The sequence below is a fragment of the Triticum aestivum genome, chromosome 4A (genome assembly GCF_018294505.1).
Source record: "Triticum aestivum cultivar Chinese Spring chromosome 4A, IWGSC CS RefSeq v2.1, whole genome shotgun sequence".
Taxonomy (NCBI): domain Eukaryota; kingdom Viridiplantae; phylum Streptophyta; class Magnoliopsida; order Poales; family Poaceae; genus Triticum; species Triticum aestivum.
This window is the reverse complement of record NC_057803.1, coordinates 503,193,586-503,265,301: the sequence shown is the minus strand read 5'-3', so window position 1 is coordinate 503,265,301 and position 71,716 is coordinate 503,193,586. Positions and strand designations below refer to the sequence as shown.

General features: G+C 42.9%; 4 protein-coding genes and 1 non-coding gene across 11 annotated transcripts; 3 read left to right on the top strand and 2 right to left on the bottom strand.

Moving 5' to 3' along the window:
* Positions 1-21,174: 21,174 nt before the first annotated feature.
* On the bottom strand, positions 21,175-21,246 carry TRNAP-AGG (transfer RNA proline (anticodon AGG)). Its single transcript has one exon. It is a non-coding gene; the product is annotated as a tRNA-Pro (tRNA).
* Positions 21,247-21,292: 46 nt separating this feature from the next.
* Positions 21,293-40,836, top strand: LOC123086608 (uncharacterized). 5 transcript variants are annotated; one of them, XM_044508377.1, is made up of 12 exons: positions 21,293-21,747; positions 21,841-21,924; positions 23,944-24,717; positions 26,602-26,703; positions 27,277-27,372; positions 27,962-28,060; positions 29,897-29,981; positions 33,254-33,338; positions 33,927-34,015; positions 34,585-34,675; positions 36,423-36,518; positions 38,767-40,836. In XM_044508377.1, the coding sequence occupies exon 12, from the start codon at positions 40,017-40,019 to the stop codon at positions 40,740-40,742; it is 726 nt and encodes a 241-aa protein (XP_044364312.1). In that variant the 5' UTR covers positions 21,293-21,747; positions 21,841-21,924; positions 23,944-24,717; positions 26,602-26,703; positions 27,277-27,372; positions 27,962-28,060; positions 29,897-29,981; positions 33,254-33,338; positions 33,927-34,015; positions 34,585-34,675; positions 36,423-36,518; positions 38,767-40,016; the 3' UTR covers positions 40,743-40,836. The 5 variants fall into 5 exon arrangements, 4 of the variants coding, with proteins under 4 accessions (XP_044364312.1, XP_044364313.1, XP_044364315.1 ...); XR_006440956.1 differs by having other exon boundaries at positions 21,303-21,747; positions 26,602-26,699; positions 38,767-39,245; XM_044508378.1 differs by lacking the exon at positions 33,927-34,015 and having other exon boundaries at positions 21,294-21,747; positions 33,254-33,334.
* Positions 36,530-38,771, top strand: LOC123086609 (uncharacterized). The gene has a single exon (XM_044508381.1). It carries the CDS (start codon positions 37,633-37,635, stop codon positions 38,344-38,346), a length of 714 nt encoding a protein of 237 aa, XP_044364316.1. The 5' UTR covers positions 36,530-37,632; the 3' UTR covers positions 38,347-38,771.
* Positions 40,837-41,300: 464 nt separating the features above from the next.
* Positions 41,301-56,162, bottom strand: LOC123086606 (uncharacterized). 2 transcript variants are annotated; one of them, XM_044508374.1, is made up of 6 exons: positions 55,880-56,162; positions 54,893-54,978; positions 42,929-45,409; positions 42,636-42,845; positions 42,435-42,559; positions 41,301-42,157 (listed from the first exon to the last, which is right to left on the bottom strand). In XM_044508374.1, exons 1-6 carry the CDS (start codon positions 55,883-55,885, stop codon positions 41,697-41,699), a joined length of 3,369 nt encoding a protein of 1,122 aa, XP_044364309.1. In that variant the 5' UTR covers positions 55,886-56,162; the 3' UTR covers positions 41,301-41,696. The 2 variants fall into 2 exon arrangements, with proteins under 2 accessions (XP_044364309.1, XP_044364310.1); XM_044508375.1 differs by having other exon boundaries at positions 55,883-56,156.
* An 8,685-nt stretch (positions 56,163-64,847) lies between these two features.
* On the top strand, positions 64,848-67,582 carry LOC123086605 (filaggrin-2). Of its 2 annotated transcripts, XM_044508372.1 has the most exons (4): positions 64,848-65,065; positions 65,155-65,251; positions 66,314-66,395; positions 66,494-67,582. In XM_044508372.1, the coding sequence occupies exons 1-4, from the start codon at positions 65,043-65,045 to the stop codon at positions 67,339-67,341; spliced, it is 1,050 nt and encodes a 349-aa protein (XP_044364307.1). In that variant the 5' UTR covers positions 64,848-65,042; the 3' UTR covers positions 67,342-67,582. The 2 variants fall into 2 exon arrangements, with proteins under 2 accessions (XP_044364307.1, XP_044364308.1); XM_044508373.1 differs by lacking the exons at positions 64,848-65,065; positions 65,155-65,251 and adding an exon at positions 65,335-65,577.
* The last annotated feature ends 4,134 nt before the right edge of the window (positions 67,583-71,716 follow it).

Below are 71,716 nucleotides of genomic sequence, written 5' to 3'. Positions count from 1 at the left end.
AAGAATAGCTTTGAGGTGGCTTCGTACCCTACAAACAATTCCTATCCTTTGTTCTCCACTAATAGGAACTCGGGAGTGATTCTTTATTACACTTTGAGGGATAATCATATGATCCAACTATGTTAGCACTGTTGAGAGATTGCACTAGTGAAAGTACAGACCCTAGGCCTTGTTGTTAAGCATTGAAATACAATTTTTGTGCATGTTTACTATTTTCTACCTTGCTGTTTTTATTTATTCAGATTATAAAAACATATTTTTACCATCCATATTACACTTTTATCACCATCTCTTCGCCGAACTAGTGCACCTATACAATTTGCCATTGTATTGGTGTGTTAGGGACACAAGAGATTTCTTGTATTTGGTTGCAGGGTCGTTTGAGAGAGACCATCTTCATCCCACACCTCTCACGGATTGATAAACCTAAGGTCATCTACTTGAGGGAAAATTGCTACTGTCCTATAAAACTCTGCGCTTGGAGGCCTAACACGTATCTACAAGAATAAAGTTGTGTTGTACACATCACACCTCTACAAATCCCTGCTTCCCTCTGTGAAGGGAATATCTATTTACTTTTAGGATATTTTATTTTTATGTTGAGTCATCACCTTCTCAAACAACTCGCCAGTCCTGAGAGCACTATTGTCATCCTCATGCGTTGTGTATAGTTAATGTTGAATGCATCATGACTGGATCTCTTCTACCATGAATTACAATGTTTAGTCGTTGCTTGAACTTTGGAGGTGCTCTAAATTTATGTTTTGCGGTCTCAGAAAGGGCTAGCGAGATACCATTATTGTCATATTATATCATGATTGTTTTGACAAAGTGTTGGCATTTGAGATATCTTATTATAGCTCACTAGTTGATTATGCCATTGATATGAGTTAATATAATTTCTAAGATTTATTGTTGGCAAGGTTAGTCATGATCTTTGCTGAAAACCTAGGTGCTATTTAAGCATATATATGTAAACAAGAACAAAAGAGTTCGTAAAAGTTTTTCTTTATCACTTTTAGTTTGTCAACTAAATTGCTTGAGTACAAGCAATCGATTAATCTTGGGGGAGTTGGTAAGTCTCCATCGTATCTACTTTTCCTAACGCTTTTTCTCTTGTTTTGGACTCTAATTTGCATGATTTGAATGAAACTAACCCGGACCAACGCTGTTTTCAGTAGAACTACCGGGGTGTTGTTTTTGTGCAGAAATAAAACTTCTCGGAATCATATGAAACTTTTTGGAGAATTATTTTGGAATATATAATAATGTATGGAACCAACACCCACTGGAGGGGGGACTTGATACGTCTCCAACGTATCTATAATTTTTGATTGTTCCATGCTATTATATTATCCATCTAGGATGTTTTATATGCATTTATATGCTATTTTATATGATTTTTGGGACTAACCTATTAACCTAGAGCCCAGTGCCAGTTTCTGTTTTTTCCTTGTTTTTGAGTATCGCAGAAAAGGAAAACCAAACGGAGTCCAATTGACCTGAAATTTCATGGAGATTGTTTTTGGACCAGAAGAAGCCCATGGAGTACCGGAGATGGACCAGAGGAGTCCCGAGGACACCACGAGGGTGGGGGCGCGCCCCCCTATCTCGTGGCTGCCTCGGGGACCCCCTGACTTGTTCCCGACTCCAACACCTCTTATATATACCCAAACTTCCAGAAAGAAACCTAGATCGGGAGTTCCACCACCGCAAGCCTCCTTAGCCACCGAAAACCAATCTAAACCCATCTCGGCACCCTGCCGGAGGGGGGATCCCTCTCTGATGGCCATCTTCATCATCCCGGCGCTCTTCATGACGAGGAGGGAGTAGTTCACCCTCGGGGCTGAGGGTATGTACCAGTAGCTATGTGTTTGATCTCTCTCTCTCTCGTGTTCTTGATTCGCACGATCTTGATGTATCGCGAGCTTTGCTATTATAGTTGGGTCTTATGATGTTTCTCCCCCTCTACTCTCTTGTAATGGATTGAGTTTTCCCTTTGAAGTTATCTTATCGGATTGAGTCTTTAAGTATTTGAGAACACTTGATGTATGTCTTGCGTGGGATACCCGTGGTGACAATGGGGTATTCTATTGATCCACTTGATGTATGTTTTGGTGATCAACCTGCGGGTTTTGTGACCTTGGGAATCTATGCATAGGGGTTGGCACACCTTTTTGTCTTGACTCTCCGGTAGAAACTTTGGGGCACTCTTTGAAGTTCTTTGTGTTGGTTGAATAGATGAATCTGAGATTGTGTGATGCATATCGTATAATCATACCAACGGATACTTGAGGTGACATTGGAGTATCTAGGTGACATTAGGGTTTTGGTTGATTTGTGTCTTAAGGTGTTATTCTAGTATGAACTCTAGGATAGATTGAACGTAAAGAATAGCTTCGTGTTCTTTTACTACTGACTCTTGAATATATCGATCGGAAAGGATAAGTTTGAGGTGATTTCGTACCCTACAATAATCTCTTTGTTTGTTCTCCACTATTAGTGACTTTGGAGTAACTCTTTGTTGCATGTTGAGGGATAGTTATATGATCCAATTATGTTATTATTGTTGAGAGAACTTGCACTAGTGAAAGTATGAACCCTAGGCCTTGTTTCCTAGCATTGCAATACCGTTTTCGATCACTTTTATCATTAGTTACCTTGCTGTTTTTATATTTTCAGATTACAAAAACCTATATCTACCATTCATATTGCACTTGTATCACCATCTCTTCGTCGAACTAGTGCACCCATACAATTTACCATTGTATTGGGTGTGTTGGGGACACAAGAGACTCTTTGTTATTTGGTTGCGAGGTTGTTTGAGAGAGACCATCTTCATCCTACGCCTCCCACGGATTGATAAACCTTAGGTCATCCACTTCAGGGAAATTTGCCTATTGTCCTACAAACCTCTGCACTTGGAGGCCCAACAACGTCTACAAGAAGAAGGTTGTGTAGTAGACATCAAGATCTTTTCTGGCGCCATTGCCGGGGAGGTTAGCGCTTGAAGGTATATCTTTAGATCTTGCAATCGAATCTTTTTCTTCCTTGTTTTATCACTAGTTTAGTCTATAAAATAAAACTACAAAAAATGGAATTAAGGTTGCCTCATATGCTTCATATTCTTAATGTCTTTCGTGAAAATAAGGGTTCCGATTATTGTGCCAAAGTGTTAGAAGAAGAATGTATTAAAATGTCTGGCACTAAATCTTTGGATGATGAGCATGATTGCAATGTTTTTAGTATGAATTATTTGAATATCCATGATGCTAATGATATGCAAAGCCACAAGCTTGGGGATGCTATGTTTGATGAAGATGATATTTTTTGTCCCCCAAGTTTTGATGAGAAAATTTATTTTGATGATAGCATGCCTCCTATTTATGATGATTATATTGATGAAAGTGGGTTTGGAAGAGTGTCAACTTCAGGAAGTAATGATCCCACTATTTTGGAGGTTGCTGAATCTTATTGTGATAATTATGAAAGTGGGTTTGGAGAGGTCATGACTTTGTTAATGTTAATCCCACTATTTTGGAAGAGCGTCAACTTTGTATACATGTGGATCGTGTTAAGAATATGTTTTGTGATAGCTATATTATTGAATTTGCTTATGATCCTACATTTAATTATTATTAGGGAGGACCATATGCTTGTAGGAATTGCAATAATATCAAATTTCCTCTCTATGTGTTGAAAATCTTGAAGTTTTGCTTGTTTTACCTTCCTATGCAAGTTGATTCTTGTTCCCACAAGTTGTTTGCTCACAAAATCCCTATGCATAGGAAGTGGGTCAGACATAAATGTGCTTTTCATATGCTTCATGGTGCTCCCTTTATGTTTCAATTCTTATCTTTTATGTGAGCATCATTGAAATCATCATGCCTATCTAGGGGCGTTAAACGATAGCGCTTGTTGGGAGGCAATCCAATTTTATTTTTGTTCTTTGCTTTTTGTTCCTGTTTAGTAATAAACAATTCATCTAGCTTCTGTTATGATTGTGTTTTTTATGTTTTAATTAGTGTTTGTGCCAAGTAAAGCCTTTAGGATCTTCTTGGGTGATTATTGTTTGATCTTGCTGATAAAAACAGAAAGTATGCGCTCACAAATATAATTTTCATGTTTTACCAGAGAGCGATAAAATACCAATTCCAAGTGCACTAGATCAATATACAAATTTCCTAGGACTTCCTAATTTCTCCGGATTTTTGGAGTTACAAAAGTATTCGAAATCTCCAGATTACTACAGATTGTTCTGTTTTTGACAGATTCTGTTTTCATTGTGTTGTTTTCTTATTTTGATGAATCTATGAGTAGTACCGGAGGGTATAACCATAGAGAAGTTGGAATACATTATATATTACACCAATATAAATTTATAATGAGTTCACAACAGTACCAAAAGTGTGGTGATTTATTTTCTTATACTAACGGAGCTTACGAGTTTTCTGTTGAGTTTTGTGTTGTGAAGTTTTCAAGTTTTGGGTAAAGATTCGATGCACTATGGAACAAGGAGTGGCAAGAGCATAAGCTTGGGGATGCCCAAGGCACCCCAAGGTAATATTCAAGGACAACAAAGAGCCTAAGCTTGGGGATGCCCCGGATGGCATCCCCTCTTTCGTCTTTGTTCATCGGTAATTTTACTTGAGGCTATATTTTTATTCACCACATGATATGTGTTTTGCTTGGAGCATCATTTTATTTTATTTTGTTTTGATTGCTATTTGAATAAAATACCAAGATCTGAAATTCTTAAATGTTAGAGAGTCTTCACATAGTTGCATAATTATTCAACTACTCATTGACCTTCACTTATATCTTGTGGAGCAGTTTGTCGTTTGCTCTAGTACTTCACTTATATCTTTTTAGAGCATGGCGGTAGTTTTATTTTGAAGAAATTGTTGAACTCTCATGCTTAACTTATATTATTTTGAGAGTCTTAAACATCACGGTAATTTGCTTTGGTTATGAAACTATTCCGAATATGATGGGCATCCAAGATGGGTATAATAAAAACTTTCATATAGAGTGCACTAAATACTATGAGAAGTTGGATACTTGATAATTGTTTTGAGATATAAAGATGGTAATATTAGAGTCGTGCTAGTTGGGTAATTGTGAAATTGAGAAATACTTGTGTTAAAGTTGGAAAGTCCCGTAGCATGCACGTATGGTAAATGTTGTGTGACAAATTTGAAGCATGGGGTGTTCTTTGAGTGCTTTCCTTATGAGTGGCGGTCGGGGACGAGCGATGGTCTTTTCCTACCAATCTATCCCTCTAGGGGCATGCATAGTAGTACTTTGCTTCGAGGGCTAATAGACTTCTGCAATAAGTATATGAGTTCTTTATGACTAATGTGAGTCCATGGATCATATGCACTCTTACCTTTCCGCAATTTGCTAGCCTCTACGGTATGTGCATTGCCCTTTCTCACCTTGAGAGTTGGTGCAAACGTCGCCGGTGCATCCAAACCCCGTGATACGATACGCTCTATCACACATAAGCCTCCTTATATCTTCCTTAAAACAGCCACCATACCTACCAATTATGGCATTTCCATAGCCATTCGGAGATATATTGCCATGCAACTTTCCACCGTTCCATTTATTATGACACGCTCCATCATTGTCATATTGCTTTGCATGATCATGTAGTTGACATCGTATTTGTGGCAAAGCCACTTTCATAATTGTTTCATACTATTGAAGGAAATATGCCCTAGAGGCAATAATAAAGTTATTATTTATTTCCTTATATCATGATAAATGTGTATTATTCTTGCTAGAATTGTATTAACCGGAAACATGATACATGTGTGAATACATAGACAAACAGAGTGTCACTAGTATGCCTCTACTTGACTAGCTCGTTGATCAAAGATGGTTATGTTTCCTAGCCATAGACAAAGAGTTGTCATTTGATTAATGGGATCACATCATTAGGAGAATGATGCGATTGGCTTGACCCATTCCGTTAGCTTAACACTTGATCATTTAGTATGTTGCTATTGCTTTCTTCATGACTTATACATGTTCCTATGACTATGAGATTATGCAACTCCCGTTTACCGGAGGAACACTTTGTGTGCTACCAAACGTCAAACTGGGTGATTATAAAGGTGCTCTACAGGTGTCTCCGAAGGTACTTGTTGGGTTGATATATTTCGAGGTTAGGATTTGTCACTCCAATTGTCGGAGAGGTATCTCTGGGCCCACTCGGTAATACACATCACTTAAGCCTTGCAAGCATTGCAACTAATGAGTTAGTTGCGGGATGATGTGTTACAGAACGAGTAAAGAGACTTGCCGGTAACGAGATTGAACTAGGTATTGAGATACCGACGATCGAATCTCGGGCAAGTAACATACCGATGACAAAGGGAACAATGTATGTTGTTATGCGGTTTGACCAATAAAGATCTTCGTAGAATATGTAGGAGCCAATATGAGCATCCAGGTTCCGCTATTGGTTATTGACTGGAGACGTGTCTTGGTCATGTCTACATAGTTCTCGAACCCGTAGGGTCCGCACGCTTAAAGTTTGATGACGGTTATATTATGAGTTTGTGGTTTTTGATGTACCGAAGGTAGTTCGAGTCCCAGATGTGATCACGGACATGACGAGGAGTCTCGAAATGGTCGAGACGTAAAGATCGATACATTGGACGACTATATTTGGATACCGGAATGGTTCCGGGTGAGATCGGGATAATACTGAAGCACCGGGAGGTTATTGGAACCCCCCGGGAGGTATATGGGCTTTAGTGGAAAGGAGGGGAAAGGAGCAAGGGAGCCCCCCCCCCAAGCCCAATCCGAATTGGGAGGGGGGTCGGCCCCCCTTTCCTTCCTCCATCCTCCCTCTTCCTTCCCTCTCCCTCTCCAAATAGGAAAAAGGAGGAGTCCTACTCCTGGTGGGAGTAGGACTCCCCCTTGGGCGCGCCTCCTCCCCTTGGCCGGCCCTCTCCTCCCCTCCTTTATATAAGGAGGAGAGGGGCACCCCATAGACACAACAATTGATCTCTTGGATCTTTTAGTCGTGTGAGGTGCCCCTCCCCACCATAGTCCACCTCGATAATATTGTAGCGGTGCTTAGGCGAAGCCCTGCGACGGTAGAACATCAACATCGTCACCACGCCATCGTGCTGATGGAACTCTCCCTCAAAGCTCGGCTGGATCGGAGTTCGAGGGACGTCATCGAGTTGAACGTGTGCATAACTCGGAGGTGCCATGCGTTCGGTACTTGATCGGTCGGATCATGAAGACGTACGACTACATCAACTGTGTTGTGCTAACGCTTCCGCTTTCGGTCTACGAGGGTATGTGGACACACTCTCCCCTCTCGTTGCTATGCATCACCATGATCTTGCGTGTGCATAGGAATTTTTTTGAAATTACTACGTTCCCCAACAGTGGCATCCGAGCCAGGTTTTATGTGTTGATGTTATATGCACAAGTAGAACACTAGTGAGTTGTGGGCGATACAAGTCATACTGCTTACCAGCATGTCATACTTTGGTTCGGCGGTATTGTTGGGTGATGCGGCTCGGACCGACATTACGCGTACGCTTACGCGAGACTGGTTCTACTTCTACCAACGTGCTTTGGACACAGGTGGCTGGCAGGTGTCAGTTTCTCCAACTTTAGTTGAACCGAGTGTGGCTACGCCCGGTCCTTGAGAAGGTTAAAACAACACTAACCTGACGAACTATCGTTGTGGTTTTGATGTGTAGGTAAGAATGGTTCTTGCTGAGCCCGTAGCAGCCACGTAAAACTTGCAACAACAAAGTAGAGGACGTCTAACTTGTTTTTGCGGGGCATGTTGTGATGTGATATGGTCAAGACATGATGCTATATTTTATTTTATGAGATGATCATGTTTGGTAACCGAGTTATCAGCAACTAGCAGGAGCCATATGGTTGTCGCTTTATTGTATGCAATGCAATCACCCTATAATTACTTTACTTTATCACTAAGTAGTAGCGATAGTCGTAGAAGCAATAGTTGGCGAGACGACAACGATGCTACGATGGAGATCAAGGTGTCGCGCCGGTGACGATGGTGATCATGACGGTGCTTCGGAGATGGAGATCACAAGCACAAGATGATGATGGCCATATCATATCACCTATATTGATTGCATGTGATGTTTATCTTTTATGCATCTTATTTTGCTTTGATTGACGGTAGCATTATAAGATGATCTCTCACTAAATTTCAAGATAAAAGTGTTCTCCCTGAGTATGCACCGTTGCCAAAGTTCGTCGTGCCCAGACACCACGTGATGATCGGGTGTGATAAGCTCTACGTCCATCTACAACGGGTGCAAGCCAGTTTTGCACACACAAAATACTCAGGTTAAACTTGACGAGCCTAGCATATGCACATATGGCCTCGGAACACTGAGACCGAAAGGTCGAGCGTGAATCATATAGTAGATATGATCAACATAGTGATGTTCACCATTGAAAACTACTCCATTTCACGTGATGATCGGTTATGGTTTAGTTGATTTGGATCACGTGATCACTTAGATGATTAGGGGGATGTCTATCTAAGTGGCAATTCTTAAGTAATATGATTAATTGAACTTAAATTATCATGAACTTAGTACCTGATAGTATTGTGCATGTCTATGTTTGTTGTAGATAGATGGCTCGTGCTGTTGTTCCATTGAATTTTAATGTGTTCCTTGAGAAAGCAAAGTTGAAAGATGATGGTAGCAATTACATGGACTGGGTCCGTAACTTGAGGATTATCCTCATTGTTGCACAAAAGAATTACGTCCTAGAAGCACCGCTAGGTGCCAAACCTGTTGCAGGAGCAACACCAGATGGTATGAATGTCTGGCAGAGCAAAATTGATGACGACTCGATAGTTCAGTGTGCCATGCTTTACGGCTTAGAACCGGGACTTCAACGACGTTTTGAACATCATGGAGCATATGAGATGTTCCAGGAGTTGAAGTTAATATTTCAAGCAAATGCCCAGATTGAGAGATATGAAGTCTCCAATAAGTTGTACAACTGCAAGATGGAGGAGAATAGTTCTGTCAGTGAGCATATACTCAGAATGTCTGGGTATAACAATCACTTGATTCAACTTAATCTTCCAAATGATAGCGTCATTGACAGAATTCTTCAATCACTACCACCAAGCTACAAGAGCTTCATGGTGAACTATAACATGCAAGGGATGGATAATATGATTCTCGAGCTCTTCGCAATGCTAAAGGCTGCGGAGGTAGAAATCAAGATGGAGCATCAAGTGTTGATGGTCAATAAGACCACCAGCTTCAAGAAAAAGGGCAAAGGGAAGAAGAAGGGGAACTTAAAAAAGAACAGCAAACAAGTTCCTGCTCAAGAGAAGAAACCCAAGTCTGGACCTAAGCCTGAGGCTGAGTGCTTCTACTGCAAGCAGACTGGTCACTGGAAGCGGAACTGCCCCAAGTATTTGGCGGATAAGAAGGATGGCAAGGTGAACAAAGGTATATGTGATATACATGTTATTGATGTCTACCTTACCAAAGCTCGCAGTAGCACCTGGGTATTTGATACTAGTTCTGTTGCTAATATTTGCAACTCAAAACAGGGACTACAGATTAAGCGAACACTTGCTAAGGACGAGGTGACGATGCGCGTGGGAAATGGTTCCAAAGTCGATGTGATCGCCATCGGCACGCTACCTCTACATCTACCTTCGGGATTAGTTTTAGACCTAAATAATTGTTATTTGGTGCCAGCATTGAGCATGAACATTATATCTGGATCTTGTTTAATGCGAGACAGTTATTCATTTAAATCTGAGAATAATGGTTGTTCTATTTATATGATTAATATCTTTTATGGTCATGCACCCTTAAAGAGTGGTCTATTTTTGATGAATCTTGATAGTAGTGATACACATATTCATAATGTTGAAGCCAAAAGATGCAGAGTTGATAATGATAGTGCAACTTATTTGTGGCACTACCGTTTGGGTCATATTGGTGTAAAGCACATGAAGAAACTCCATACTGATGGACTTTTGGAATCACTTGATTATGAATCACTTGGTACTTGTGAACCATGCCTCATGGGCAAGATGACTAAAACGCCGTTCTCCGGAACTATGGAGCGAGCAACTGATTTGTTGGAGATCATACATACTAATGTATGTGGTCCAATGAATGTTGAGGCTCGCGGCAGGTATCGTTATTTTCTCACCTTCATAGATGATTTAAGTAGATATGGGTATATCTACTTAATGAAACATAAGTCTGAAACATTTGAAAAGTTCAAAGAATTTCAGAGTGAAGTTGAAAATCATCGTAACAAGAAAATAAAGTTTCTACGATCTGATCATGGAGGAGAATATTTGAGTTACGAGTTTGGTCTACATTTGAAACAATGCGGAATAGTTTCGCAACTCACGCCACCCGGAACACCACAACGTAATGGTGTGTCCGAACGTCATAATCGTACTTTACTAGATATGGTGTGATCTATGATGTCTCTTACTGATTTACCGCTATCATTTTGGGGTTATGCTTTAGAGGCGGCTGCATTCACGTTAAATAGGGCACCATCAAAATCCGTTGAGATGACACCTTATGAACTGTGGTTTGGCAAGAAACCAAAGTTGTCGTTTCTTAAAGTTTGGGGATGCGATGCTTATGTGAAAAAGCTTCAACCTGATAAGCTCGAACCCAAATCGGAGAAATGTGTCTTCATAGGATACCCAAAGGAAATTGTTGGGTACACCTTCTATCACAGATCCGAAGGCAAGACATTCGTTGCTAAAAATGGATCCTTTCTAGAGAAGGAGTTTCTCTCGAAAGAAGTGAGTGGGAGGAAAGTAGAACTTGATGAGGTAACAGTGCCTGCTCCCTTATTGGAAAGTAGTTCATCACAGAAACCAGTTCCTGTGACGTCTACACCAATTAGTGAGGAAGTTAATGATGATGATCATGAAACTTCAGATCAAGTTGTTACTGAACCTCGTAGGTCAACCAGAGTAAGATCCGCACCAAAGTGGTACGGTAATCCTGTTCTGGAGGTTATGTTACTAGACCATGACGAACCTGGGAAGTATGAAGAAGCGATGTTGACCCAGATTCCGCAAAATGGCTTGAGGCCATGAAATCTAAGATGGGATCCATGTATGAGAACAAAGTGTGGACTTTGGTTGACTTGCCCGATGATCAGCAAGCCATCAAGAATAAATGGATCTTCAAGAAGAAGACTGACACTGACGGTAATGTTACTGTCTATAAAGCTCGACTTGTTGCAAAAGGTTTTCGACAAGTTCAAGGGATTGACTACGATGAGACCTTCTCACCCGTAGCGATGCTTAAGTCTGTCTGAATCATGTTAGCAATTGCCGTATTTTATGATTATGAAATTTGGCAAATGGATGTCAAAACTGCATTCCTGAATGGATTTCTGGAAGAAGAGTTGTATATGATGCAACCGGAAGGTTTTGTTGATCCAAAGGGAGCTAACTAAGTGTGCAAGCTCCAGCGATCCATTTATGGATTGGTGCAAGCCTCTCAGAGTTGGAATAAACGTTTTGATAGTGTGATCAAAGCATATGGTTTTATACAGACTTTTGGAGAAGCCTGTATTTACAAGAAAGTGAGTGGGAGCTCTGTAGCATTTCTGATATTATATGTGGATGACATATTGTTGATTGGAAATGATATAGAATTTCTAGATAGCATAAAAGGATATTTGAATAAGAGTTTTTCAATGAAAGACCTCGGTGAAGCTGCTTATATATTGGGCATCAAGATCTATAGAGATAGATTGAGATGCTTAATTGGACTTTCACAAAGCACATACCTTGACAAAGTTTTGAAGAAGTTCAAAATGGATCAAGCAAAGAAAGGGTTCTTGTCTGTGTTACAAGGTGTGAAGTTGAGTAAGACTCAATGCCCGACCACTGCAGAAGATAGAGAGAAAATGAAAGATGTTCCCTATGCTTTAGCCATAGGCTCTATCATGTATGCAATGCTATGTACCAGACCTGATGTGTGCCTTGCTATTAGTTTAGCAGGGAGGTACCAAAGTAATCCAGGAGTGAATCACTGGACAACGGTCAAGAACATCCTGAAATACCTGAAAAGGACGAAGGATATGTTTCTCGTTTATGGAGGTGACAAAGAGCTCGTCGTAAATGGTTATGTCGATGCAAGCTTTGACACTGATCCTGACGATTCTAAATCGCAAACCGGATATGTGTTTTTATTAAACGGTGGAGCTGTCAGTTGGTGCAGTTCTAAACAAAGCGTCGTAGCGGGATCTACATGTGAAGCGGAGTACATAGCTGCTTCGAAAGCAGCAAATGAAGGAGTCTGGATGAAAGAGTTCATATCGATCTAGGTGTTATACCTAGTGCATCGGGTCCAATGAAAATATTTTGTGACAATACTGGTGCAATTGCTTTGGCAAAGGAATCCAGATTTCACAAGAGAACCAAGCACATCAAGAGACACTTCAACTCCATCTGGGATCAAGTCCAGGTGGGAGACATAGAGATTTTCAAGATACATACGGATCTGAATGTTGCAGACCCGTTGACTAAGCCTCTTCCATGAGCAAAACATGATCAGCACCAAGGCTCCATGGGTGTTAGAATCATTACTGTGTAATCTAGATTATTGACTCTAGTGCAAGTGGGAGACTAAACGAAATATGCCCTAGAGGCAATAATAAAGTTATTATTTATTTCCTTATATCATGATAAATGTTTATTATTCACGCTAGAATTGTATTAACCGGAAACATGATACATGTGTGAATACATAGACAAATAGAGTGTCACTAGTATGCCTCTACTTGACTAGCTCGTTGATCAAAGATGGTTATGTTTCCTAGCCATAGACAAAGATTTGTCATTTGATTAACGAGATCACATCATTAGGAGAATGATGTGATTGACTTGACCCATTCCGTTAGCTTAGCACTTGATCGTTTAGTATGTTGCTATTGCTTTCTTCATGACTTATACATGTTCCTATGACTATGAGATTATGCAACTCCCGTTTACCGGAGGAACACTTTGTGTGCTACCAAACGTCACAACGTAACTGGGTGATTATAAAGGTGCTCTACAGGTGTCTCCGAAGGTACTTATTGGGTTGGCATATTTCGAGATTAGGATTTGTCACTCCGATTGTCGGAGAGGTATCTCTAGGCCCACTCGGTAATACACATCACTTAAGGCTTGCAAACATTGCAACTAATGAGTTAGTTGCGGGATGATGTGTTACGGTACGAGTAAAGAGACTTGTCGGTAACGAGATTGAACTAGGTATTGAGATACCGACGATCGAATCTCGGGCAAGTAACATACCGATGACAAAGGGAACAACGTATGTTGTTATGCGGTTTGACCGATAAAGATCTTCGTAGAATATGTAGGAGACAATATGAGCATCCAGGTTCCGCTATTGGTTATTGACCGGAGACATGTCTCGGTCATGTCTACATAGTTCTCGAACCCGTAGGGTCCGCACGCTTAAAGTTCGATGATAGTTATATTATGAGTTTATGGTTTTTGATGTACCGAAGGTAGTTCGAGTCCCGGATGTGATCACGGACATGGCGAGGAGTCTCGAAATGGTCGAGATGTAAAGATCAATATATTGGACGACTATATTTGGATACCAGAATGGTTCCGGGTGAGATCGGGATAATACCGGAGCACCGAGAGGTTATCGGAACCCTACGGGAGGTATATGGGCCTTAATGGGCTTTAGTGGAAAGGATGGGAAAGGAGCAAGGGAGGGGGCGCCCCCCCTCCCAAAGCCCAATCCGAATTGGGAGGGGGGCCGGCCCCCCTTTCCTTCCTCCCTCCTTCCTCTTCCTTCCCTCTCCCTCTCCAAATAGGAAAAAGGAGGAGTCCTACTCCCGGTGGGAGTAAGACTCCCCCCTTGGGCGCGCCTCCTCCCCTTGGCCGGACCTCTCCTCCCCTCATTTATATAAGGAGGAGAGGGGCACCCCATAGACACAACAATTGATCTCTTGGATCTTTTAGCCGTGTGCGGTGCCCCTCTCCACCATAGTCCACCTCAATAATACCATAGCGGTGCTTAGGCAAAGCCCTGCGATGGTAGAACATCAACATCATCACCACGCCATCGTGCTGACAGAACTCTCCCTCAAAGCTCGGCTGGATCGGAGTTCAAGGGACGTAATTGAGTTGAACGTGTGCAGAACTCGGAGGTGTCGTGCGTTCGGTACTTGATCGGTCGGATTGTGAAGACGTACGACTACATCAACCGCGTTGTGCTAACGCTTCCGCTTTCGGTCTACGAGGGTACGTGGACACACTCTCCCCTCTCGTTGCTATGCATCACCATGATCTTGCGTGTGCGTAGGATTTTTTTTGAAATTACCATGTTTCCCAGCAACTATGAGTAAATAAAAGTGTGATGATCATCATTATTAGAGCATTGTCCCATGTGAGGAAAGTGAAAAAAGAGGCCAAAGAAGCCCAAATAAAAAAAGAGGCCAAAGAAGCCCAAACAAAAAAAAATGAGAGAAAAAGAGAGAAGGGACAACGTTACTATCCTTTTTCCACACTTGTGCTTCAAAATAGCACCATGGTCTTCATGATAGAGAGTTTCTTATTTTGTCACTTGCATATACTAGTGGGAATTTTTCATTATAGAACTTGGCTTGTAAATTCCAATGATGGGCTTCCTCAAAATGCCCTAGGTCTTCGTGAGCAAGCAAGTTGGATGCACACCCACTTAGTTTCTTTTGATGAGCTTTCATACACTTATAGCTCTAGTGCATCCGTTGCATGGCAATCCATACTCCTCGTATTGACATCAATTGATGGGCATCTCCATAGCTCGTTGATTAGCCGCGTCAATGTGAGACTTTCTCCTTTTTTGTCTTCTCACATAACCCCCATCATCATATGCTATTCCACCTATAGTGCTATATCCATGGCTTGCGCTCATGTATTGAGTAAGGATTGAAAAGGCTGAAGCACGTTAAAAAGTATGAACCAATTGCTCGGCTTGTCATCGGGGTTATGCATGATGGGAGCATTTTGTGTGACAAAAATGAAGCATGGGCAAACTATATGATTTTGTAGGGATAAGCTTTCTTTGGCTATGTTATTTTGATAAGACATAATTGCTTGGTTAGCATGCTTGAAGTATTACTATTTTTATGTCAATATTAAACTTTTATGTTGAATCTTTTGGATCTGAACATTCATGCCACAGTAAAGATAATTACATTGATAATTATGTTAGGTAGCATTCCACATAAAAAATTTGTTTTTATCATTTACCTACTCGAGGACGAGCAGGAATTAAGCTTGGGGATGCTTGATACGTCTCCAACGTATCTATAATTTTTTATTGTTCCATGTTATTATATTATCCATCTAGGATGTTTTATATGCATTTATATGCTATTTTATATGATTTTTGGGACTAACCTATTAACCTAGAGCCCAGTGCCAGTTTCTGTTTTTTCCTTGTTTTTGAGTATCGTAGAAAAGGAAAACCAAACGGAGTCCAATTGACCTGAAATTTCATGGAGATTGTTTTTGGACCAGAAGAAGCCCATGGAGTACCGGAGATGGACCAGAGGAGTCCCGAGGCCACCACGAGGGTGGGGGCATGCCCCCTATCTCGTGGCCGCCTCGGGGACCCCACTGACTTGTTCCTGACTCCAACACCTCTTATATATACCCAAACTTCCAGAAATAAACCTAGATCGGGAGTTCTGCCACCGCAAGCCTCCGTATCCACCGAAAACCAATCTAGACCCGTTCTGGCACCCTGCCGGAGGGGGATCCCTCTCCAGTGGCCATCTTCATCATCCCGGCGCTCCCCATGATGAGGAGGGAGTAGTTCACCCTCGGGGCTGGGGGTATATACCAGTAGCTATGTGTTTGATCTCTCTCTCGTGTTCTTGATTCGCACGATCTTGATGTATTGCGAGCTTTGCTATTGTAGTTCGGTCTTATGATGTTTCTCCCCCTCTACTCTCTTGTAATGGATTGAGTTTTCCCTTTGAAGTTATCTTATCGGATTGAGTCTTTAAGGATTTGAGAACACTTGATGTATGTCTTGCGTGGGATACCCGTGGTGACAATGGGGTATTCTATTGATCCACTTGATGTATGTTTTGGTGATCAACCTGCGGGTTCCATGACCTTGGGAATCTATGCATAGGGGTTGGCACACCTTTTCGTCTTGACTCTCCGGTAGAAACTTTGGGGCACTCTTTGAAGTTCTTTGTGTTGGTTGAATAGATGAATCTGAGATTGTGTGATGCATATCGTATAATCATACCCACGAATAATTGAGGTGACATTGGAGTATCTAGGTGACATTAGGGTTTTGGTTGATTTGTGTCTTAAGGTGTTATTCTAGTACGAACTCTAGGGTAGATTGAATGGAAAGAATAGCTTCGTGTTATTTTACTACGGACTCTTGAATAGATCGATCAGAAAGGATAAGTTTGAGGTGGTTTCGTACCCTACAATAATCTCTTCATTTGTTCTCCGCTATTAGTGACTTTGGAGTGACTCTTTGTTGCATGTTGAGGGATAGTTATATGATCCAATTATATTATTATTGTTGAGAGAATTTGCACTAGTGAAAGTATGAACCCTAGGCCTTGTTTCCTAGCATTGCAATACCATTTTCGCTCACTTTATCATTAGTTACCTTACTATTTTTATATTTTCATATTACAAAAACCTATATCTACCATCCATATTGCACTTGTATCACCATCTCTTCGTCGAACTAGTGCACCCATACAATTTACCATTGTATTGGGTGTGTTGGGGACACAAGAGACTCTTTATTATTTGGTTGCAAGGTTGTTTGAGAGAGACCATCTTCATCCTACGCCTCCCACAGATTGATAAACCTTAGGTCATCCACTTGAGGGAAATTTGCTGCTGTCCTACAAACCTCTGCACTTGGAGGCCCAACAACGTCTACAAGAAGAAGGTTGTGTAGTAAACATCAGGGCTCCAGTTGCCCACAAGGCACAAGGGGGCGCCACCCCCCTCTAGCACGCCCTGGTGGGTAGTGGGGCCCACGATACTCCACTGACCCTAATTCCAACGCTATAAAATCCTATTTTTTCATCATGTTTTATGATATAGAGCCGCCGCCACCTCTTATTCTTCATCGGAAGGCTAGGACTGGAGCCCGTTCGGGGCTCCGGAGAGGGGGATCTTCCGTCTTCGTCACCACCAACCATCCTCCATCACCAATTTCATGATGCTCACCGCCGGGAGTGAGTAATTCCTTCGTAGGTTCGCTGGTCGGTGAGGAGTTGGATGAGATTCATCATGTAATCGAGTTAGTTTTTGTTAGGGCTTGATCCCCAATGTCCACTATGTTCTTAGATTGATGCTGCTATGCCTTTGCTATGTTTAATGCTTGTCACTAGGGCCCAAGTGCCATGATTTTAGATCTGAACCGTTTATGTTTTCACCATTATATCTATGTTCTTGATCCGATCTTGCAAGTCATATGCACCTATTATGTGTTATGATCTGTAAACCCCAAGGTGACAACAATTGGGATACTTACCGGTGATGACCATAGTTGAGGAGTTCATGTATTCACTATGTGTTAATGCTTTGTTTCGGTTCTCTATTAAAAGGAGGCCTTGATATCCCTTAGTTTTCTTATGGACCCCGCTGCCACAGTAGGCTAGGACAAAAGATGGTATGCAAGTTCTTTTCCAGAAGCATGTATGGCTATTTACGGAATACATGCCTACATTATATTTATGAACTGGAGCTAGTTTTGTATCGCCCTAGGTTATGACTGTTATATGATGAATATCATCCAACGTAATCACTGATCCAATGCCTACGAGCTTTTCACATATTGTTCTTGCTGCGTCACTATTGATATTGCTACTGTTACAACTGTTATTGCTATTACCGTTACCGCTGCTACTGTTACCACTGCTATCAAAAGTATCATACTACTGTGCTATTGATCATTTTGCTGCAGATATTTAATCTCCAGATGTGGTTGAATTGACAACTCAATTGCTAATACTTACAAATATTCTTTGGCTCCCCTTGTGTCAAATCTATAAATTTGAACTGAATACTCTACCCTTAAAAACTGTTGCGATCCTCTATACTTGTGGGTTATCAGCCCCTACTTGTGTGAGGCATTTTTCATCTCACATTAGTACCGACTAAATTAGTCGTGTACCGTTATTTCAGATATCAGCTGCCCCGAGCTTGATATACCATACATACCATGATCACAACGGTGTATGTTCTTGAATTGTCGTTTATCAGTGGTTATCATGGTAGTACAAATTAATAATTCATCACCTATTATCCTCATGTGGCATGAATATTATAGATTTAAATAATATTAACTAAATTATCTCAAGAGTTTACTTTAGAAAGAAGATGATATGCATAGTCTTGATGTGGTTCCTCCTCGGTTAAATCCGAGCTCCAACCTCCTTGTCTTCAATCTCTCCTAGGCTTCTCTCATCAGACGTCATTCTCCGGTCGTTTTTGACTAAAGTGGGGAACTTTAAGTGGGGCGATTAGTAACATGTGACTAAAAGTCAGTTTATAGCGGAGAAGAAGAGAGCTGAGAGTGTGACATTTGTAGAGGAAAGGCTACATGGACGAGGATGCTTTAACTATTTGGGTTACCCCAAGGTTGCTCACTCTGGTTATGGAGATGTTTATCTATTAGTCGTTTCATTAGCCTAGTTACCCAGATATTTTAAGAACCAGACAAAAGGTATTCTTCTTGCGTAAATAATCTGCTAGGTGTTGTACATATCTATTCTTTTTATATTCTAGCATGGTAGTTTAACACATAATCCCATTACAATGATCCAATTACACTAATTATTGGCACATATTAAATTTAGGTTATTACAGTAACAAGCAAGGAGGATTACCAAATTCTCAAGAGTAATAATCAAAACGATGAAAACAAGGAGGGTTCAAATTTGTCTTGGGTTAGACCATAGATCGCGGGGGCCTCTTTCTTTGACCTCAAAGGCTCAACGACATTTGGCTAGGTGAGGGGAGCTTCCTGAGTTTTGGAGCTCCAACAACAGTGTCTGTGAGAGAGTTTTATTTGGCTCAAATTGGAATATCCTTCGGAGAAAATGAGGCAGGCTTATATACGGCCCACTAAAATCTACTCATTATGTTTTCTACACACCAATTCGAAACCTCTAGACCACCTGGACCTCTGAGTTGGTTCCGTACCCGCCTCCGGTCCAATTTAGTAGCCTCTGCACTCATCTTGCACCTCAACAAGAGTGCCATATGGAGCTCTGGGGCATCCAGAACTCCCATCCGGAACCTCTGGGCCACACATAGAGCAAAACCTAGGTTAACTTTGCGGCTTTTTACTTATGTCTCTCTCTTTCTTTGGGTTTTCTCTCAAGTTTGGATGTGGGTGTATGATCCCAGAGGATGTTTGTCTCCCACATTTAAGTTCATCACATCCTCTTAATAGTTCAACTTTCTTATAACTCAACCATACGATAAATCGCAAAGATTTAAACACATGATCTTCTTTTCTCGTTTTTGCTTGGGATCTTCAACCACCTTTTATTTTCAACCATCGGACCGATACTTGTTCAAAATAGTGGATACCTCACACGTTCCTGAGGGATTTGGTTGATGAAAATTTGGATTCATATCATGATAACCAAAATTAAAATATACATGACTTATTATATTTGATTACGTATACTTTTAACAATATTTATTGAATATAAGTAGAATAACCGAATGAAAAATATTTTTCCATGCATGGTTGAATGTTGTGGTGGGTCTTTTCCCATGCATGATTTCATGTTGAGGTGTGGGTTATCCCATTTCATAATAGTATCGTGAGTGAGCATGCTTGCATATTGAGATGAATAAGTCAGTGAGGATGATTCTCTTAGGTATGTAGGATAACTTGTAACATCATTAGTCTGCTAATTACTTGTCATTTATGTCAAAATTCACTTAGAAGTTTAGATGTCTTTTCAATGTCCCCATCTCCAAACTGCGCAATTGGACAAAGAGGGAGCAGAATGATGCATCGAGTCATGCGTCATAATCGATTTGATGAAAACATCATTATCTCCAAGTTCTGCAATTGGAAGAAGAGGAAGTAAAATAATGCATCGAGTCTTGTCCATGTGAGAAGTAAACAAATTTGATGAGCACACTCTTACGGTGGTGTTTTGTGTAATACCAAACTCATATGCACCCGGGATAGGTAAAATCCTAGAAATGAAAAATGATTTAAAAAAAAGAATATGATTGTTTTGGCAACAAACACGGTTGAGCGTTCTACGTATGCACAGAGTTTTGTGAAGAAATAGCATTCATGGTGGTTCAGAGAAGAAAGGAAAAACAATGCTCCAATAAGCTTTACAAAACGACCATTCTAGAGCATCATTTTCTTCTTTTTAGAGCAACATAAATTTCATTCATTTTCATGAAAATTCATACGTAGACAGAAAACTCAGCCATGTTTGTTGGCAAACAAATTAAGAATTTTAAATATTTTTTAAATTTTATTGTTCACACTGGTGCATGTGAACTCAGAGAGAAATAATTCAGGTCCACATCACTATCTCTAAATTATGCAATTATATTACCCCTAAAAGAATTGTGTAATAATTAGACAAAGCAAATGCAAAAAGAAAACGGCGAGGAAGCGAAAAGGTCCACACGTCGTGATGAAGGGAAGCAAACAAATCTGGAAAAACTGTGAAGAAATAGCATTCATGGTGGTTCGGAGAAGAAAGGAAAAACAATGCTCCAATAAGCTTTACAAAACGACCATTTTAGAGCATCATTTTCTTCTTTTTAGAGCAACATAAATTTCATTTATCTTCATGAAAATTCATACGTAAATAGAAAACCCAGCCATGTTTGTTGCCAAACAAATTAAGAATTTTTAATATTGTTTGAATTTTATCCTTCACACCGGTGCATGTGAACTCAGAGAGAAATAATTCAGGTCCACATCACTATCTCTAAATTATGCAATTAGATTACCCCCTAAAAAATTGTGTAATAATTAGACAAAGCAAATGTAAAAAGAAAAACTGTGAGGAAGCAAAAAGGTATACACGTCATGATGAAAGAAGTAAACAAATCTAAAAAAATTGTGGAAAAGGAAAAACAAAATTAAAAGTGGGGCATTCCGAGAATTGAACTCGGGACCTCTCGCACCCTAAGCGAGAATCATACCACTAGACCAAATGCCCTTGTTGCTATATTCTTCCTAACATTTTATTTAAAGTGAAAACACCTGCGATCATCGCTGCTATGCGGCCCCGGTTTCTGCCCCGTCCGACTTCAATCCCCACCTCATTCCTCTCCTCATGTCTCGCCACCGGCGCCGCGCCGCCGCCGCCTCGTCTCCTCCTCCTCGTCCGCCTCAACGCGCCTCGACCTACTTCTTCCACCGCATGCTCGTACGGCTGCGGCAGTAAGGGACGACGTTGTGTTTGCACGGTCTCTCAAATCGCTGGATCTTGGGGTGCGGAGCCCTTTTTCGCCATCCATGGAAGTTTCTTCGCCAGAAACCTGCGGTTCAGGGCGACGGCGATGACGGCGGCTGCTGCCGTGCGAACCGCCGCGCCTAATTCTGCCGAAAGTGGGGAGCAGAGCAGCATTTCCAGCTGTGAGGTAGAGCAGCGTGTCTCTTCTCAACTTCTCTTGGGCTGGAAGGCTGCTCCTAAATAGCAGCGCTCTCTGATGATCCGGTTGACATCCAACCCCTAATGACATTCGCAGAAGCTCATCGATTGGTTTAGTTTTTCAATAATTGATTCCATTTCACATGGCCAAGATTGCAGATCATTTTGTGGTGGATCTTGTCACAGATGGCCATGACATGCCAGGGCAGTTCCAAGAGGTGGACAGTTCATTACCTGAACTAGGTGAGCACATTCCTGGAGGTTGAGTCAACTAGCAGATCTTATTTCTTATTATCCTCTTGTTTCTGCCCCCTCAACCTCTATCCAGCAGAAAATGGGATGCCCGTGCAGTTTATCCTGCCCGGAACAATCGGAACATGGCATCAAAGCACGCTTGCAGAATTTCGATGCGTGGGTCATGGATCATTCTGTAGGTAGCAGGCGGTCCTCCAACAAACACCAATTGCACAGCTCACATTTCTTTTCTTTTGGTTGCTGCCTATCAGTCAACAATGTAGATTGATTCTGATTAATTTTAAACACTCGTGCATATGCTTTGCCACCAATTGTAGGGACATCATCTGCTTGTAAGCTCACTTATTGATGTCTGTTGCACAAACAAGATGAAACAACATGAACTTGTCTTTGACACAAATGGCTACGCCATATAACCATAGCACAAAACTTGCTCCATATTGTTTAGATGATCACCGGCTTTGCTTCCATTGGCCTTTTGATTCTCAACTATAATGGAGTATGCCTGAAGAGCTGAACGGTGTGCAACTTTTCTTCCTTTCTCTTCTCTTCCATGTCCTGAAGAAATATACCATCACTCATTCGCACCATCCATCAACAACATGTCTTGCCATCTAAGATCTACAAGTCTGCCTTCTAGGCCTCATTTTAGTGAGATCAAAGCAGAAGAAGAGTTGCACGGCCTAAAAACACACTTCTGTAGGCAGCCTGCTAGCATCGTCACACTGAGTGATGGTTTGAGGAAGCTTGCACATGTCTACAACTGTGTTGAGGAGATTGTACGCTTGCCAAGGAACCAAGTTGACCTCTGCTTGCCTTAGCAAAAGAAAATGGTGGAGAAAGAACTGGAACAGTCCCTTGTGCTGCTTGATATCTGCAATGCTATGCAAGAGAACTTTGCCGAGTTGAAGATGAGCATCCAAGAGCTGCAACTAGTCCTTAAAAGAGGAGATCATGCCACTGCCAATCTCAAAATTGAGCCTTTCTTCCGTTCAGCAACGAATATGCAAAAGCATTTCAAGAAATACAGCAGCAAAGCTACTCCTGAAGGTCTCAGCCTTGTCAGGCTACTAGTAGAAGCCAGAGAGATAGCTGTGTCCCTACTTGAATGTACATCATACCTCATGCCCAATCAGATTGTCACATCCAATTCTAGCAAATGGCATCTGGTGTCCAAATGGTTCCAGAAAAGAAAGTTGTATGTGAGGAGGATCAGCTACAAGCATTAGAGTGCAGAATTGGAGATCTTGAGAACAGTGTAGGATTTCTGTTCAGGAGATTGATCCAGACTAGGGTTTCTCTCCTGAACATTCTTAGCTCATCCATATGCTTTGCTGCTCTGGCGCCCTGTGAATGGCATCCACCTTTTAAGGGGTTTGCCAACCTTGTGTAAGTCTATCTAGTGTGTATGCTGAGACCACATGCAGATATTACTGGTAGACTAAAAGGAAAAATGCTTTCATCATGTTTATGTTGCCAATGATCCTTTGTATGTACTCCCTCTGTAAATAAATATAAGAGCATTTAGACCACTACTTTAGTGATGTAAACGCTCTTATATTTCTTTACAGAGGGAGTACTTCTTAATTCTGACTCTGGTGAAATGTGATTTTGCTTATTCCTGGCTGAATACTGGTATCCTCAGTATGACAATACTTCTCATCTGTTGTCTGTAGGTTTTAACCGGAGCTATTGTATTTTCACTTGACGCTTTTACCTCATATTTTTCCTGTACTTGCATTAAGCTTATTATTTTGTGATTGATTTGCTTTACATGCATGAGTACATAAGATCCAGGCTATGTGTGTAGGCTCTTAATTAGACTGAATAATAAGAAAGAAGAGAAAACTTGGAAAACTAACAACTGTGCAGGGACCAGACTTAAGCGCATGCTACCTATGACACGGATACTTTGAGTTTCATTGAAGTTTACAATCTTACCATTTATCCATGTTACTTTTAATATGGTCAAAGATGCTGATCCTTTTATGATGGATCTTATTGTAGGTGGATGAAATTTGCCTGCACTACTCCCTGAGGTGTTGAGTTCATGCTTATCTTGAACCCTACGTGGCCCAGATTAGCACTGAACACGTTTTTGGAGGTTTGCGTGTCAACGTTTCTTCTCATTAACTGTGATTCTTGCTCACCACCTTATAGCAGAAAACAACTCTGTACTCGTGCAGTCTGTTTTGTCGGGCATAATTTAAACATCACATACTGGCAATACCAAATAGCAACCTGTCTTCCTGTACTATCTAGTAGTCGTGCAGACCACAGTTTGCCTACATTTGGAACATGTCAAAGGTGCATTATTTAGCACTTAGCAACGCGTGCTGTTTTAAACTAAGATAGACAAGGCATCAACTTGTCTGAGGCTGTGGTGGCCATGTGAGTACATGGGTTCTGCAGAGATAAATATACTTTTTGTCTGTGCCGTATTCTCAAGTTTCACATGTAATTGAGCAACTTTGCCTCTGCTACTGAAGGATCACACCACAGATTCTTACAGAAACAGGTATTAGCTTTTAATATCTGGAATTTCGCAAGCTAGAACCCGCTGCACTGAGACTTATAAGTTAGTTTTTGTAAGTTGCTTATGTTCTAAGCAAGTAAACGTTGCAGCGGAAGAAGTGAAGCATCTATTGATGATTATAATGCATGTGTGGTGGATCATGCTGCAGTCAGCACACATACCAGCACAGCAACAGTGCTGCACGGCAATTGAGGCGAAGGTGCAGCTGTCATAAGTTGAGAAGCAAATTGACAGGCTGTTTGAAGGTAAAGCCATCTGGTCCTTCATCATACATCTCAGTTGCATGACTTGTATTCTAGTTTATTTTGCCTCGGTTTGCTGATCTGGTTTCTGTGTTAAGCTAAGCACTTGCGCAGATGCTTTGCCGCCAATTGTTGAGACTTGGGATGCAGTTAGTGATTCTTGTCTCCTTAACAAGATTGTAATGGATTTAGAGGGTTATGCTACTCCAAAATGATTTGATCCATTGTTGGCAACAAATGGAGCATGGTGCGCAATATTCTTGCTGCCTAATGGGCTTTGCCAGCAAGACTGTTTTGTTTCTTGACTATAAATAGAGTGTGCTGCAGAGGCCTGAGCACCAACAAAGCACATCTGCTCTTCTCTTTCTCTTCCATTTCAAACAGAAACACATCATCACTTCATCCATTAGAAACATGGCTTGCCATCAAAGATCTGCAAGTTTGCCTTCTATTGATCACTCCAGTGAATCCAAAGTAGATGTAGAGCTGCAGCGCCTGAAGTCATGCATCTCTTCACCCTTCGCAACCATCGTCACAATGTGTGGTGGCTACGCAAGGCTTGGAGACATCTACAAGAACATAGAGGAGATCATGGACTTGCCCAGCAACCAAGTTGGCCTCTCCTTTCCCCCAAACAAGAAAATGGTGGAAGAGGAACTGGAACGGTCCCTCGTGCTGATCGATCTCTGCAATTCCATGCAAGAGAATTTAGCAGGGCTGAAGATGAATACTCAGGAGCTGGAACTGGTTCTCAAAAGAGGAGATGATGCGGCTGTTCAGCTCAAGGTCGAGTCTTTCATTCGCCTCGCGAAGCAGGCCCAGAAGCCTTTCAAGAAGATCACAAGCAGCAAAGCTGTTGCTGAGGATTGCAGGCTGGTCAGGGTACTGGCGGAAGCCAGAGAGATGTCTGTCTCTCTACTTGAGTCCATATTGCATCTGTTGCTAAAGCAGTTCACCACCAAAAAAGGAAGCAAATGGTCTCTTGTCCAGAAAAGAAAGGTCGTTTGTGAGGAGGAACAGTTGCAAGTGCTAGAGTGAAGCATGGGAGATCTTGAAAACGGCGCTGAACTTCTGTTCAGGAGATTGATCCAAAGCAGGGTTTCGCTCCTGAACATTCTCAGCTCCTAGACACTCTCAGGCCTTGTTTCTCTAGCATATTGCGACTGGCATCCACTTTTTAAAGGATTCACCGGTCATATAGAACCTTTCTAGCTTGTGTACTGAGTACACTACTAAATGTACATACAAATGATCAGTTGACGAAAGCAGTTTTGTCTATGCCCATAAAATTACTTGTGATCTCACCGATCTTTACAGTGCGATGATTTTGATTTATTTCTATAGCTGAATGTCATGTCGATATGTTCTCTTTCAAGTATACGATGAATGCTAAGGAAGCGAAAAGGAAATTCCTCTTAAGAAAATGGCATGCAGAGTCTAGGTGAAGACTAAATAATTCTGAATTTGTGTGTAATTATTTCTAGCTATAAATTGTAGACATGCACAGTATTTATTTGATCTTACCTTCGAACGGCCATGTTACGTCACACCAATTACAGTTTGCAATCGGCGCCATCATCTTTTGCCTAATGTACTCTTTAACGACCATGAACATGCCAGCTCTAGGCCATGTGGTAGCTGCTCATTATTAGCCTGATCACTAGCATAAGGTGGAAGCACATTATGCCTAGCAGATGTACCAGACTTAATTAAACACATGCGGACATGCCACCAATGATTTAGATCCTCTGAATAGAGGCAATAACCATTATCTCAGCTCATATTCTATTGCACCTGAAGTTATCTCACACCTCTTCATGAGAGTTTCTGTTTCGGTTGGTCAAGAATAATGCTGATCCTTCTGTTCTGCGGCGGATCTTGTTGCAGGTTGATGAAACAAGACAGCGATGCTCCACGAGGTGTTGACTGTTGAGTTCATGCTTATCTAGATGTCGTCTGGATCTATCATGACTGAGCGTGTTTCTGTAGGTTAAGTCAACTCTTTCCTCTCTCTTAACAACTTATGGACACTGTGCCCTAGGGGGTGCACTAGCCATATGAGATGTAATCTGATGTATCCTATGCTTTCATGAATCTTTCTCCCTCGTGCTATGGACAAATCAAACATGACCCCCCGTGCATTTCAGTTTTTTCTCTGGATCAACAGCAATGACAGATAGGAAACATTAATTAGTATCTCCCCATCTAATATTATGAAGTACTCGTGAAGACTGCACATTCTAACAGTTGTTTGTTATCATCTCGGCTGTTAGTAAGTTAAAACAGAAACCTGCAGTATTAAGCAAGATGGACCGGTAATTTATCCAATCAAAGTTGTTCTATATTCTCTTCTCAGTGAAAATAGGGCGCAGTGTCACTTTGTGTCCGAGACAGAAAAAGAGTTTACTTTCTCTATTACTGCACCTAGATTAACGTCCGGGCATTCCTTTTTACTCTCTCAAACAGCGGGAAAATGACAGATAGGAAACACTAAGTAGATACATTTATCTCATTATCTATATTATGAATTACTCGTGAAACAATAATTGAATCTTATTGTAGGTGGATGAAACTTGCCGGTGGTACAACATGAGGTGTCGAGTTCATGTTTATCTTGAAGCTGCCTGGCCCATATTAGCATTGAACACGTTTTTGGAGGTTCTGTGTCTCAATTTTTCCTCTCATGAACTGCGATTCTTGCCCACCACCTTATAGCAGAAAACAACTCTGGGTACTCGTGCAGCATTTTGTCGGACATAATTGAAACATGACAGATTGGCAATACCAAATAGCAACTTGTCTTCCTGTACTGTCACAATGCAGACCACAGTTTGCCTGCCTACCTTTGGAACATGTCAACGTTGCTTGTATAGTATTTAGCAACGCGTGCTCTTTTAAACTAAGATAGATAAGGGTACCAACTTGCGTGAGGCTATAGTGGCCATGTGAGTACATGGGGTCTTCAGAGATAGAGATACTTTCTGCCTGTATATCTATCTGTTGTGCCTTATTCTCAAGTTTCTCATTTAGTTGGCTCCTCTACATCTGCTACTGAAGGATGACACCACAGAAACATGCATTACCTTCTAGTATCAGAATTTTGCAAGCTAGAACCTGTTCCAGTGACGTTTATGAGTTAGTTTTCATAAGTTGCTTATGTTCTAAATGAGTAAATGACGCAACGGAAGAAGCGAAACATCTATTGATGATTCTAATGCATGTGTTGGCGTGGTGGATCATGCTGCAGATATCAGAGACATACCAGGAAAGCAACAGTGCTGCATGGCAATTGAGGCGAAGGTGCAGCTGACATCAGTTGAGAACCAAATTGACAGGCTGTTGGAAGGTAACGTCTTCTGGTCCTTCAACATGCACCTCAGTTGCACGACTTGCATTCTAGTTTATTTTTCTTCTGTTTGCTGATCTGGATTCTCTGTTAAGCTAAGCACTTGTGCCGATGCTTTGCCTCCAATCGTCGAGACATGGCATGCACTTAGTGATGCTTGTCTCCTTAACAAGATTGTAACAGATAGAGATGGTTATGCTGCTCCAAAAAATTGATTCATCATTGGCAATACATGGAGCGTGGTGCAAAATATTCTTTGCCAGCAAGACTGCTTTTGTTTCTTGACTATAAATAGAGTGCACCACAATGGTTGAGCACCAACAAAGCACATCTGCTCTTCACTTTCTCTTCCATTACAAACATAAACACATCATCAGTTCATCCATTAGAAACATGGCTTGCCATCAAAGATCCGCAAGTTTGCCTTGCTCCAGTGAATCCAAAGTGGAGGTGGAGCTGCAGGGCCTGAAGTCATGCATCTCTTCACCCTCCGCAACCATCGACACAATGTGTGGTGGTTACGCAAGGCTTGGAGACATCTACAACTGCATAGAGGAGATCATGGGCTTGCCCAGCAACCAAATTGGCCTCTCCTTCCCCCAAAACAAGAAAATGGTAGAAGAGGAACTGGAGAGATCCCTTGCGCTGATTGATCTCTGCAATTCCATGCAAGAGAATTTAGCAGAGCTGAAGATGAGTACCCAGGAGTTGCAACTGGTTCTCAAAAGAGGAGATGACGCGTCTGTTCAACTCAAGGTTGAGTCTTTCATTCGCCTCGCCAAGCAGGCGCAGAAGCCTTTCAAGAAGATCGCAAGCAGCAAAGCTAGTGGTGAGGATTGCAGGCTGGTCAGGCTACTGGCGGAAGCCAGAGAGATGTCTGTCTCTCTACTCGAGTCCACGTCGCAGCTGTTGCTGAAGCAGTTCGCCACCACCAAAGGAAGCAAATGGTCTCTTGTACAGAAAAGAAAGGTCATTTGCGAGGAGGAACAGTTGCAAGCGCTAGAGCGATGCATGGGAGATCTTGAAAACGGCGCTGAGCTTCTGTTCAGGAGATTGATCCAAAGCAGGGTTTCGCTCCTGAACATTCTCAGCTCGTAGACACTCTCAGGCCTTGTTTCTCTAGCATATTGCGATTGGCATCCACCTTTTAAAGGATTCACCAGCCATATAGAACCTTTCTAGCTTGTGTACTGAGTACACTACTAAATGTACATACAAATGATCAGTTGACGAAAGCAGTTTTGACTATGCCCATAAAATTACTTGTGATTTCACTGATCTTTACCGTGCGATGATTTAGATTTATTTTTCATAGCTGAATGTCATGTCGATATGTTCTTTTTCAAGTATACGATGAATGCTAAGGAAGCGAAAAGGAAATTCCTCTCAAGAAAATGGCATGCAGAGTCTAGGTGAAGATTACATCATTCTGAATTTGTGTAATGGAAGGTGTAGACATGTACGATTTTAATTTGATCTTACCTTTGAAAAGGACATGTTACGTCACACCAATTACAGCTTGCAATCAGCGCCATCATCTTTTGCCCACAGTACTCTTAACAGCCAGGAACATGCCAGCTCTAGGCCATGTGGAAGCCGCTCATTATTAGCTGATCACTAGCATAAGGTGGAAGCACATTATGCTCAGCAGATGTACCAGACTTAATTAAACAAATGCCACCAATGATTTAGATCCTCTGAATAGAGGCAATAACCAGTATCTCAGCTCATATTCTATTGCACGTGAAGTTATCTCACACCTCTTCATGAGAATTTCTGTTTCGGCTGGTCAAGAATAATGCTGATCCTTCTGTTCTGCGGCGGATCTTGTTGCAGGTTGATGAAACAGGACAACGATGCTCCATAAGGTGTTGAGTTCATGCTTATCTAGATGTTACCTGGACTGGGCATGTTTCTGTAGGTAAAGTCAACTCTTTCCTCTCTCTTAACAATTTATAGAGACTGTCCTAGCCATATGAGATGTAATATGATGTATCCTATCTTTCATGAATCTTCCTCTCTGGTGCTATGGCCAAATCAAACATGAACCCCTGTGCATATAATTTTTTTTCTTGGGATCAACTGCAACGTATTTAGATATATGAATTTATCTCCTCATCCAGTACCCGTGAAGACTACACATTCTAACAGTTGTTTCTTATCATCTGGGCTGTTAGTAGGTTATTAAAACAGCAACCTGCAGTATTAAGCGAGATAGACCGGTAATTTATCCAATCGAAGTTGTTCTATATTCTCTTCTCACTGAAATTAGGGCGCATTGTCACTTTCTGTCCGAGACAGAAAAAAGAGTTAACTTTCTCTATTACCGCACCTAGATTATCAGCTGTGCATTCTGTTTTTTCTCTCGACCAGCTGAAAAATGATACTCCCTCCGTCGGTCCGTCCGGAAATACTTGTCGAAAAAACGGATGTACCTAGATGTATTTTAGTTCTAGATACATCCATTTTTATCCATTTCTCCTTATCTATATTAGATGCATTTATCTCCTTATCTATATTATGAAGTACTCTTGAAACAATAATTGGATCTTACTTTAGGTGGATGAAACTTGCCAGTCGTACTCCATGAGGCGTTGAGTTCATGCTTATCTTGAAGCTGACTGTCCCATATTAGCATTGAACACGTTTTTGGAGGTTCTGTGTCTCAAATTTTCCCCTCATGAGCGATTCTTGCCCATCACCTTATAGCAGAAAACAACTCTGGGTACCCGTGCAGTCCATTTTGCCGGACATAATTGAAACATGACAGATTGGCAATACCAAATAGCAACTTGTCTTCCTGTAGTGTCAAGTAGTCATGCAGACCACAGTTTGCCTATGTTTGGAATATGTCAAGGCTGCACCGTTTAGTACTCCCTCCTTCCCATAATATAAGAGCGTTTTGACACTACACATGCTGTTTTAAACCAAGATAGACAAAGGTAACAACTTGGCTGAGGCTGTGGTGGCCATATGAGTATATGGGATCTGCAGAGATCTTTATGTCTGTGTATCAATCCCTTCTGCCTTATTCTCAAATCTCCCATACAATTGGCCAAATTGGGCACCTCTACTTCTGCTACTGAAGGATGACACAACATATTTCTTACAGAGCAGAATATCTAGACTTGTGCAAGTTAGAACCCGTTTCAGTCACGTTTACGGGTTAGTTTTCGCTTATGTTCTAAACGAGTAAATGTTGCATGAGAATAAGTGAAGCATCTATTGATGATTATAATGCATGTGTGGTGGACATACCAGCGCAGCAACGCTGCAACGGTGCTTCACAGCAATTGGGGCGAAGGAGCATCTGTCATGAACTGGGAACCAAATTGACACGCTGTTGGAAGGTGAAGTCATCTGGTCCTTCAACATACAGCACAGTTGCATGACCTGCATTCTAGTTTATTTTGCCTCGGTTTGCTGATCTGGATTCTCTGTTAAGCCAAGCACTTGTGCTGATGCTTTGCCTCCAATCGTCGAGACAGGGCATGCACTTAGTGATGCTTGTCTCCTTAACAAGATTATATAGATAGAGATGGTTATGCTGGTCCAGAAAATTGATCCACTATTGGTCGCAAATGGAGCGTCATGCATAATATTCTTAATGCCTAATGAGCAGATGGTTTCTTGACTATAAATAGAGTGCATCACAATGGTTGAGCACCAACAAAGCCATCTGCTCTTCACTTTCTCTTCCATTACAAACATAAACACATCATCGGTTCATCCATTAGAAACATGGCTTGCCATCAAAGATCCGCAAGTTTGCCTTACTCCAGTGAATCCAAAGTGGAGGTGGATCTGCAGGGCCTGAGGTCATGCATCTCTTCACCCTCCGCAACCATCGACACAATGTGTGGTGGTTACGCAAGGCTTGGAGACATCTACAAGTGCATAGAGGAGATCATGGGCTTGCCCAGCAACCAAATTAGCCTCTCCTTCCCCCAAAACAAGAAAATGGTAGAAGAGGAATTGGAGAGATCCCTCGTGCTGATTGATCTCTGCAATTCCATGCAAGAGAATTTAGCAGAGCTGAAGATGAGTACCCAGGAGCTGCAACTGGTTCTCAAAAGAGGAGATGATGCATCTGTTCAACTCAAGGTTGAGTCTTTCATTCGCCTTGCCAAGCAGGCGCAGAAGCCTTTCAAGAAGATCGCAAGCAGCAAAGCTAGTGGTGAAGATTGCAGGCTGGTCAGGCTACTGGCGGAAGGTAGAGAGATGTCTGTCTCTCTACTCGAGTCCACGTCGCAGCTGTTGCCAAAGCAGTTCGCCACCACCAAAGGAAGCAAGTGGTCTCTTGTCCAGAAGAAAAAGGTCGTTTGCGAGGAGGTACAGTTGCAAGCGCTAGAGCGAAACATGGGAGATCTTGAGAACGGTGCGGAGCTTCTGTTCAGGAGATTGATCCAAAGCAGGGTTTCACTCCTGAACATTCTCAGCTCGTAGACACTCTCAGGCCTTGTTTCTCTAGCATATTGCGATTGGCATCTGCCTTTTAAAGGATTCACCAGTCATATAGATCCTTTTTAGCTTGTGTACTGGGTACACTACTAAATGTACATACAAATGATCAGTTGACGAAAGCAGTTTTGACTATGCCCATATCATTATTTGTGATTTCACCGATCTTTACCGGCCGGTGATTTAGATTTTCTTTTTAGCTGAATGTCATGTCGATATGTTCTCTTTCAAGTATATGATGAATGCTAAGGAACCGAAAAGGAAATTCCTCTTCAGAAAACGGCATGCAGAGTCTAGGTGAATATTAATCGTTCTGAACTTTGGTAGGAGCTTTATGTGTAATTATTTCTAGCTATAAGTTGTAGACATGTATGATTTTTATTTGATCTTACCTTTGAAACGGCCATGTTACGTCAATCGGCGCCATTATCGTTTGCCTACAATACTCTTAACAACCATGAACATGCTAGCTCTGGGCCATGTGATAGCCACTCATTATTAGCCTGATCACTAGCATAAGGTAGAAGCACATTATGCCCAGCAGATGTACTGGACTTAATCAAACACATGCCAACAATTATTTAGATCCTCTGAATAGAGGCAATACTAACCACTAGCTCAGCTGATATTCTATTGCACGTGAAGTTATCTCACACCTCTTTAAGCGAGTTTCTTTTTCGGCTGGTCAAGAATAATGCTGATCCTTCTGTTCTGCGGCGGATCTTGTTGCAGGTTGATGAAACAAGACAGCGATGCTCCACGAGGTGTTGAGTTCATGCTTATCTAGATGTTACCTGGACTGAGTGTGCTTCTGTAGGTTAAGTCAACTCCTTTCCTCTCTCTTAACAACTTATAGACACTGTGTCCTAGGGAAAACATTAGGTGCACTAGCCATATGAGATGTAATCGGATGTATCCTATGCTTTCATTAATCTTTCTCACTGGTGCTATGGCCAAATCAAACATGAACCCCCGTGCATTCCATTTTTCTCTCAGGGTCAACTGCAACGTGACAGTTAGGAAACACTAATTAGATATATTAATTTATCTCCTCATCCAGTTCTCGTGAAGACTGCACATTCTAACAGTTGTTTGTTGTCATCTGGGCTGTTAGTAGGTTAAAACAGAAATCTGCAGTATTAAGCGAGATAGACCGGTAATTTATTCAATCGAAGTTGTTCTATATTCTCTTCTCGGTGAAATTAGGACACATTGTCACTTTGTGTCCAAGACAGAAAAAAGAGTTAACTTTCTCTATTACCGCACCCAGATTATCGACCGTGCATTCCGTTTTTTCTCTCTCGAACAGCTGAAAAATGACACATAGGGAACACTAGTTGGATGCATTTATTTCCTTATCTATATTATGAAGTACTCTTGAAACAATAATTGGATCTTACTGTAGGTGGATAAAACTTGTCAGTCGTACTCCGTGAGGTTCATGCTTATCTTGAAGCTGACTGGCCCATATTAGCATTGAACACGTTTTTGGAGGTTCTGTGTCTCAACTTTTCCTCTCATGAACTGCGATTCTTGCCCACCACCTTATAGCAGAAAACAACTCTGGGTACTCGTGCAGTCCATTTTGCCGGACATAATTGAAACATGACAGATTGGAAATACAAAAATAGCGATTTGTCTTCCTGTAGTAGTTTGCCTACGTTTGGAATATGTCAAGGCTGCACTGTTTAGTAATTTAGCAACGCGTGCTGTTTTAAACTAAGATAGACAAAGGTACCAACTTGGCTGAGGCTGTGGTGGCCATGTGAGTACATGGGATCTGCAAGATAGAGATACTTTCTGTCTGTATATCAATCCGTTGTGCCTTATTCTCAAATTTCTCATGCAATTGGCCAAATTGTGCACCTCTACTTCTGCTACTGAAGGATAACACAACATATTTCTTACAGAAGCAGAATATCTAGAATTTTGCAAGCTAGAACCCGTTCCAGTGACGTTTATGAGTTAGTTTTCGCTTATGTTCTAAACGAGTAAATGTTGCATGAGAAGAAGTGAAGCATCTATTGATGATTATAATGCATGTGTGGTGGATCATGCCGCAGGTAGCAGAGACATACCAGCACAGCAACAGTGCTTCACGGCAATTGGGGCGAAGGTGCAACTATCGGAACCAAATTGACAGGCTGTTGGAAGGTGAAGTCTTCTAGTCCTTCAACATACACCTCAGCCGCATGACTTGCATTCTAGTTTATTTTGTCTCTGTTTGGTGATCTGGATTCTGCCTTAAGCATTGTGCTGATGCTTTGCTGCCAATTGTTAAGACATGGCATGCACTTAGTGATTCTTGTCTCCTAACAAGATTGTATTGGACAGAGATGGTTATGCACAATACTCTTGCTGCCTAACTGGCTTTGCCAGCAAGACTGCTTTTGTTTCTTGACTATAAATAGAGTCCACCACAATGGTCGAGCACCAAGAAAGCACACCTGCCCTTCACTTTCTCTTGCACTACAAACAGAAACACATCATCAGCTCATCCATTAGAAACATGGCTTGCCATCAAAGATCTGCAAGTTTGCCTTCTATCGCCCACTCCAGTGAATCCAAAGTGGAGGTGGAGCTGCAGGGCCTGGAGTCATGCATCTCTTCACCCTCCGCAACCATCGACACAATGTGTGGTGGTTATGCAAGGCTTGGAGACATCTACAACTGCATAGAGGAGATCATGGGCTTGCCCAGCAACCAAGTTGGCCTCTCCTTCCCCCAAAACAAGAAAATGGTGGAAGAGGAACTGGAGCGATCCCTCGTGCTGATTGATCTTTGCAATTCCATGCAAGAGAATTTAGCAGAGCTGAAGATGAGTACCCAGGAGCTGCAACTGGTTCTCAAAAGAGGAGATGATGCGGCTGTTCAACTCAAGGTTGAGTCCTTCATTCGCCTGGCGAAGCAGGCTCAGAAGCCTTTCAAGAAGATCACAAGCAGCAAAGCTAGTGGTGAGGATTGCAGGCTGATCAGGCTACTGGCGGAAGCCAGAGAGATGTCTGTCTCTCTACTCGAGTCCACATCGCAGCTGTTGCCGAAGCAGTTCGCCACTACCAAAGGAAGCAAATGGTCTCTTATCCAGAAAAGAAAGGTCGTTTGCGAGGAGGAACAGTTGCAGGTGCTAGAGCGAAGCATGGGAGATCTTGAGAACGGTGCGGAGCTTCTGTTCAGGAGACTGATCCAAAGCAGGGTTTTACTCCTGAACATTCTCAGCTCGTAGACACTCCCAGGCCTTGTTTCTCTAGCATATTGCGATTGGCATCCGCCTTTTAAAGGATTCACCAGTCATATAGAACCTTTCTAGCTTGTGTACAGAGCACAGTGCCAAATGTACATGCAAATGATCAGTTGATGAAAACAGTTTTGACTATGTTCATACCATCACTTCTGATTTCGCTCACATTGATATTTACTGGGCAGTGATTCTGATTTCTTTTCATAGCTGAGTCTAAGTGAAGATTAAATTATTCAGAATTTCGGTGTTAGCTGTATGTGTAGTAATTTCTAGCTGTGACTGTAAGTTGTACACATGTACAATTTTATTCGATCTTATCTTTGAAACGGCCATGTTAGGTCACAGCAATTACAGTTTACAACTGGCGCCACCATCTTTTACCTGCAGTACTCTTAACAACCATGGACATGCCAGCTCTAAGCCATGTGGTAGCCGCTCATCATTAGCCTGATGGCTGGCGCGCCCTGTTATTCCCACGGATGTACCAGACTTAAGCATATGCCACCAATTATTTAGATCCTCTGAACAGAAGCAATAATAACCACTATCTCAGCTCATATTCTATTGCACGTGAAGTTATCGCACACCTCTTTAAGCGAGTTTTTGTTTCGGCTAGTCAAGAATAATGCTGATCTTTCTGTTCTGCGGCGGATCCTGTTGCAGGTTGATGAAACAAGACAGCGATGCTCCACGAGGTGCTGAGTTCATGCTCATCTAGATGTTACCTGGAACGTATCATGTCCGAGAGTGTTTCTGTAGGTAAAGTCAGCTCTTCCCTCTCTCTTAACAACTTGTTTTTTGAATTACAACTCTTAGCATATTAGGTGCACTAGTCATATGAGATGCAATCTGATGTATGTATCCTATGCTTTCATGAATCTTTCTCCCTCGTGCTACGGCCAAGTCGAACTTGTACACCCGTGCATTCTATTTCTTTTTCTCGAATAACCGAAACATGACAGATAGGCAATACTAATTAAATACATACGTGCATGTATCTCATTATCCTATATTATGAAGTACTCGTGAAGATTGCGCGTTCTATCAGTTGTTTGTTATCATTTCGGCTGTTAGGTTAAACCAGCAACTTGCAGTAAGTGATAGACCGGTAATTTATCCTGTGAAACTTGTTTTATATATTCTCTTCTCAGTGAAAATGGGCGCAGTCAGTGTCACTGTGTGTGTTAAGACAGAATATTTGCTTTCTTACTCCCTCTGTAAAGGGAGTACTTTCTACATTACCGCAGCTAAATTCATGGCCTTCTATAGCTCCCATGTTAAGATCTGCTGAGCTGATGCCCCTGTTATGTTTTCTAATATCGAGGTACTATGGCATTTATGAAATATTAGCTTGCATAGCTATTCTAGTTTGATTCGAGTTTAGCCATGAGCTAAAGATTTGAAGCGTCTGTTAAGAATTCTAGCGCATGTGTGGTGGACCATGATGCAATTAGCAGAGACATGCCAAGAAGGCAACAGTTCTGCACGAGGGTTGAGGTGCGGGTGTAACCATCACACGTTGACAACCAAATTGCCAGATTGCCAGAAGGTATTTTGCCAATCTTTATTATGAGACGAACCACTCGTGCGGATACTTTGCCATCTATAGACGAGACATGCACACGCTCTCCATCTCGCTCATTGATGTCAGTTGCACTAACCAAAATAAGAGAGCAGCCGTTTTGCCTAGGCGGCCGATGATTAGGCCGCAACAGAGGACTTGCTCCATTATTTCCTTTTGGTTCTCGACTGTAAATAGAGCGCGCTGCAAAGTTCTCAACACCAACAAATTAAGCGCATCTGCCTTTCATTCTCTCTTCCGTCACCACAAACAGAAATAGTACATCATCAGTTGAGTTCATCCATTAGAAACATGGCCTGCCATCAAAGATCTGCGAGTCTGCCTTCTATCCCTCACTCCACTGAATCAAAAGTGGAGCTGGAGCTGCAGAGCCTGCCGACACGCATATCCTCGCCTTCCGCGACCATCGACACGATGTGCGGCGATTTGAGGAGTCTCGGAGACATCTACAGCTCCATAGAAGAGATCATGAGCCTGCCCAGCAACCAAGTCCCCTTGCAAAGGAAGATGGTCGAGGAAGAGCTCGACAGGTCACTTGTCCTGGTGGATCTCTGCAATGCCATGCAGGAGAGCCTGCCAGAGCTGAAGGCAAGCATCCAGGACCTGCAGCTCGCCCTCAAGAGAGGAGATGGCGCGGCTGTCCAGATCAAGATCGAGTCCTTCATTCGCCTCGCGAAGAAAGCGCAGAAGCCTTTCAAGAAGATCGCAAGCGGCAAAGCTACCGTCGAAGGCTGCAGGACGGTGAGGCTACTGGTAGAAGCAAGAGACATGGCGGTCTGTCTGCTTGAACCCACGTCGCGCCTCCTGCTGAAGCAAATTGGGGTCGCCAATGGAAGCAGATGGTCTCTGGTCTCACAGAGGTTCCAGAAGAAGAGGGTTGTCTGCGAGGCGGCGCAGCTGCAAGTGCTGGAGCACAGCGTGGCCGACCTTGAGAACGGCGTTGAGTCCCTGTTCAGGAGGTTGATCCAGAGCAGGGTTTCACTCCTGAACATCCTTAGCTCCTAGATGCTTCTCAACTCTCAAGCCTTGTTACTCTACCCATCTTTGTACATTATACCAAACATACATACAATGGAATGATGATTACATAGTTTTGATCATGTATTTTGTCAACTGATCACTTCTATCCATGTTTCTTTCTTGTTTACGATGCTTCAACCATGTCCATTCTGTGGATTATCTTTCTTTTGTGTATATGATGGATACAGTAGGAAACAAAAAAAAGGCTCAATTTTCAGAATCTATTGTATATATGCATTATGTTTATTTAGATCATCTAAGAGAGGCAAAAATAAGCACTATCTCTGTATCTCAGCTCATATTCTATTGCACGTGAAGTTCTCTCACGGCTCTTTTAGCGAGTTTCTGCTTGGGCTGGTCAAGAATAATGCTGATCTTTCTGTTGTGCGGCGGATCTTGTTGCAGATTTATGAAACAAGACAGCAATGCTCCACGAGGTGTTGAGTTCGTGCTCATCTAGATGTTGCCTGGACAGTATCATGACTGAGCGTGTTTCTGTAGGTAAAGTCAGCTCTTCCCCCTCTCTTAACAACTTCTTTTTTCAATAAAGCTCTTAGCATATTAGGTGCACTAGCCATATGGGATGTAATCTGATGCATCCTATGCTTCCATGAATCTTGCTCCCTCGTGCATTCTATTTCTTTTTCTTGAATAACCAAAACATGACAAATAGGCAATACTAATTACATACATACATGTATCTCATTATCATATTATTATGAAGTACTACTCATGGGGTTGTAACAGTTGTTGGAGCTCAGCGATAGAGCGCTAATTTATCCAATCAAACTTGTTATATATTCTCTTCTCAGAGAAAATAGGATGCAGTCAGAGTCCATGTCAAGATCCCATGTTATTACTTTCTACATTACTGCACCTAGATTCATGGCCTTCTATAGTTCCCAAGATCCGATGAGCTCGTGCTCCTGTTATGTTTTCCAGTACTCCCTTCGATCCATATTAATTGTCGCTGATTTAGTACACTATGAGCTCAGAGCTCGTGCCCCTATTATGTTTTCCAATACTCTTTTCGATCCATATTAATTGTCGTTAATTTAGTATTAAGTTGTACTAAATCAGCAACAATTGATATGGATCGGAGGGAGTAGTAAAATATGACATTTATGAAATAGCTCTCATAAGAAATGTTACTCTAGTTTGATTCGAGACTATTAGTTTAGCCATCAACTAAAGATTTGAAGCGTCTATTAAGAATTATAGCGCATGTGTGGTGGACCATGATGCAATTAGCAGACATGCCAAGAAGACAACAGTGCTGCTGCACGAGGGTTGAGGTGCGGGTGCAACCATCACACGTTGACAACCAAATTGCCAGAAGGTATTTTGCCAATCTGGATGATGAGACGAACCACTCGTGCGAATACTTTGACATCTATAGGCGAGACATGTACACGCACTCGATCTCACTCATTGATGTCAGTTGCACTAACCAAAATAAGAGAGCTCCAGTTTCGCGCGGATGATTAAGCCGCAGCGGAGAACTTGCTCCATTATCAATTCCTTGTGGCTCTCGACTATAAATAGAGCGGGGTACAAAGGGTTGAGCACCGACAAAACACATCTGCTCTTCACTTTCTCTTCCATCATTACAATCAGAAATAGCAGATCATCAGTTGAGTTCATCCATTAGAAACATGGCCTGCCATCAAAGATCTGCGAGTCTGCCTTCCATCCCCCACTCCACCGAATCCAAAGTGGAGGTGGAGCTGCAGGGCCTGCAGACACGCATCTCCATGCCTTCCGCGACCATCGACACGATGTGCGGCGGTCTGAGCAGGCTCGGAGACATCTACAGCTCCATAGAAGAGATCATGAGCCTGCCCAGCAACCAAATCGGCCTCTCCCTGCCCCTGCAGAGGAAGATGGTCGAGGAAGAGCTTGACAGATCACTTGTCCTGGTGGATCTTTGCAATGCCATGCAGGAGAGCCTGGCAGAGCTGAAGATGAGCATCCAGGACTTGCGGCTCGCCCTCAAGAGGGGAGATGGCGTGGCTGTTCAGCTCAAGATCGAGTCTTTTGTTCGCCTGGCGAAGAAGGCGCAGAAGCCTTTCAAGAAGATCACAAGCGGCAAGGCTACCGCCGAAGGCTGCGGGGCGGTCAGGCTATTGGCAGAAGCAAGAGACATGGCGGTCTCTCTGCTTGAATCCGCGCCGCGCCTCCTGCTGAAGCAAATTGGGGTTGCCAATGGAAGCAGATGGTCTCTGGTCTCACAGAAGTTCCAGAAGAAGAGGGTTGTCTGCGAGGCGGCGCAGCTGCAAGCGCTGGAGCGCAGTGTAGCGGATCTCGAGAACGGTGTTGAGTCCCTGTTCAGGAGGTTGATTCCGAGCAGGGTTTCACTCCTGAACATCCTTAGCTCCTAGATGCTTCTCAACCCTCAAGCCTTGTTACTCCACACATCTTTTGTACATTATACCAAACATACATAATCGAATGATGATTACACAGTTTTGATCATGTGTTTTGTCAACTGATCAGTTCTATCCATGTTTCTTTCTTTTTTACCTTGCCTCCACCATGTTCATACCGTGGATATCTTTCTTTTGTGTATGTGATGGATACAGTGGAAAACAAGAAGAAGAAAAAGTGCATCATGTCAGAATTTATTATCTTTAGGCTTCACCCAGGTTCCCTGAAACTTACTATTTCCTTCACCATGGTGATCGTCTTACCCAGGTTAACCCACATTGGCACGTAGGAGTAATCTTCATGTGGTTGATCTTGCTGGTTGATGCATCAGCTTAGCTTAAAGCCCATGTCCCAACAACTTAAAATAAAATGGAACTGCAATTGTCATTGTGAATTTTCAACTGATCATGTGAAGTTCATGTGGTTACTTCACGAAGGTTACTCAACAGTTCGACATGGCAAGAATCACAAGGAGCACAGGATAATAGCTCCATGATAATGACAAGATGAACTGATGATAATTTGCATGCCATTATATAAACAGAGGAGATGCTTTTACAGTACAATCGGCAAAATTGGCTCAAACTTGTACAACTTGCACAACAGAAAGTAAGCTCAGCTAAGTCGGCTCTTAATACAACATACAAAGAGCGAACACCACAGTCCAGTCCTGAACATGACAGGAACTAGCTAGCAGACAAGCACATAGGCGGACATAGAAGATGCGAGGCACAATGAGCCGGCACTGAAGCTAAAGAGCTCTCAGGTCTACTGCTAGCATGTTTCTGCCCTAAGAGTGACCACTGCAGCGCGCCACGCCTTAAGAGACAACAGCTACAGGTATGGTCCTCTGAAACCACAAGTATGCTCTGAAACCACAGCATGGTTGCCACGCACATATTCTGATCCTATATCACTGACCCAGGTTCTGTCATCACCTGCTGCACAGCAAACAGTAATGCACCTTCCTTCTGCATCTCCTGGATGAGTTGCGCGGACCTTGGTGTCCGTGAGACAACAAAACCACAGAGTTTAAGTGGCTGAGCTTCTGGATTTGAGCAGGGCTGTCCATGATCAGCTGGGCCGATATTTGCAGAGACTAGAGCTTGCACGTCAACAGGGGGCAGGCAATTGCCAGACAGCGCTTCCTTTCCTAGTTGGTTTGCATCCAGTAAGGGTTGATTCTCGGGATGCACGACCTGGTCCAGGGTGTCACTTTGTGCCTTGTCTTGCTGGTCCAAGGCATGCTGTTCTTGCGCATGTTCTTCCTTTGAAACATGTGCAGTACAATCTTGTTCCACTGGAAATCTTCTGATCTTATCTTTTCTGGGCTTGAACATTCCCCATAGATAGGGTTTCCCTTGGAATGCTGCAACAAGACAGAAACTAATGACTGGCTGACAAATTACTACAAAAGAAAAATTGACATGGAGCAAAAAGGCCTTGTATAAACCATGCATGCTCCACCATGACAAACAAAACAATGTTCAAGTAGGCAGTATGAAAAATCATGCACAACTGCATTACACATTACTATACCAAATGCAGTTTACTACATTAGTGGTAGCATAGGCAGATTAGGTGTAATATGGTATATTTTCAGGATACTCATAATTTTGAATAATGAAATCTGCCATATGACTTACTCTGATGTTCCACTGGTAGTACACCAGAAGGGAAGAGAAACAGCTTCCTCAAACCAACAACAGCTTCTAGAACAATTCCACTATCAGCAAGATGCTTCACCAGCTCATCCAGCTCTTTATTTGGCCTAGAGGATCAAAGAATGTCAGACCCTAGTATGTGTAGAAGAAATAAGACAAACAACATGCACAGGCTCAACAAACCTCATATCACCCGAAAAGAAATACAAGCCAATGCTGTCAGCTGTAGGTACCGGTGCCTCAAAGTGCTTTGGACATGATTCCGATGTAGAAAGCTTGGCCGCTTTCATTATTGGTGGCAATGATCTTGACAGTTCCTGCACCTTCTTGCCTGCTTTGGTTGACAGGTGTGCAGCCAATGGAATATAGTTATTGTTGATCTTCATGATTCCACTATCAACATAAAGAGACCATATTAGCACTTGACAGAAGAAAAAGAAGTATGCAAGTAATGGAATAAAGGGCATGTAACATACGTCCAACAAGGTATATCAAGGGGTTGCCCGCCAATACATTCTGAAATGACTGGCATCCTTGAACATCCAGCATTCGGATTTCTTACAGATGCATTTTCATCTTCCTCTGCCTCTACGCTTCGTTGCTTCTTCACCTGCTTATGATTCTTCGAACATCGATTCAAATTTCCTGACCCCAAAGCTTCTTTACCTTGTTCTACAGATCTTCTCTGGTTCTCCGCAGCATTTTCCACGCATTTTCTTTGCTTCTTCACATGTTCATTATCATCACAAGACCGGGAATTCAGATCTTCTGCCTGTAAGGCCTCAGCATCTTCCTCTTCGTCATAAGTTAAAATGAGTTTTCTTCGTTTCTTTGGCTCATCACTCTCGCGTAATTCTTTCGATTTTGAAGAGAAACCTGATGCTTGCGCTGCACAACTGCTGCTTGGATTATTCAATGCGCAGCTGCTTTCCATCAGCGCCAGATCCATGTTTTCTAAAGGTCTTGATCTGTCCACAGAACGTCTGCGCAGAGAGTAGGGCTGCAAGACACTGGTAACCATACCTCTCTCCTGTGAAGGTCTTGATCTGTCCACAGAACGTCTACGCAGAGAGTAGGGCTGCAAGACACTGGTAACAACACCGCTCTCCTGTGAAGGTCTTGATCTGTCCACAGAACGTCTACGCAGAGAGTAGGGCTGCAAGACACTGGTAACCATACCTCTCTTCCGTGAAGGTCTTGATCTGTCCACAGAACGTCTACGAAGAGAGTAGGGCTGCAAGACACCTGTCTTCCGTGAATATCGGATGCCATTGTTAGCCAGCCATGACTTAACAATTTTCTTATCTTTTCCCATCTTTGAGTGCCCAATAACTTTATCATTGCTACCATTGTCTTTCCTGGGTGTGTTCTGGCAAGTTCGTACTGGTCTACCACTTTTTGACCGTGCAACATTGGCATTTTCATTCCCACTTATAATACAGGCTTTCTGATATTTTGTTCCATCAGGAGCGTAATTTTCTGATTGCTTACGCTTTCTAGGGTTGATTTTTGTTGACTCACATGGACCAACAAACTTGGAAGGCAATAAGTCATTGTTAATGCCTTCCTCTTGCAACAACTCATTGCTAATGCCTTCCTCTTGCAATAACTCATTGCTAATGCCTTCCTCTTGCAACAACTCATTGCTAATGCCTTCCTCTTGCAACAACTCATTGCTAATGCCTTCCTCATGCAATATCAGCTGAAGAGGCACCTTTTTTACGGCAAGAGAAGATGTCTTTCCTGCATTACATTGGAGGTTTATTGCATCTCGGTTACCATGTGCTGGCTCAGGATCTGTAATTCCATTTACCTTGCAAGAGTTAACTATCTTTCTAGCAACACATATTCGCCTTCGCATCTTATTGTTTTTGGTGCTTGATAAAAGCTCATCTGATCTTCTATTTGCTTCATCTGAGTTACCTTCACCACAACTCAAGCTTTCATTTGCCATTTTGGGATTTGATCCTTTGTGGTTCTCCAATTCAGAGGCAACGGTTTCCATGTCCACCAAGCACCTTGTTCTTTCAGCACTGTTTTCCTGAATAGCCGCATCTTCTAGTTCATTTGAGGGACTTGATTGCATCAGTGGCATTGCCCAAGAGTCCAAACGCTGCTCTAGAGGATTCAAGACATCCACACTCCTTGTCTCCAGATCTGATCCTAGCATCGGCTTTGAATGATTTGGTGCAAACTTTGATGCTACAACAGTCTCCTCCGATCCTTTAACCAACTTCAAAGGTTCAGATTTCTCTATGTTTACCAATAAACCATCTGCTTGCTCCATGCTTACCGATGTAGAACAAGACTTGTCCACAATCATTGGGCGGGATCCCTCGACCTCACTCATTAGAGAAAAAATATCACCCTTTCTTCCTGGTGGAACAAAACCCTCAACATACTTCGATGAAGCAAAGCAGCCACTCCTTGCATTTGGGAGATCAGGACAGTCCATAGAATCTGAAGCAAGTTTAGAACCACCAATTTCCTTTTGCAAATTGTTGGGTTCAATACTTGAAGCATGATCCAAAGCCAAATTACTTGAACCATCAAAACTCTCCGGTGTGCAAATTAAGTGCCCATTTATATCCTCCCCTTCCTTCTTACAATCAATGAGGTTGGGTATATCCCGGACAGAGATTTCACAAGAATCTAATGTCTCTTCAACACATCGTCCCCGACTCGATGTGTCTCCACCCGGGACATGTTCAATACTTTCATCAAAACTAGCTTCTCTTTCTCGGCATGGTCTATTTCTACGAAGTCCGCGTGCCTTCGTTACCTTCTCTTGCTCGACATTTGGTTCATTGACTACAGAGAAATCCAACTGGGTGTTCCTTGGTTGCCTTTGACAATTTGCGTCTCCTGGCGACTTAATGGCTTCACTCTGTTTTGGGATACAATCACTACATGACCACTCCACTGCCGAATCGAAGTTTATCTCATCCAAACAATATCTACAAAACAACAGACCATGTTAAGTTAAAGATATAGCTTGGATTATTCAAGATGTTAATAGAGACAACCACATGTCAAGAAGGGATTTGCCCTCTCTTTACAAAGGCATAGATATCTAGGCCCCTCAATGTGATTGGATTTAGAGAGTACATGGCAATGTAAAATGTTGTTGTAGAGTCAACTATAATGATGATTGGTTAGTCATCCTCTCATAGTAAGTTCCATCCACTACAAAGCCAAACCACTTACACAACACAACAAAGCCTTTGAAATATCTTCAAAACACAACTAGTGACTCTCTGCGACCCCGTAGCACTTCATGAGCAGTACTACTGGATTGGAAATAGGTGCCAAGCAATTCGCTTATGTGTCGGGAGTTACAGAACCCAACCATTGAGAGTTACCCTATGTGTCGGTTTGTTTAGAGGCGGTGTAATAGCCCCGGACCAACATTTCCTTAGAAATTGATTGTGCATCATGATCATCTCATCAACATTATACTCCCTCCGTGCGTTCCGAATTACTTGTCGCGGAAATGGATAAAAATGAATGTATCTAAAACTAAAATACATCTAGATACATCCATTTTACAAGTAATTCCGGATGGAGGGAGTATTTATTTAATTTTGATATAGGATTGAGGATTAATTCAACACTCCAATTTTTCTTGAAGGGCTAAAACCCTAAATTGTGCCAATTGTCCAAAATGCCCTTCCTGAAACCTACAATATTTGGCAAAAACCTCATAATCATTATGTGGGCCCTCCTAGAATTTTAAGGTTTAAAATGGATCTCTACTTATATGGCAGGTAAATTATGGCGATTGCATATAAAATCTTGCTAAGATTTTAGCGCATCATGTACTAAGGGACGTGTAGTCACGGGCTAATCTACTAGAATGCTAAGGTTTCATCTTTCACTTTTCTCCCATCATCCCTTCATCCAACCTTCCACCCTCCACCATTTTTTTTCTAGATTTTCATCCCCTTCTTATGGTATAGCAATAAATTCATGGCCATACAAGCAAATAAATACAACATCAATCAATCTCTTATTTTATTAGTTTAAGAAATAGCTGGAAAATCTATACTTTATAACCAAAACATATCTTATTTTGTATATTTGCTTTGAATAAAGATTTGTCCCGTACGGTATTCTTATTGTGTTAAAAAATATTTGACCCCCGTGGCAACACACAGGCACATACCTAGTCTGGCTTAAAACCCTAAGCATAACTAATTGAGGTTATTTTCCTATAAAAATATAAAAATGACCCAAAAAATTATGATTCTTTTTGTGAGGCTTCATTATAGTACAAATAAACCCCACAAAAATTTCATAAATTTTGGAGTTCCCAACAAATTATAAATAGTGAGTAATTATTTTAAATGAAATAATTAAGGAGAGAGAAATTGCTACTGTGCCGCAATTCAACCAAATGCGCCAAGGGCGCAATAGCACAACGCTGCAGCTAGTAGCTAACAGGCCGGCCCATATAAACACTAATTGGCCAACCAACCCTAGCCAGCCCACCACCTAAGGACCAAGGCCCATCTAGTCTATATAAGCCCGATCGGCCACCCCCACCTACCCTAGTGAAAACCCTAGCAGCTATGAGATGTAGACGCCCACCTCAAGCCTGATCCACCGCCGCACCCTTCGTTCCCCCTCCTCTCCTAGATCGCGCCATGACCCCCAGCAGTCCAACAACCGACATCTCCTGCACCGACCATGGCGATTGTCGTGCCTCGCCGCACCATAGCCCTACCAACGCTACCTCCATGGCTCCCCATCACCGGTCGCTAGCCTGACGCCCGACCATTTGCCTTCCCAGTCTACGGGGACGCCCCTGCACCTCGTCGACGAGCCACCTCATCCAGCATATCAGGCGTCCTCGACCACAACCACCTCGAGTGCCTCCCTATGCCCTCTGTCAGCGGCGAAGCCAAACTCAAGTATCTGTGGGCTCGTTGCTAATTATTTGAAAAAAAATCACAATGAACAATTAGTATACCGTGTTTCAGGCTGTTTTATTCAAAAGTTATGGGGTCAGCTAACCCACAACCAACATATAGAATCACCTCTGCCCTCTGTCGACCCAGTCATTGACTTTGGCAGCCCCTACCCAGGATCATTGACGAGCTCAATTCCGCTTCCGTCGATCGCCCACATCCACCGCCTCCGAATTCGCTCACCCACCGGCCCCGCTACACATGTCGTCCACCGTCGCCTCCGTATCAGCGCCACTCCAGACCCAACAATCAACAACCATCGAATCTATTTCCAACACCGAACGACACCACCACCTAGCTAGTCCAACGAGGCCCCGCCAAATTTGTCTACAACTAGAACCACCACCCTGCAAGTACCTCATCGCCAATGACCACCGTGGACGCACCACCAAGTTCAATGACGACGACCCACAGACCCGATCTGCATCACCTGCACACTACAAGTTTATCACCTTCGAGGCAACCGCCGAGTGCGATGACATGCATACTCAAATAATGCGTAGGTACTTGCTCCATGGTCGAGATTTGACGTATGCATGCGATGTATGAGATGCACCTAGTGTATTATCTCCGCTGATGAACCGGATCACTCCCTGTAGCAGAACACAACACACACACACAATTGGGACCAATTGCGCCAAAATCTCTAATGAGAAACTAGACAAGCATATTGTTGTTGTGAACCCAAATCACTGCCATGGCTACCAACTTGTGCTTGTCATGGCACGAAATCGTAAAACGCATATTATATATCAAATTATTTAGAAAATTGCATATAACCTTGATGTGTCATTCTAATGCATGTTAACACCATAAAATTGTTATTTAACTCAAATAACATTATGACTTCCTATTGACATGGAGAAGGAGTTACTTTATATAAATGATTCTTCTTCATTTAACTTTTGCAATTTGACTAGTGCATCCCTCATAATCTTATGCCATGTTCAGATGAGCCCTTACATTAATTGTTGAAATTAGTGAAAATGTTATACTTAGTGTGTTTCAACTCCAAATAACTTGATAGTGTTGCATTAGATTATTTTCAGCTCCGCACCATATTCATACTTGTTACACTTCATGTACTAGCCAACGCAACTAAAAGTCCGAATTGATGTAAAGAGCTAGGCAACATATACACTTCAACACTCCCTCTCATGTGTGATGCGAAAATTCAACACATGGATAGATTCAGAGGTATATGTGAAAAAAAGGGGGTAACAACAATTTTTAGATAAATTGCAAAAGCCAGGACTTGAACTCACAACCAAAAGTCTGAACTGATGGAAATGGCTAGGCAATATTTACTTGCATTCATGTAAGTACCACTAGATGAATGCCCATTTTGGGGTCTTTTGGAAATGGTTCATGTGATGCATTCCAAGTTCAATTAACATGCCTCTTGTTCATTAGGATAATCTTGCATAACCATATACATGTCAAGCATTGCATTTCATGAACATACTACATCTTTGTTGGCTTCTTCAAGATAGGATTTGAAGATGGCATGAGTCGTTGTGATATTACCTTTACTTTCTAGTCCTATCATGAGTAGTTACTTGGTTGTGTTCTTTGCCTATTTAGCCCTTCTTACCGGTCATGGTATGCATGCTTAGGATTGTTGCTTGAGTCATGTTATATCTACTTACCATTGTTTATGAGTAGCCAAACCTGGCTCTGATACATTGTTATTGCGTATGAATATACTTATGTTCATATGTAACGAAGGCAACGATTGGAGGCCATGTTTGGGCACATGGTGTTTGTTCAACTGAGCTAAGAGCATCTCCAGCCGTTCGGCCCCCAGGACGCCGAAAAAGTGACATCTAGGGCCGAACCGGTGTTAATTTTGGCGTGGGGGCGAACGTGTTCCCAGTCGACGCCCCCAAATTGGCACAAACACGACACAAACACGGCACAAGCTCGGTGAATTCATTCAAATTTGTACAAAAAACAGAAAACATGATTTAAAAACAACTACGCCTAGCCCTACTACGCCGTCGCTACCGCCGCCCGCCTTCTACATGCCGAGGAGCCTGTAGAACCGAGTGTAGTCGCGACCGTCGTCGTCGTCATCGTCGTCGCCCTGCGTCCCACCGGAGCCGCCGTCGTCCCTGCTGCACCCCTGACCAGGGTCGCAGACGTGAGGGGGGTTGGACGCCTCGGGCGCGTCCTCATCGTCGTTGTCAAGGACGACGACGCCACCCTCGTCGCGTCCGTGGCGCCGAGCTTTGATCTCCTCGTAGGCCCAGCGTTGGCGCTCCACCTGCTCGCGGACATAGTCCGCCTTCGCCCACTTGAGGGCGGTCTTGTTGGCGGCAGCCATCTCCTCGTGCTCCTTCACAAGGAGCAACCCTGTCTCGATCTTCAAACGGACAAGGCGAAGGGAACGAGGGGAGGGGCAGCCGCCACCCTCGTTGATGACAAGGGCGGCGCTGCAGGTGCAGCGCCCAAGTGGCGTCTCCTGCAGCTATGGCTTGATGGGCGCAGCGCCGGCGGCCCAAAGGAAAGCGAACCGGAGCCCGATGATGATGAGGTCGCCGTCTCCATTCGCTGCGGTGTCCAGGAACTACCGCGGCGGCAAGAGAAGGACGGGGGAGACGTGTACTCAAGGCGTGGCGTGTTTCCGGCCTCAATGTGGTCGAGGACGACCGGGCACGCCCCACCATTCGCGCTGCCCGTCATAGTTGAGGTGGTCGCGGGGCACGACGCCGTTTGCGGAGGCGACCTTGTCGGCATGGCGGCGGTCTAAGTACATCGTCCATAGGTTGTGGCTGTCGGCAGCATACCTTGGCTCGTTCCGTTGCGCCTCCGACAGCAACGAACGGATGCATGCTATCTCGGCGCGGCGTTCGGCACCGGTGGGCGCCGGGGGCACAGGGACGCCGCCGGCGTTCAGCCTCCACGAGCCCGGCACCCGCATGTCCGGGGGCGCCGGGTAGTCGACCTCATAGAGGAGGCGCGCCTCGTCCTCCCGCAGATGGCGATGGCCGAAGCCATTCGCCTCCGTGGCGTCGTCTGGGTAACGCTCGACCATTGCTCATCGGCGGGGGGAAGAGTGGGGAAGAGGGGCTACGATGGCGAGAAGTGGCGAGTTGTGGCGTTCACCGGCAGGGAGGTCGGCTTTTATAGCCGAAGATGGTCGGTGAGAAGCTGCCCGTCGGGTGCCGTGTGGAGGGAGCTGGCGGGACGCGCATCGCGGCGTCTTTGCTGTACCGCCCGTGAGACATCAATGGAAGGCTGACCGACGCGACGGCGTGGCAGCCTTGGCATTGTTTCCCATGGGAACTGAGGCGATGAGGACGACGAAGGAGGCGAGTCACTGGCTCGGCAAACCCGCTCCAATTCGCGCCAAAATTGTTTCCACCGGCGCCCCCTAGCGCGTCGGGTTCAGCCTGGGTCCGCCGACGCGAAAATCGGCCCGAGCCGGCAAAAAATGGGCTCCTGGGGGCATTGGGCCATTTTTTCGGCGCCAACAACAAGAAAGGGGCTTCGGGTAGGCCTGTTGTGGGCGCGGCTGGAGATGCTCTAACACTATGACCCGACAACGTGTTTGGTAATCTTGGGAAGGGGAGCAGAATTTAGAGGAGGGAGTTGTGACGAGATTAGACATGGGAAGTGCTATTTTATTCCAAATTCCTTGTTTGGTATGGGTGAGATTGCATGTGGAAATTTAAGAGGGGTGTTTATTCCCTCATTTTGTTAGTGGGAATTCATGTGGACTTAGATAAGAGATGGCAACATAAGTTATGATGAAGGGACGAGATGTTCTATGTAAATCAATTCCCACCCACTCCCCTGTTGATAAAATGGTGGCAGTTGACTCTTAGCAATCCATTCCTAAATTCCCATTCCTTCCGACCAAACAGGCAACTTTATGTTTTAGATCTCCTAAACTCCCATTCCCATTGTAGCTCTTTATCTTGATCAAAGACCGAGCGTACCAAACTCTCAATGGGAGAGAATAGGCCCCTCTCATGACCTAGTACCTAATCCCCAAACCTGTCCAGGGGCCCCATAGTTCAGGCTTCCCTTTTGGCATACAAGTAGTTGCATGAATCATCTTCGTCTACAATAAGTATAAGATGTTATTTTTATCATGGGATGATGTTTTCACCTAATGTTTTCATACATATAGGAATGTAGCCGAGCCAAGTGATTATCCTGGTCAAGGCTCTAGACATCTTGGACCACGCACACAATGGTCGAGTCTGACTCAAAGCTATCTTTGGACTCTCGATTCGGGTACAACTCAGTTGGGTGGCTCGTTGGACTTATTCTACAACGTGTGGGAAGTGTTTGTGGCTTATCTCACTCCGCCAACATACCGTGCATGCTACTCGCACAGGCACCAAGAGCAATAGGCACGTGTTAAGGTACAATGTTACATCCCTATAGGATTAAATTTATCCAAATAGCCATGTCCAATGTTATGGATGACTTGGTGATTTTGTACTTGATACTAGAACAACTTCAACTAATAACTAATAAAACTTGCCAACTTAGGCATGAGTGCCATGGATATACTTATGGGTGATGCGAGGGGGATTCATGGTGTGGTGTCATGCTTGACGTTATGATACCTGAAGCAAGTTATCATGTGTGCATTCATTGTCATTGTTTCAAGCATTGTTTGGAGAACCTGGTGCATCTGATCACAAAACTATCGCCCCTATAAGATGAGAATCTTGAAGCATAGTGGCTCTTTTCTCTAGGTTGCCTGTATAAGGCATTGACCCCTTAGGCTCGAGCGAACTTTATGATACCATTGGAACTCTCATAGCCTTTGTATTCCCAACCACCACTTGTTCTTGAGTCACATTTTAGGGCAACAGGCAAGCGATTTCAACGACCAATGATAAGCCGAAGGGGAGGCAAGCAATGGCGAGGAGAAGGAATTAGGGGCTAGAGAGCTTGGAAAGTGTCTTCAATGGCCACACTGGAGAAATTGAGGAAGAGAAGGTCACGCACATATGACAGGACAATAGGAATAGGCTAGTTTATTACTCCCTCCATCTCAAAATAAGTGTCTCAAGCGATCTCAACGACCAATGGTAGGCCTAAGGGGAGGCAAGCAGCAACAAGGAGAAAAAAAATAGGGGCTAGGGAGCTTGGAAAGTGTCTTCAATGGGTCACATTGGAGAAATTGAGGAAGAGAAGGTCACATGCATATGACAGGAGAATAGGAATAGGCTAATTTATTACTTCCTAACCAAAACATGATTTTCTATAAACTGGTTATTCAAAAAGAAGTTCATAAAACCAATTTTGCTAGAAACCAATTATAAACTCTTACTATGTGTGGCTAGTGTTCAAAACGATGCCCTCCGTCAAATGAGGCAAACTGGTGTGTCTGAGACCATTGGGGGCATAATGGTTGTGCGCTCCTTGCCTGATGTTTTAATGCTCTACTAATGCACAATTAGTAGAGGTCCATCTTTAATTTATAGATCAACAATATATGCGATTTTTTTATAATATAGGACAATGCTACACAACATTGCCATATTTCAGTTCTACTATGAGGCGACCACTCCTCTCTCTTCCTCTCACGTACATGCATTATAATGTACATGCATTATAATGTATATGGTACAGAATGGCGTCACATTTTGTACAGCATGCGACCACCACTCCACTTCTTTCTCTAGACATGCATGCAACCAAAAAGAGGCCAATGTATGTAAGCATCAACGAAGATTCCTTCGTTTTAACTTTTTAAAATGTTTTATCCCCAAACCGTAATCTAATTGATCCCGTGTTGATATATTTTGGCGACTTCTCTTCTATAAATAATTGCTAGATTAATATCACTTCCTAGATTGTAGTCACTTCATTACTTAATTCTTAGTTATACCAAATTATAGCAACTAAGTTACCAAGTTACTACTAGATGTCATTCTCCCCCACCTATGCAGACTTGCTTGGAATACTTGAAAACTCAGTTTGTAGTCCTACATAGCACTGGAGTGCTTGACAACACATGTAAAATATTGCATGGTAACCACACAATATTATTGTGGCAATTGTTCATTGCTAATATGACAACCATGTTATACATATGGCAACTTGTAGTGACAAAAAAGATCATACAAACATGCCAACATGGGTTCTTTTGAAGCTCTCAAGACAAACTCAACGACAAAGACAAATTTATAATTGGATTAACGATTTGTAAAATAAATCATTTTAAAACCTGAATTTAATAATTAATGTAACGATGTCCGCGTGAGGTGGAAGATTCATGCATATATGTGCTCTCATAGATATAGATAGGGATAAAGGCCAAATCATGAATACTTTAGAGGAGAAACCAAAGCCTCATTAGCTTTCGGGGATTTGATTGATGGAATTACCCCAAGATTTTCCGTAAAGCATGTGGCTAAGATTGTTTGGATTCCAAAACAGTGATACTTTCTGTATTGGTATAATAAACTCCACCTGTTCCACGATTATAAGGTTATAAGGTGCATAAGGTTTTCCAATCAAATGTGTATGTTTGACCAATATTTTAGAAAAAGAAGTAGTATTAACATCTATAATACCAAATATATAAAAATTAGATCCATCATGAAATGTATTTTCATATTTTATTTATTTTGTATTAATGATGTTGATATTTTATTCTAGAATCCTTGTCAAACATATACATGTCTGACTTTCATGAAAATTTATGCACCTTATATTATTGAACTATGCACCTTATATTATGAAACAAAGGGAGTAACAGATATAGATACAATAGATCAAAGGAGGACCAAATTAGGGAAGGAACCATAGGATGAGCAAATTAGGCAAAAAGAACAAAGTGTCATCAGTTGGGGGATAAGACTAAGGGGGTATTTGGTTTGTGTGTTGGGACTGAAAAAGTCCCTAGCAAACCAAACAGGATGGGACTTTTTGCTAAAAGTCCTTAGAAGCACCTCCTTGAGAGTCTTTTTCAAAAAGTCCTAGGACTAGAGAACCAAACACCACGTAAATTGTCCCAAGATTTTTGCATATCTTTCCCCAAAATATGACACCCACTTAACTATGAAAACTAGCATCATAATCAATATGCATGGCCTCAATCATTTGGATTCCAATATACTCAGCAAAGCAAAAACGCCCTTCTTTGAGAGTCAAAGATAGTAATAGATATGGATAGGCGAAAAGATCAAAGGATGGCCAAATTAGGGAGAAAGAACAAAATGTCATCGCCTTTGGGGGACGCGATCCAATTAATCCAAGAATTTGGTATTAATTCTCCCCAAATTCCCAAATTATGACTGCCACTAAATTGCAAAAATAGCATCAAGAAGATGGGTAGCAAACTACGCAATCACTTTAGCCTGGACTAAAAGTGGCATCAATAAATAAAATCTATGCATTTAGTAAGAAGTAAAATCCTCTGATATTGCGTTTTCAGATGAAAAGCATGGGGCATGGTGACTAATAGGAGTAGATATCTAGCAAGATCGAGAAGCATACCGATGCCTAGCAGCATTGTTGCAGTTGATGCATCGCAGCAGAAGATGACTGTAGCCGACATCTCCGCACTCATCACAGACATCATCCTGCACAAGAAAATTCACCAAAAGATGTATTGTCGAATTAGCATTGGCTTCACAGATCTCCCAAATAAATAGTCTCAGTTAATCTCATCCACTCTAAACAGACAACACGTTTGGTTAGCAATTTTTTCACTATCTTCCTATTACACCGGCTCGTGATTACGTTACCAGTGTTTGTTTAGGTCCGGCCGGTTTTAGATCCCTCTAATCGGAAACAACTCTTCTCAAAACCAAAAAAGGCCTATACGGATTGGCATGGGAAAACACCCCCCCCCCCCCTTTCTCTCTATTCTCTGCTCGTCCTGAATATTTTTCACCACAAGCACGCTGCAACAACCAGCAGCGCCATAGATCTTCGTCCGCGTCCATGGAAAACACGGCCGGCGATCTCCCTCTGCTGTCAGCAGCAGCGTCGCGATCTTGCGTCACCACCATTGGCAGCAGCGCCGGTTTCCTTTCGCCGTCGTGAGCAGCAGCGCCGGCGATCTCCCCCGCCGTGAGGAGCAGCACCGGCGATCTATCCCCTGCCGTGCGCAGCAGCGCCAAAGATCCCGCCGCCGTCATGAGCAGCTGGCATCCTCGTTTTTTAATGCAACCCAACCCACCGCTTCCTCTTCCCTTGCTTGAACCAAACACATCGTGCAATCGCATAGTTCCCGATCTAATACAGCTTATTCTCATTACAACACTGAATACATTACTTGTACCCAACCAAACGCGTCAGACAGATCGCTCCCATCCCTCCTACAAAAGGACCATGTCGCCGGCGGGGATCAAGGCAAATCCGGTGCGGCCCCGGCCCCGGCCCCGCCGCCTCCACCGGGAGAGGAAACCTCGAGAAACCCCACAGGAGAAGGACAGAGACGATGCCCAGACTATGAAGCAGAGAGAGAAGAAGATGTACCACCATCTCGCGGCGTCCCCTCGGATTTTCCGCCTCCCGAACTAGAAGAGCTTCGCAAACCCAGCACCCCCAGACGAAGCAGCATCAGCAGATGGGGAAGGAGAGAGCGCCGCTGGCGGCGGAGGGGACTGACACCGAAAGGAACAGAGGCGGCGCTAATAGGGGAAACGCTGCCCGTATATAGGGCTTTGCGACGTGTCTAGGGTTTCTTTTTACCTTGAGATCTGCAACGTGTCTTGGTGGTGAGGGCCGGCGGCTGCCTCGTGTCACCCCAACGGCTGGATGTGCGGGGCATCACCTCCTTTTAACCTGCGGATCCTTGGCCGGCCCAGATCGCGGCAGCGCTGCTTCGCTTATCTTTTCGTTCGCCTAAAAAAACCTTTCCGTCTTCTTTTTCTGTTCGTGTCTTCTTTTGCTTGTTTATATGGAAGTTGATTTGTTTCTGAAAAATAATAATCTAGAAGTTGATTTTTCCATTCTTTTTAGTTTTGCAGTTTTCTGTTTGGTTTTATTTCGTGTTTCCATATCCTTTTTCATTTTTGTTGTTTTCTATTTAAAGATTTGGTTTTTCTTTTGCTTTTTTCCACATCTTTTATTTATTTTTGTGATATATGGTGAGAATTTTTTAAATATACAATAAAGTTATTTTAATGGACAGTGAATATTTTTTAAATACACATTGCATACTTTTAAATATATGATGAATATTTGTGTAAAATAAATAAACATCTTCTAATATACAATGAATGTTTTCCAATTATATAATGAATGGTTTGTAATACGCACTGAATATATTTTTGATATACTAAACATTTTTAAATCACATATTGAAAATTTTGTAAATATATTAATTATGTTTTAATATATTCTTAAATGTCTATCTCCTAATAAACAAGATTCTATTTTTAAATGACAAAGGAACGAAAGAAAAAAATGAAAACCGCTCGAAGGTAGAGTGGTCGGCCCATTTGCCTCAGCTTCAAGGGGAGGCTACCCTATTTTGATGCCCGCGCGCGTTCAATAGGAGCTCTCCCTTTTTAACGATGGTGGTTTTATATTTGCGCGGTGACTGTATCTCGCATTAAACGAGCCATAGGCTAGCATCGCTGAAGGTTTTTCCTTCTTGTAGGTTACTGGGCCGACCTGTGTCCTGTGTTGCTCCACTTTTTAAAAAAAAGGGAAGGAAAGGGGGAACCACGCGCGGCGCTCCTTGTCACTCGGCTAATCTCGTGTTCGTGTCTAGTAAGTTAGGCGCGTTCTACTTAAGGCGAAAAAACAAGTTTTCCTGTTTTTTCAATGGGTTTTTCAGTTTTTTTGTTTTTTTTCCTTTTGTTTTCACCGGGTTTTCTATGTTTTCATTGGGGTTTTTCTTTCCTTGCTTTTTTCGTTGTTTCTTCGAGTTTCTTCATATCTTTCTCGGTTTTGTTTCTTTTTTATATTTTTTTATTTCTCAGATTTTTTCATTTGTTTCTTTAGCTTTTTTTCTTTGGTTTATTTTGCTTTTTTTTGTTTATTTTGTTTGTCATTTCTACAGTTTTCATACGTCAAAACAATTTTCTAATATATGTTTAACATTTTTACAATACAAATTTAATATTATTTTATTACATGTTCAACATTTTGTATATATATTTAAAAAAATCAATTGCTTGATTAACATTTTTCTAAATATAATACTAGCACATTCTCAACATTTTTTCCTATACACATTTAACATCATTCAAATGCTTGATTAACATTTTTCAAATACTTGTTCAATATTTTTCTCAAAAGTTTGACTAAAAATTTTATATGCATCATCAGAAAAATCATCATTTTTTAAATAAATGGTCAACATTTTTTTCTATACACACTTTAACATTTGTCAAATGCTTGATCAACATTTTACGAATACATGCTCAATTGCTTGATTAACATTTTCATATAAATGCTAAAAAATCGCCATTTTTAATACATGGTCAACATTTTTTATATACACATTTAACATCTCAAATGCTTGATTAACATATTTCAAATACTTGTTCAACATTTTTTTTTCAAATGCTTGATTAACATTTTTATATACATGATCAAATTTATTTTCAAAAACTTGTTCAACATCCTTTTTCAAATTATTGATTAACATTTGTAGATACATGATCAACATTGTTTCAAATAGTTGTTGAATAGTTTTCAAATATTTCCTCAAAAAAATCAAATACTTGTTCAACATTTTTATATACATGATCAACATTTTATAAAATACTTGTTCAACACTTTTCAACTACTTGGTCAACAATTTTCAAATTGTTTTTGTAGAGTGTTTTTAAACATATATTGGATCTATGTTTTAATAAATGATAAACTTTGTAAATATTTTACCTTTTATTTTAATAGGTTCGGATGTATTTAAAGTCATAAAAAAATAGTTCAAACAACTGCGGTTTGGTAAGAAAATTGGCTAAAAACAAATGAAAGAAAATTGCTCAATAGAGCATGTCATGTATCGCGTGAGTGGGTTGGAGGCCCATTATGCGTATCGCCTGAATGGGTTGGAGGCCCATTATGCATATACACTACGTGAAGGCTCGTCTACTTATAAATGCTCGCAAGCGTCAAGCACAAGGTCTCTTTAATAAAGGAAAATGTTTTGAAGGACGATAGTTTGGGAGAAATTCAGGGAGCTGCATTTCAGTGATTAGGGGCCTGTTTCCTGGAGCGCCCCCCTCCCCCAATAGGCCACTGGATTTAAAAAAACACATTGGTTGTGTACACGAGGTGCTGATCCGCATGCACACAAAACTTAAAGCAGTTCAGAGCCTAGCTCGGTGGGACGTTCGAATCGTTAGTTTCCAGCGAGCCAGATTGAGTCGAGCGCAAAATGTGAAGTACGCATCGGTGCACGGAGGAATCGGCATGGAGATGGCGGTAGACCAAAATCTATAGGCACGGGATGGCGCGGGGTCGGGTCTCACCCCCTATTTTACTCACTCACCTCTAGCGGGAGGACAAATCCAACCTCAGTTCTTGGCGCACAACTACAGATCCGAACAACACTGGCCCTCATCACTAAACGCCACGGGCCAAGCGTCACTGATGAGGGCCATCACATACCAACACGAAAAGCACATCAGTGATATGTATCCCTGGTCTCGGTTTGAAGGTTATCACTCAACGTTCTATGAGACGACCGGTCTGTGATATATTGTATCGATGAGCACAAACGGCCGATTGTAATCACTGACTGATTGCTCGCTTACTCCATTTGACTCGTATGTATGTCAGGTTTTATGTGTGTGCTATTTCTGTATTTTATATAAGGATAGATCCCCGCCTCTACACCTGCTCATTCGCACAACCATATTATTAATTATCGAATAACAGTGGGCTCCATTGCCAGCCACTCTCCCTGCCCAATCTTGGATTTCCCAATGAAGTACCTTGGGCTCCCATTGTCTATTCGCAAGGTCCCCACCAATGCCTTGCAGCCTTACGTGGACAAGCTCGGGAAGGAGCTCTCACCTTGGGGGGCTTTGATGCTTTCTCGTGGCGAGCGGCTTGCCATGGTGCGGCACGTCTTCTATGCCATGCAGACTCACATCATCATCGCCATGGCAATTAACCCCGCAATACTCAAGTAGATGAATCGACTGGTTCGCGTGTTTCTTGTGGCATGGAAGGAATACCGCGAGTGGTGGTCACTGTCTTGTGAGCCGGGGTAGTTTGTCGCCCTATTGCTCTAGAGGCATGGGCGTCCCCGACTTGCTCCGGTCCAGGTACGCGCTTCAGGCCAGGTGGCTTTGGCTGCGCAAGACCGACCCATCGTGGCCATGGCGTCATCTTCACATTCCCTGCGCGCCTCAGGTACACACCATCTTCCGCGCTTCAACCTATTGGGAGCTCGGCGATGGCAGGAGTTGCTCATTCTGGGAGGACCACTGGTTGGACGGATCGAGCACAGTGAGATTGCCCCCCTGACCCACACCTTGATCCCTCATCGCCAACGCAATACACGCAACGTGTGTGATGCCCTCTCCAACCGCGATTGGGTGCGGGCCATCCACATGTCGCTCGGCGCCGAGCGCTGGTGCAGTACGTAACACTTTAGGGTAATCTACGTGACATCTCCCTTTCGGACGCCCCGAACCGCATCTTCTCTCGATGGACGCGGAATGACGCATACTCCGCCAAATTGTGCTCTCGTGCCCTCTTCTCTGGATCGACTATCGAGCCCGAATGGCGGCTGACCTGGAGATCGTGGGCGCCACTTCGAGTCAAAATCTTCTTATGACTCGCCTAGCAGGGACGATGTTGGACGGCGGATAGGCTGGCACACTATGGTATGCCGCATGCTCCCCTTTGTCTCATGTGTGACCAAGAACCTGAGACCATGCAACACTTGCTCTATGGGCACCCTTCACCCGGCAAGTTTGGCATGAGATCCTGGTGCGGTGCCGCTCCACCACCAACCTGCCATCTCCAGACTCGGAATTCCGCGACTGGTTCACCGCTTCCATTCGTGATTCCCCGACGTCCCTACGACGCGACCTCGCAACCATCTTCATCCTCACGACTTGGAGGATCGGGAAACACCACAACGGATGTGTGTTCAACGCCGATCGACCTTCGGTTACGCGGCTTGTCAAGTAGATCAAGGAAGACGCTAGAAGCATGGGCCCGCGCCGGGGCCAGGGGACTTGGCCACCTCATCGGCAAGATTTATGACAGTTACGTAGGGCTGCGCACCCCTTAGCTTGTATGCGCTCGTGTGCCTCGCTCACCCGGCTGTGTGCCGTGCTTGTGCTTGCGAGCTCACATCTATAATTGCTACAATCTACTCCTCCTATCAATGCAATGGTACGCAAGTCTTTTGCGTATTCGCGAAAAAACACAGAACACTTCAAAACATTCCCTAGAAAAAGAATTGCTGATGCTAGTGACATACTGTAAGTGCATCTAGTGCCACCCCTAGTTGGTTTTGGAGTATTGACGACAAATCTAGTTGAGGGACTAATGTGTTTGTGAGAATTGCAGGATAACACAGATAGAAGTCCCTCATTGATTTGATTTTCCTACCAGAGATGACCCCTAAAAATATATGAAGACATTGAAGTCAAAGGTGGTATGTGAAGATATTCATATTGAAGACTATGACAAGAGAAGACATCGCATGAAGCCTATGGAGCTCGAAGACTTAGATCTTTCGTAGTTCCTTTTCTTCTTTGTTGAATCATAGGAACCACCATATTGTTAAGTGGGGTCCAAGAGAACCAGTCAGAATGACTGAAGTGATGCTTAACCAAAACCTATGTCTTCGAGTGAAGACTATGAGAGTGAATCTTGTCCAGAGTCGGACAAGTCAGCTTTGCTTGTAGCCCAAGTAAAGTTGCCGTGTGTGTTTGAAATCTGACTGTTGGAATACGTGTCAGTTCCTTAGTGACCCAGGGTCATTTCGGACAAACCAGGTCGGGTTGCCTAGTGGCTATAAATAGCCCACCCCCTACAACCATAAACGGTTGGCTAATCAGAGTTAGAGTACGGCCTTTGTTGTTTGAGAGCAACCCACCTCGAAGCCTCTGAGAGAGAATTCCTTACGAGGATAAAGCCCTAACCACCCAGAGCTAAAGAGTGTTAGGCATCACTTAAGTCTTCTTGTCTGTGTGATCTGAAGACTTATTACACTTGAGGACTGTGAATCCTCCAGCCGGTTAGGCGTCACGTTCTGAGCATCCAAGAGACATTGTGGATCGCCGGTGAACGAAGTCTGTGAAGGTTTGGGAGTCTACCTTGAAGACTTACCAGAGTGATTGGGCGAGGTCTGTGTGACCTTAGCTCAAGGGGAATACGGTGAGGACTGGGTGTCCTGAGCTGCGTGTTCAGGACTGGATGTCTGGGACTGTGTGTCCTCAGGTTTAAATACCTAGCCGCCCTAACCAGACGTACAGTTGTCACAGCAACTGGAACTGGTCCAACAAATCATTGTCTTCAACGAGTCACTGGTTTCATCCTTCCCTTCTCTTTACTTATTGTTGGTCCCTGTGAAGTCATTGTATGATTGCACTATCTTCTGTCTTCACTGAGTGACTGCGTGTTCTGTTTGGCTTCATAATATCTTCCTACCTGATTCTTACTACATTGCTGCTATTAGTCATTGTGCTTTCACTTTATTGAATACTTGACTATAATTTGCCTAGTGTAGTCTACCTTCCGCTGCATTGTAATAGGTTTATTTCTATCGTTTGTCTTCGAAACTTTCACGGTTTGAAGATTTTCATAAAAATCGCCTATTCACCCCCCTCTAGTCGATATAACGCACTTTCACATACTCATAAACGGTGCTGTAAAAGAAAGAGCTTTTGGAACGGCCAAACGATTTAAACACGACTAGTGGTACATTGTCCGGCATACAATTATGAGCCCCGTCGCTTGCTTATGTTAGAATAAATCTGAGGCCGCCGTTGATCATCCGAGGACCAAGCAATCACACGAGCACGACATCAAGATTTGTTAACGAGGTTCACCGATATGGCTACATCCCCGGGGCATGACTACGGGCGCTCCTCCCCAAGATACCGCAACACCGGCAGCCCGAGCGCCGGCACAAGCCGTCGGCTCCCCCGCGTACCTGTTGCTACCAAGTCATCATGGGTTTCAACGTGTGGTGCCCCTCCGTATATAAAAGGCCTAGGATACAAGTGTCCGACTCCTACACAACTCGTACCTAACCACACCAATTACAACTCCAAGTCCACGTAACCCCTTGCGTACATAATATTCGACACAAATATAACAAACTCCACCTTGACGAATATTCTCCACCACTTAGAAGTCGTCCATGCTCGAACCTTCATGTACTCCGGACTTGGGTTGTCTCCTTTGTAGCTTACTGAGAGCTACCCGACGGGTCAGACCCGCCGCCACCGTGAGATTCCACTGCTACTCTTACAGCTCCACTCTCCATGGCTCCACTCTCCTCTGCGACTTCCTCACGAAAAAGATCACTAATCCCGTATTCCTTGTCTGAAGCCACGCCGCAGTCCGCGATCTACCAAGACCCTGACTTGCACCGCACCCAATCTGCCCTTTAGAAATCACCGTGGCTGATCAAACTAGCTCTCGTCGAAAACTAGCCCGCTCCATCTTTTTCTGAATTTGCAGACGATTTCTGTGCCTGTTCGCCTCGTCGTGGCCAGTTTATTACTGCTGGTTCAGCCGGCCCTTGTTTTCCTTTCTCCACACGGAAACCGATTCAAGTATGTCATGATTTGCCTGGTCTGCCAAACCAAGTCTCCCACGGACCTATGCATGCACACGTCTCTTCTTTTCCTTGTACGTAGTACGTTGCACCCTGTCCGATCAAACCTGCTGCCTTGACCTTCCTTTGCGTCACACTCCTACCGAGACCGGTTGCCACACGCCTCCTCAGGGGCTCCAGCGGTCGTCTCGCGTACGAACGCCAGCAACCGAACCCTGACTTTCCTCTGTCCATGTACCTCTGGAAAAAATCTAACGCTGTATCCGACGACAACTTCCGTCTCTGATCTTGGTTCTTGCCAGCTATCTGTAACAGCCCTGTCACACGTACTCATCTGACGTCAACCCTGCCGAAACAGCCGCCACCTCGCACATCATCCGTGCACGAGCCGTGCCGTACCCTGGCCATCTACGTCGCCAACACAATCCGTCCACAGTGCCGCGCCGCTGCCCTTGTACAACACCGAGCGCATCGTCTCGATGCTCTCACACTCCGATCTATCCGGTCGTCCCCCACGTTTGGTCGCCGGTTTGATCGCGAGCCGAATCTGTCGCCTCCACAACGTTTTCAACAGTCACTACGCCGGTCCGATCGCCACGTCTAGCCGATCCTTACCGACCGCAGCCCATCGAACGGTCCAGGCCTCCTGCCCGAAGTGTCCGACACCACCGACCGCCTCCGCGATCGCCGCCATGCTCCACCTTGCGCTAATCGGACGTTCCATGGCACCCGTCGAGCATGATCCTCGTACCTCCGAATGATTTTCCGCATAGCCTTCTCGCAACCTTGCTCATGATACCACTTGTTAGAATAAATCCGAGGCCATCATTGATCATCCGAGGACCAAGCAATCACACGAGCACGACACCGAGATTTGTTAACGAGGTTCACCGATATGGCTACATCCCCGAGGCATGACTACGGGCGCTCCTCCCCAAGATACCGCAACACCGGCCACCCGGGCGCCGGCACAAGCCGTCGGCTCCCCCGCGTACCTGTTGCTATCAAGTCGTCATGGGTTACAACGTGTGGTGCCCCTCCGTATATAAGAAGGCCTAGGATACAAGTGTCCGACTCCTACACAACTTGTACCTAATCACACCAATTACAACTCCAAGTCCACATAACCCCTTGCGTACATAATATTCGACACAAATATAACAGCTTAGGCCTCTTTTGGTTCATAGGATAGGATTATCATAGAAATAGGAAATTTGTAGGAAATGAGATGACATATATCTTAAATCCTATGGGTAGGAATAGGAAACGAGATGTCATTTGGTTCACACCAAAGGAATTTTTTCATTGAGTCTAGGCTCATTTTTATTTTCCTATGAAATGTGGAGGATATGAACCAATCCTATATAGAAATATGAATCCATTCCTATGAATTAAAGAGCTCTTAAGGAAAAAATTCTATAAAAATCCTATTCTTTAGAATTCCTATGAAATTCCTCCAAACCAAAAGAGGCCTAACTGTATTTGTTTTCCTTTCTAGACGCGTCCGTCCACTTGAAGCGTGCCCGTGCACTGCATTGGTAGGAGGGACTGCTAAATGAGGACAAAAGGAAGCCTTTGCCCACACACATTTCCAACCCCGTGCAAACAGCGCACGTACGTCCTGAACTGGGAGTCAGTTGGGCGCTGTTCTAGCAACGGCAGATCCGGAAGAATCAAAACCGTCACGGGCTTCTGCTGCATTGCCTGCAATGCAGTGATCCTAGTACTCACCCAGCAGACAGTAGGTGGAGCACCGCTGCTTGGTGCTACTTTCACCACGCGAACGCTCCTGCATCAACATCTCAAGGGCTGTGGTAGCTTTATTTGGTTTCCTTTTCGAACAGCGTCTTCTCTCAACAGCGCGGCAGCTCAACAGTGCGGCAGCAGCTCCGCTAGCGACAGCTCTGCTCCTCCCTCCGTCCCCGGCGAATGGTGGGGAAAAGGCGGGAGAGGTAGGGAAGGAAGACGCCACTTCTCCACTCAGATCGAAAATCATGGCACTTAGTAGCCTAATCAAAACTCACTCAATCTTATCGCGTAGGGTAGTGCCCTCCTTGCTCGCCGACACACTACGGACTACGTGCCGGGCGGGCCAGAAAAGCGGCTGCAGCGAAAGCGCTACGGGTGGAAAGGTGGCGGTAAGCCATTGTGGATCACACCCCCTTTTACTATTTTATTTCCTGCATGAAATCCCGCTGGTTTTAAGGTGGTCGGCCCACCCAGCACCGAGAGCTGGTATGCGTCGATCGCAGCAGCTGCGCGCAATCATGCGTGTCAGCCTCTGCCTGCGCCACCGGCTAGTTTAAAACCAGAGCTGCCACTGCACCCACCCTCACTTTCTCTCTTTCTCGTCTTGCTTCCTCATCTCTTCTTCCTCCTGCCGGCCTCCCTCTCGGCTGGCTGGCTCTTTGCCACGAGCGATCACCACGAAGAAGAAGGCAGAAGGCAGAACCTAACCTCGGAGGTAAGACCTTCTCTGCTCTCTTCATTAGCGCGCGTCTTTTCCTACATGACCGGAGTTTCTCCTGCTACGCACGCAAACACTATCAACGTTCATCAACTGCCATGAAATCCTTGAGACTTGAAACACACACAAACACACACACACACACTCTCTCTCTCTCTCCCTCTCTCTCGATCGAAACTCTATTTTTTAACGAGGCAGAAGATCTCTAATGCTAGTCTCTCTCGATCGAAACTCTATTTTTTAACGAGGCAGAAGATCTCTAATGCTAGTAGATCCATGTTGAGATGATCAGTACAGTACTTTTGGTGTACTGTGACTAACGCTTGGTGGGATAACTGATTGCTTTGTGCTCTGTCTACCAAAGTAGGAGACGTGAAGTAGAGATCAAGGCAACGAGCGATATGCTTTCCTCTTTCTCTTTAATAAATTGACTAACTACCTTGCTACTACAGTAGCTAGTAGTTGTTGATCCGGGGATATGTCGGCCGGAAAAGTAGTCAATATTCCCAGGAAATTAGGATTCCGATTCACTCATCCTCTGCTTCTCTCATGAAAGAAAACTACTGCAAGATTCAATTCAGGCCAAAGCTCTCTTAAAAAAAATTCTCTGTCCTTTATGTCTATATAAACGGAACCAGTAAGTATTTTAGGGAATGTAACAAACAAAAATAGTTTGTACTACTGTTAAAAAGAAATTAGTTGGGACTAATCGCAAGATACTTTTTACTTTCAGATGGCGACAATCATCATGAGAGTCGACCTTGACTGCGACCGATGCTACAAGAAGATCAGAAAGGTCCTCTGCAAGCTCCAAGGTTAATTGCCCCGAGATCTCAAATTGTGCATCAACTCACTTCTTGATCCATGGACTAGACAAGTGACAACTCACTTATGTTTCTGTATGCATCAACAGACAGAGAAAACATCAAGATGATCTCGTACGACGAGAAGAGCAACACGGTGACTGTGTCCGGCTCCTTCGACGCCGAGGAGGTCGCCGACAGGCTCTGCTCCGATGCTGGCAAGGTGATCACCGACGTACAAGTCGCCAGGGGGAACCAGATGAACCCCAGTGCCAAGGTGGCGCCCAAGCAGCACGGCAAGGAGGGCCACGGCCCCGGCCCCGGCCCCCAAGCGCACGGTCACGGCCACGGCGCTGGGCCCCAAGCGCACAGTTACGGCGGCAAGCCGGAGAAGACCAAGCACGTCAAGTTCGGCATGGATGACGACGAACGAATCGATCGGCACGGCCCCGGACCGCAAGTGCACGGTCACGGCGGCAAGCCGGACAAGACCAAGCACGTCCAGTTCGGCATGGAGGACGACGAACGAATCGATCGGCGCGGTCACCACGACCAAGGCCACGGACAAGGACATGGACATGGACACGGCAATGGCCACGGCGGAAAGCCGAAGGTGGTAACTACCACGGCGATGTCACGGAATGAGGCCCCGCGCGGCCAGCAGCCGGCGTCCATGGCGGCCATGGCGCCGATGCGGATGCCGACGCCGGCGCCTAGCATGACGATGATGCCGCAGGCGATGGCCACGCCGTCCATCTGGCCGGCCGCCCCTGGGTGGGGGTACAGCGCACCCGCATACGGGTACGGGCACGCCGGAGGGGCACCTGCCGGCGGGTACTACGGCGGGCCCGTGTACGACCACGGCGCGTACGGGGCGTACGTCGGAGGGTACGGCAGGAATCCGTACCAGCCGCAGTGCTACGAGGAGGAGCCTAGCGCTGGGTGCATCGTCATGTGATGAACTGAACACGCGCACGGAGCGCACATCAAAACCTTGCTCACTTCCTCAGTTTGTGCCTATCACGTTGGTGTGTGTGATGTCAAACGATAGGCGAGTAGATACGTTTAACTCTTTCTGTGTATACCACTACTCTGTAATCTGTCCCTAGCTTGTTGTAACAACCTATATAATCCTAGTCTGTAATCTTCCCTTAACTTGTCGTAACAACCTATATAATCCTAAATCTGTAATCTCCCTCTGACTTGTTGTAACATCCTATATAATTCCGCACTATCAAATCCGCCCCCATATATGTCGGCAGACTCGCCCGACCGGGCAGTCCTTAAGGGTGTGTTTGATAGGGTGCATAAGGGCAAAAGTTTTCAATCCGACCCATTTTTGCTTGTTTGGTAGGGTGCATGGGCTCACTTGAGCTATGCTCATCTGATGCATAAAAGAATCCTCAACCATGCTCATCTCATGCACCCCATACAGGGTGCATGGGACAGCCATACTGGCCCTCACACTCGTCCTCACCCACTAGACCACGTCCAGATATGTTTATATTTTTAAAAAATGTTCAGAATTTCAAAATATGTTTAAATTTTTGAAAAATTTCAGAATTTCAAATTTTTTTTAAATTTTTGAAAAACTTTATAGTTTCAAAATGTTTAAATTTTCAAAAATTGTTCATAATTTCAAAATTTGTTTGAATTTTCAATAAATGTTCAGAATTTCATTTTTTTAAAAAATTCAGAAAAATCGGAATTTCAAAAGAAAATCAATATTTGTTTGAATTTTGAAAAAAATACAGAATTTCAAATTTTATTTAAATTTTTATAAAATATTCAAAATTTCAATTTTTTGTTTACATTTTCAAAAAGGTCGGAATTTCAAATATGTTCAAATTTTCAAAAAATTACAGATTTTCAAATTTTATTTTAATTTTCTAAAAAATGTTTAGAATTTCAAATTTTGTTTAAATTTTCAAAATATGTTTACATTTGTGTTCACATTTTTTGATTTTGTTCATCATTCAAAAAAATATTCAGAATTCAAAATTGTTCAGCATGTCTAAACACATGCAGGCTACCAAACAAAGTCTCAGCTCAGCATGTCTCAGCGCATATATCGCTGCCAAATAACAGCAACTGCATGGATTCAGCATGTCTACACTCAGCATGTATAAGAGGAGAACAACTAGGCTAGGTCCATACATGCTACCAAACACATCCTAAATTCCCCCATATACGTCTGCGGACTCGCGCAACCGGAAATTGAACCACACAAAATTTAACAAAATTTCATCAGACAAGTAGATTCATAATTGTTTTCATATAATTCCAACTACCTTATCATTTATACAATTTATATCATTTAATATAAGCAATGAAAACACTAAAACAAGCAAACTATGCGTTGGAAACATATTTTACTGTCAAAAACAAGATTCATAATTGTTTCCACATAATTCTAACTAACTTATCATTTACACAATTTATTTCATTTAATATAAGCAATGAAAACACTAAAACAAGCAAACTATACATTGAAAACAGATTTTACTGTCAAAAATAAGATTCATAATTGTTTCCACATAATTCCAACTACCTTATCATTTACACAATTTATATCATTTAATATAAGCAATGAAAACACTAAAACAAGCAAACTATGCGTTAAAAACAGAATCTGTCAAAAATATAATAGTCTGTAATGATCTAGACAATGACCACACTTCTATAAATCCAAAAATTCTGAAAAACTAGGAAACATAGATAATATGTATATCAATCATGTGTAAAAAATTCAGAATTTTATCACGCTTCAGCAAATCTCAACAATTCTGCCACTAGACGCAAAAGTTTCTGTTTTTGCATAGAATCAAGTCAACTATCATCGACACTATCTCAAAGGTTTGACACTTTATTAAAACAAAAGCTATAAAACATGATTGCTATAGTAGCTTAATCATGTGAACACACAAAAACAGTAGGCGTAATTATTGGATTGTATCCCAACAAATGCTTTTCTTTAATGTCTTTTTAGGTAGGCATGATGATTCAATAATACTCACATAGAAGTAAAGAATGAAACACAAATAGAGCATCATGACTCACAAAGCAAGCACATTTAATTCTAGCCCACTTTCTATACATAGGGATTTTGTGAGCAAACAATTTATGGAAACAAGAATCAACTAGCATAGAAAGGAAAAAAACAAGCATGGCGTCAAGATTTTCAACATATAGAGAGGTGACTTGATATTATTGAGATATGTAAAAGAAAATGTTCCTGTTTCGTAATAATTTTCAGTTCCATCATGAATGAATCCAACAATATAACTATCATATAAAGCATTCTTTTCATGATCCACAAGAATACAAATTTTATTACTCTTCACATAAGCAAATTTATTCTCATGAACAGTAGTGGGAGCAAACTCAATAAAATAATTATCATGTGATACTTGATTGGGATAATCAATTTGAGCATTAAAATCATGATGACAAGTTTCATGGATATCAATACTCTTTCCAGCATACATATCATCACAATAGTCATCGTAGATAGCAACTTTTTATCATAGTCAATTAAAACCTATTCCAAAGTATTGAATTCATCAACTAATAAAGTCATGACCTCTCCAAATCCACTTTTATAATTATAACAATAAGATTCAACACCCTTCAAAATAGTGAGATAATTATTACCTAGAGTTGACACTCTTCCAAACCCACTTTCATCAATATAATCATCATAAATAGGAGGCATGCAATCATCATAATAAATTTGCACATCAAAACTTGGGGGACTAAAAATATCATATTCATAAAACAAAGCATCCCCAAGCTTAAGGCTTTGCATATCATTAGCATCATGGATATCCAAATAATTCATACTATCAACATTGCAATCATGCTCATCATTTAAAGATTTTATGCCAAACATTTTATTGAATTCTTCTTCTAACAATTGAGCACAACCTTTTATTTTCATCATTTTCACGAAACACATTATAAAGATGAATTATATCTGGCAACATCAATTCCATTTTTTTGTAATATACTTTTACGAACCAAACTAGTGATAAAACAAGAAACTAAAATATTCAGTTGCAAGATCTAAAGATATACCTTCAAGCACTCACCTCCTCGGCAATGGCACCAAAAAAGAGCTTGATGTCTACAACATAACTTGTTCTTATAGACTCGTGTTGGGCCTCCAAGCGTAGAGTTTTGTAGTATAGTAGCAATTTTCCCTCAAATGGATGACCTAAGATTTATCAATCCGCGGGAGGCGTAGGATGAAGATGGTCTCTCTCAAATAACCCTACAACCAAATAACAAAGAGTCTCTTATGTCTCCAACACACCCAATACAATGATAAATTGTATAGGTGTTCTAGTTCGGCGAAGAGATGGTGATAAAAGCGTAGTATGGTAGAAATATATTTTTTATAGTATGAATAAATAAGAGAAAAGTATACTTTTCACCCCCCAACTCTTGGCGGACTCTAGATTTGGTCCCTCAATTTCAAAACCGAACAACTTGGACCCTCAACTACTGATACTAGACAAGGTTTATCCCTGGACTCGATTTTGACCAGTTTTGCTGCTGACTCCCCCTGTTTTGACAGAGCTGACTCAAATTCATGTTTTTTTTTTTCCAAACTCACGTACCTTTTCAAGTTTGCATATTTTCTTAAATTCATTCATTTTTTCAAATTAGTGTACTTTTTGAAAAAACTTACGTGAATTTAAAACAATTATATGAACTGATGAAAAGACTTACACGAATTTGAAACATTAAGCGAATGTGTTGACCGATGATAAAACTTACGCGAATTTGAAACATTAAGCGAATGTGTTGACCGATGATAAAACTTACGCGAATTTGAAACAATTACACAAACTGGAAACAAGTACCTGAATTTCAAAAAGTTTATGGATTAAAAAAAGCGATTTTGAAAAGAGTACACAAATTTGAAAAAGTAAACGGGTATGAAAAAAGTATGTGAATTTCAAAGAAAAAGTTCATGGATTTGAAAAAAACTACGCGAATTTGAGTCAGCACCGGTCAAAACCGGGGTGAGTGAGCACCAAAACCGGTCAAATCCAAGACCAGGGATGAATCTTGTCCGGTGTTAGTAGTTGAGGGTGCAAGTTGCCCGGTTTTGAAGTTGAGGGACTAAATTTAGACTCGGACAAGAGTTGAAGGATGGAAAGTATACTTTTCTCAATAAATAAAAACATCAAGGTAACTAGTGACAAAAATGAACAAAAACGGTATTGCAATGCTTGAAAACAAGCCCTAGGGCTCATACTTTCATTAGTGCAAGATCTCTCAACTATTATAACATAATTGGATCATATAAAAATCCCTCAGCATGC

What these genes read in the sequence shown, in the direction of transcription:
- LOC123086609 (XM_044508381.1), top strand. Translation starts at nt 37,633, where the DNA reads ATGGCCTGCCATCAAAGATCTGCGAGTCTGCCTTCTATCCCTCACTCC.
- LOC123086606 (XM_044508374.1), bottom strand. An exon ending in TTCTTTTCGGGTGATATGAG is followed by an intron (nt 42,560 to 42,635) that starts GTTTGTTGAGCC and finishes TTGATCCTCTAG; the next exon opens with GCCAAATAAAGAGCTGGATG. An exon ending in ACTACCAGTGGAACATCAGA is followed by an intron (nt 42,158 to 42,434) that starts GTAAGTCATATG and finishes GTCTTGTTGCAG; the next exon opens with CATTCCAAGGGAAACCCTAT.
- LOC123086605 (XM_044508372.1), top strand. Translation starts at nt 65,043, where the DNA reads ATGGTGGGGAAAAGGCGGGAGAG. An exon ending in CTACGGGTGGAAAGGTGGCG is followed by an intron (nt 65,252 to 66,313) that starts GTAAGCCATTGT and finishes TTTTACTTTCAG; the next exon opens with ATGGCGACAATCATCATGAG. An exon ending in GGTCCTCTGCAAGCTCCAAG is followed by an intron (nt 66,396 to 66,493) that starts GTTAATTGCCCC and finishes ATGCATCAACAG; the next exon opens with ACAGAGAAAACATCAAGATG.
- LOC123086608 (XM_044508376.1), top strand. Translation starts at nt 34,944, where the DNA reads ATGGTCGAGCACCAAGAAAGCACACCTGCCCTTCACTTTCTCTTGCAC.